Below are 72,089 nucleotides of genomic sequence, written 5' to 3'. Positions count from 1 at the left end.
TTAGAGGCCTTTCCATGGAGATAACCCCTGAATTTATAGGTAGGGTCACTACCCTTCCTCTTGGATTGCCTTGGAGTAAGGATGAGAAACCAATTGGCCAAGCTGCTAAGAAAAACTTCTTCCAAAGTAATGAAACCCTTGTAGAAGATAAAAATGGCATAAGAAGGGCTAGCATACCATATCCTTTGGATGAGGTTAGCTACCAAATAATCAAGTATATTTCCTGTGAGTGGAGGTACAACATTGTCTATGGTTATCACTTTATAATCCTTCATGAATTAAGGTATGGCATGGACACTCCAGCCCCTGAAAAGCTCAACATCCCCTACTTCCTCCTGCAATCCCTCATTGACTCCAGTACTAAAGTAAAAGCAGGAAATCCAGAGCAGCTAGCTCACCATGGGTTAATCAAAATTTTAGTGGAAGAAGCCCTCCCTACATTTACACTCCCTATAGCATGGGAAATATTCCGAAACATGACAACTGAAGATGACATAAAGACCCTGATCTATGATATCAGTCCTACTGGAAATGAAGAGGAAGAGCAGCAAGGGGGAGACGGTGAAGCAATTGGTGAGTTAGAAGAACAAGAAGGGAAGAAGGAAGAAACCAAGATAGAGGAGGCGAAAGCTGAAGAAACAGAGCAGGGCAAAACAAAGCAAATAGAGACAGAAAAAGAGGCAGAAAAGACAGAAGTGTCCCCTGAGACTCTAGAGAGAGAGGTGGAAGCTGCTCTCACTGCTCTCAACACACCAATTAAGCCAAAACATAAGAGGAAGAGGCAGACCTCAATGTATTTTAGGGCTAGGAAGAGCATAAGAATTAAACAGGGAAACCCCAGCCTTCTTCAAAAGTGCCAATTATTATTGAAGATTCACCCTCTGCCCAAGGAAAAGAATCTCCTTCCAAGGCACCTATCACATATGAAAGGGGGAATCCTAGATCCCCCACATGGAAAGAAAAGGTAGAACTACAGGACCCAAAAACAGTCCTACAGGAGGCATAGACAGTTCTACAGGAGACCCTGTCGAAACTACAAGAGACCCAAAAGCTTGAGAAAATGGTAGAAGGACAGCCATAGGGAAAGGAGGAAGAAACAAAGCTACAATAACTGATCCCCATCCCATTCTTGGCTCCTACTACAATCTTCTTGAGGGGAGGAGAATAATTCCACAAAAATTTGCAATTCCATTATTCTTTGAATTAGAGAAAGAAAGAATAAGAACCCATAGGTGGATGCAAATAGCCAAATCCAAAGGGGTTGAGGATATTGACCATATGGAGAACAAACTCAGAGAAATGGGCAGAGAGTTAAGTTCTTTCAGACACAGAGAAGCAATCACAAGAAGCCACCTTGAAACTGAAAATGAATTGCTAAGAAGACAGTTGCAGGAGAAAGAGACCCAACTGGCATGTATGGCCAGTTGGTCCATGGAGGCATTGCAATGTAGGACACCATCAAAATCCTATGGCCTGTATCTCAAGGACCAATGGTTGCAATTTCAGGTAAAGACTTTGGCACAAGGAGGCAAAATGCCTTTCTAAGATTACAGGAAGTTTATGGACCTGTGTGACCAAAGCACATTAGAAGATAAGGCAAAGATGGCAAAATTCTACCTACATAACATGGCCCTCACAGACATGAATGTGTGGGACCCCAATGCCAGGCAAGGGGACCTGCAACTAATGGCCATGGCCTCATGGATGAACCATGAAGAGTTAAGGGCAGCATAAATAAGAAGGTTGATGATAAAGGAGCAGAATGAGACATTAATGATCAGAGCTGAGCCATCAGACCCCATGGCACTCATCAACACACATAACCTACTTGCCCATAATCCTCAGATTGCCCCTAGATATATAAGTGATCAAGCACAAGCCATTGCACATTTTGAGGATATGGAAAGGTTACTTGGGGATGACTGTGTACATGCATGTATGAGGAGATGGAACACATTACCACACAGTCTGTAGATCAGGGAATATCATTCCCCAATGAGGATGAAGGAGGCATTAAGGAGAGTGCCAATGTATAAGCACTCCATGCAGAGGTTGAAGGTCAATTGGATTGGCCTCAAATTGAGTCCCCCATTGCTGCTAGGTATGCTGGAAGGCAAAAGAGAAGCAGAAGAGCAGGAGCAGTGGGAAGAAATAGACAGGAAGGAAAGATTTTATGAAAGAAAGAAGAGACCACATCAGAAGCATGGGATGACAGGGATGCTACCAGGGCCATAAAAGATGAGGAGATGGACTAAGTTGCTCAGAGGATGAGCAACACTTTCAGTAGGGAGTGATGATGAGCCTCATAAATGGGTAATTATATGGGCTCATTTTACCTTCTAACCTAGTCAAATCAACCATTCTCTTAGCTTATTGTATGATTTTCTAATTATATTTATGCTTATAGAGTGAGTTGAGTTAGTTATGATGCCATGTGGTCTAATATGTGCTTAATGCAGATTATTGATGAATTTTGTGGTCAAAGTCAAGGATCTAGTGGACAAATAGCAGCAATAACTTGAAGTGGACAAAGGAGAGGACTTATAGGAGGGAATCCCCCTCATTTATTTGTTATGAAACCAGCTAAAGAAAAGATAGAAAAGATAGATCAACGCCTTAGAATTCAGCCTCTTCGAGGGGGAAACCTCCTTTACATTACATAAATGAACAATTCTTCGATGATACAAATGAAAATACCTCCTTTCTATATATAGGAGTCTAAGGGGTCATAATATAATCAAAGCCGACATAACAATAATAATGTAAGGGCACAATAATAACAATAGTGGGCTTCTATGGGGCACAAGAGTAACAATATGGGCACTACATGGGTACATAATATAATAAGTGGGTTTACTAATAACAATAAGGGGTTACACTAGTAGTATAGGGGCCTAACATGCCCCTCTCCTTCAAAAAGCATTGTCCTCAATGCTTGAGTAGTTCTTGATGCTTCTGTATAAAATTCTTGTCCTCCCATGTGGAATCTTCAGCGGGTAAGTTCTTCCACTTGATGAGATACTCTGAAATTGATCGATTTAGTAGCTGTCGGGTTCTTGTTTCTGTGATTGCTCCAAGTTCCAATATGATTTTTCCTTCCTCTTCAATTTCTAGCAATATTGTTTGAATTGGGATCTTTTGCAACTTTTGAATAAGTGGCCATACTTCTTCATCCTTCTTCCGTTCATCCCTTGCTTCGTTTATCCAATCTGGTTGGATAATATAAATAGCACAAAACAATGCTTCCACATCCTCATCCTTGAAGAGTCTTCCCATTCGGTAAGGTCGCCATTTTTTAAGTGCATGTAGTATTGCCAACATTTCCTTCTCATAAATAGCTTGCTTGAGATGTAGCAGTAAAAATACCCAATCACCTACATCAAAACATTTTTCACTACAATGTTTATCTACCTGTTGTTTCGTTTGACTTTGCACCGAAGTGGCGTTATCCTTTAAAAGTTGCAGAACTTGTTATTGATGCTCGATGTGATCTTTCACTGCTTGAACCTTTTTCTTCTTGATATGTCCTTCTATCTCTAGAGTTTGAGGAGTGGTAATTTCTTCCAATCCTTTACAAGATATGGTCGGATTCATTTCTTGATGCTCGATGTGATCTTTCACTTCTTGAACATTTTTCTTCTTGATATGTCCTTCTATCTTGATAGTTTGAGTGGTAATTTCGAACACTGAATTGCAAGATATGGTTGGATTCATTTCTTCTTTCTCGATGTGATCTTTCACTTCTTGCACATTTTTCTTCTTGATATGTCCTTCTATCTTGAGAGTTTGAGGAGTGGTAATTCTTGCCAATGCTTTACAAGATATGGTTTGATTCATTACTTCTTTCGCTGGGGTGGGGTCCTGGCATATATCTTCTTCTTTTGATGTTTCTTGATCCTTTTCTTCCTCCTCTTCATATTCTATGTAAAATAATTTCTTCTCAGCACACTTATAACCTTTAGTGAATTTGCTATCACAATTGTAACAAAGCCCTTTTTCTCTTTTTTCTTCCAATTGTTGTGGTGTAACCCTTGTAGGTTGTGGAAGGCTAGGAGAAACAACACTTCCATCTTTATAGTTGTGAGGGGTACGCTTCCTGGTTTCCATAATTTTTCTTTCCACTATGTCACAAAACCCTTTTACTCTTTCCAATTGTTGTGGTGTTGCTCTAAAGAAGGTGTTGCTCTTTGTATCCTCATAATGTGCTATCATTTCCTCCGTGAAAATTGACCACGTAACAAGTTGTTTACGAGAACAAAGCCCTTCGTACCATAAAAATTGATCTGGTTCTAAATATGAAGATGCAATACATACCTTTTGTAACAGTTGTACACCATGTAGATCAAAATATTGCTCCATCTGAAGTATCCAATTTATTGGATCCTTGCCATCAAACTTCCTCATCTTGCTTTTTCTTGATTTTAGGAGCTCGACCTTGAAATGACTATAACTCTGTACTTTCAGATCTTTAAGTTCTGAAATTGCGACCTATAGTAGCCCTATGTGTCCTCTTTCCAATGCCACTAGTCTTATCCAAATTGGATTCTCCAAGAAAGAGTTATGCACAATCTCCCAAGATGACCTGATTATAGACCTTTCCAGAAGAGCAAAATTGTATGAAGTGCCACGTGTACAATTTTCGATATTTGGTTCTGAAAAAGATATACAAGAAACTACAGTCTGTCCTCTTTTTTAACTTCTTACGAAATTTCAATTTGATTCCTAGAGAGAAAGTTATGATGATTTTCCCCAGGTCACCTGTTTTGAATGTAATTCAGGAGTCTGCAAAAAGACCAACGTGCTCAGATCATATCTCCACCAATATTGTGCGAAAAGCTCTGAAATTCGGACCCAAAGTTCAACGCGATTTATTCTCAAATGGGTTTTTTTTGTGACTTCCGAAACGTCACAAAAACAAAGTTATAGCGAAAATGCCACGATGACCTGTTTGGAGCAGCGAAACCCTAGAATCCAAAGCTCTAATACCAAATGTTATGAAACCAGCTCAAGAAAATATAGAAAAGATAGATCAACGCCTTAGAATTCAGCCTCTTCGAGGAGGAAACCTCCTTTACATTACATAAATGAACAATTCTTCGATGATACAAATGAAAATACCTCCTTTCTATATATAGGAGTCTAAGGGGTCATAACATAATCAGAGCCGACATAACAATAATAATGTAAGGGCACAATAATAACAATAGTGGGCTTCTATGGGGCACAAGAGTAACAATATGGGCACTACATGGGTACATAATATAATAAGTGGGTTGTACTAATAACAATAAGGGGTTACACTAGTAGTATAGGGGCCTAACATTATTACTCCCCACTTCGAATTCCCCTTTATTAAACTCGGAGTACAAGCAGCCAAGTCATGCACTAGAAGGCAGCCAAGCAAGTGGAGGATGACTGATGATTATCTCGAGTTTTGGGAGCCAAGCCTCCCTGATTTTAAGGAAGTTATTGGTAGCTTCATTTTTATAAGTAGAGATGCCTAGGCCCTCACTAGGGCCGATTTTTGTTGGATTTTTGTTGTACTTTTCTTTATGTAAACTTTGCTCAACTTCGAGCTTACTTTTTTGACAGTTTCATGTAATCTTGTTATTATTTTGGAAATAAAGATAGAATCCTTTTTGAGTTAGCACTAAGTTACCTCAGAGGGCTAAAGCTCTTAGTTTAGGGCCCAATCCAAGCAGCCAAGCTCCTCTTTACTTGTATTTGTATGTTTTATTTTAGTTGTAGATCAGATTGCTGCTAGATGTATTTCTTTCATGGTTAAGAATAGGTTGATTTTGATGATTCAGTAGTTTGCTTCCATTTGTGCTTTCTATAACAGGATAAGCAGTGGTAAATAAAAGATTAAAAATGCTAGCAACAGTGCCTTGGCCTCTCTTCCTCCCTTTGGGAACATGATTTGAGGCAAAGACCCTTTTGTTGCCCCAAAAACACAGATTTTCCTCATTCATAGGATTTCTAGTGTTTGCAGCTTTTTAGTGGTTGATAGTCTAGTTTTTCTTTGCTCTAGAACTTCTTCATCATGCTCACTTCTTTATTTACAATAAACTTCTTTCACGCTTTCCTTTCCTGCAGCATTTCTGATCATTTACTTTCATGAATCATAGTTTAGACTAGTTTGATGCAAAACTCTGTTTTTCTAGATCCACTTATTTCATTACTTTCTTAATCTTAGTGGTTGACTGTCAGTTGTTTATGCAGCAGATATCTTCTAGCAGTAGATCAGCCTATCATCCATCCCATCCTCCATCTAATCCATTCCCTACGGGTCGCCCAAGTCTCCCCTCAATTTTGCCTTAGTTTCCTACATTTTCCATAGAATTCCTTCCTCTCTCCTTGAGCAAATCCAATCATCTTTCTCTCTCCTAATGATTCTTGGTAGACCCTAGGTGCCCTAAAACCTCATTCCAACCTTCATCCACCTTTTCCAACCACTCTCACACCCTCAAAACAGCCAAAACTGCTCTCGGCCTCCTCATGTAGGCCTCCTGTAGAACATTGTTTTTCCTCCTGTAGATTTTCCTGTAGGCTTTCTTTTGAAGATTGAGTGTGGAAAAAGCCTCTAGAAGGCCACCTGAGACCTCCGAGGACCCAACCACACCATCCTACATCCTCTAAAGCCCCAAAACCACCTTTCAACACCACCTATTCCCTGCCACATTCACAAAAAATAAATCACATACATGTCAAATTCACATAAAAATCCAAATAGATGTTTTTTTCTCATTTACTTCTAGAAATAACTTAGTTAGATGTTGTTTACTTCTTTGAATAGATAGATGGCATTATTCTCATGGTTTTGACAGTGTTTTCTGCAAAAGTAGGATTAGTTGGTTAAGTAGGATTTACTTGGTTTGATTTACATTTCAGTCTTCCTTTCTACAGTTAGATTGGTATCTATAGAGTAGTCTTTCTTTTCTTTCATCACATATAGAGCTTCTTCTAGAATCCATAGAAGTTGGCTTGAGCTCCTAGTGATCTTGCGCCGGCTGATCAAGTGACAACCTGCAGTAAGAACTAGTACTTGTGCATACAGCACCGTCACTTCCAAGTTTGTTACGAACTACCGAGTTGATAAGAGTAAAGAAGGCAGCCCAGGAGTTACAGCATTATTCCTGCAATACTGGTGCTCACCAATTTCCCTTGTGGGGTAGTCTCTGTCATAGTTATGTTTTGGGGTTAAAAAATAAACACTAGGATGTATATAGAAAGGAAGTCTACTCTATTTGGAATCTCATAAATGTCTTCAAACCTTTATATTTGAAAATTTTAGGAGTCACAATTATGGCCTTCCTAGTCCAGGGAGAAAAGAATTATAGTGTATTTGTGGGTTCAAGTAGCAAAAATATTGTGTTTGAAGAAGATTAACTGCAACCATATCACACTCAACTTGAATTAATAAGCTAGTACATATTTACAACTAAAGTGACTTGCATTCAGTTGAATCATTTCAATTTAAACCTGGTTGTTGCACTTGTTTTCTTTTCCAAACCTTGGTGGAATTTTCTCTATTCCTAGTAGGAAGATGTTTTCCTTTGATTTTCTTAGGATCCCATTCCATTCCACTTCTACAGTCTCACATCATATCCTCAAAATTGGGAAATTTATAACATTCTACATTGAACTTAATTAGCGAAGCAACTAAGCTGTAAAATCCATTAGGGATTCTGTGTTATCTACTTGAAACCTTCCTTCTAGGGTTTTGATGGTGTCCTTTTCAATCATCCTTGCAGTATGATCTACAATATCTAGATTTATGACCAAAATTAGTGCAACAATAACAATAACTAAAGAACATGGTTTGATACCTGGATGAGAATATTTTCCTTGATGATTTTTTAAATTTTCTTTCCTTGGAGAAGATTCAATATTTGGTTGATCCTCATTGAAACTGGCATAAAGGGAAGATTGCTTAAATCCATCATAATAACTGTTAGGAGAGGAAACATTTGCAACATTCTTTTGGATTTCATTTTGATTTGGATTTTGGATAATGATGATGTCACTTTAATTTTTTCTTCTAATTTAGTCTTTGGAGGTTCACCTATATAACCTGATCCAAAATGGATTTTGGATAGACTCCTGAGTCTAAGTGTTCCTCACAGAGGAAAATGAAAGTCCAACAAAGTTCCTGGAAATAGCCCTATTATAGAGATATTTTACTTCTGAATCTACTACAACTTGAATGGGAAAAAATGGACTCAGGATGCAGAAGTTATCGTAAAAATAAGATACCCTTTGTTCTTTAGAAAAAGAGGCAAAAACCCCTTATAAAGGGAAATCGCATCGGAGAGGGTCCAAGAGCGGACTTAAGCAGAAAGGGGAAGAGACCCCCGATTGCCGATCCTCGACATATCGGGTCGGAGGAGGCTTGTGTATATAACCTATGGCAGGACCCCGGGCCGAGTGATATTGCAATCGCCGATATTGGCAGATCGGCATCAGTGATGCCATGAGGCAAGGGAAGGACCCTCAGGGCTATGCGAGATGCGATTGCGATATATCGCATCGTATCGTAGCGTCGGAGCGGTATAAAGGGGTGATAACGCCGGACCCGACGAACTTTATAGGCGCGGGTTGAAAAGTTTTGAGTTCCGGAAAACAGACGTTCCTATGTAATAGCGCATTTCAGTGTAAAAACTGAAATACAAAGGAAAAAGCCCCCAAAGCGATATAGTCGGACCTCAAGGGAAAATAAAGGCGCGATTAATAAATTTGAGTTCTGTAAGTGAGATTTCAGGCAGACCTCAAGCAGTAAATGGTATTGGGCTGGCTCCGCGCGATCCCATACAGCGAAGGACGCCTGGCTGGTGGAGGAGAGAGGAAAACCACCTTTTCGGGCAGGTAACCTCCATACCCTTAAGCCGCTCGAGATCGCATATTGACCGTTGGATCGGGGATCACCCAGATCGATGGTGGGGCTCGTGAAAGAAAACCAAGGTAGACCTGATGTGATTATAGGGTGGATTCGATAGAATTTGAAGTCTGATAAAAACTATTTTGTCGGGTTTTTGAAGGTTTTCCCGTGTATTTGAGATTTTTCCCAATACACTAATGCGATGCGATATGACGCCTAATGGCAGACCCGATAGGGATTTAGGGGCGATTGAATGGGATTTCAAGTTCGCAAATCACACCCGATAGTGTTTTTGCAAACATTCTCTGTGTAATGGGATTCTCTCCATTTTTCGGATTTTTTCCTATGAAACGGCCCCAATTCCTTCTATAACCACTCCTGATCATCATGCCACGCTGCAACAGACGTTTTTACAAGCAATGATGCATTTTGAAGCGACAAAGCTGCAGAGGGACAATGAATCGCAGAGAAACGACCAGGGAAACCAAAAAGTCGAGAAGATGCCTCAAAAGAGCCAGAGAGCACAATTGAGAGCACAGGAGGAAGAAGCTAGCAGAAGCAGCCAGAGAAAGCTAAAAGCAGAGCTGCAAAAGGTCACTGGAAGGTATCTGATGATCGCTTGAAGATAAAGTGAATCACAAAGGCACACAGAGGCCGAGAGCAAGAGCCTAGAGCCAGAAAGCTGAAAGCTTCCGAGCCAGGGAGAGATGGTGTTCTGAGCCCATTGTTTCTGTGTAAAACAGTGGAGTTGAGCCAAGAGCTTGTAAAAAGGACTTGCCATAATCCCAAAGATCCTAGTTGAGTTTATTAGAGCTCAAGGAGATGTAGCCCAAGAGTTTTGGGTGAAATCCATATTAAATTGTTGCCTTATGTGTTTTCTTATTGCCGCATTTGTCTACTGTCATATGTATTTACATATCAGCACAAACAACAGAATTTTAAAAGCACATAAACAATTTAAAACAAACATAAGCATACGCCTATATTTTCAAGCATATTATTAATTCTGCATTGGTTAATCAATAAGACTTGGGAACATTTAAGCTTTGGAAGTGGGAGAGGTCCTTGTAACTTAGACAAGAAGCCTAAGTGCCCCATTTTCAGATCATAAACAAGTCCCCTTTTATCAAATGGTGATCTTTTAGGGCTAAGAATGTTATCCAATGATTGAGAACTTTTTAGACTCTTGCATAAATTTTCAACTTCATTTTTTAATGATAATTTCTTCTTCAAATTTCTCACAGTCTTCCTTTTTTTCATCAATCGTATCTTTACAGCTTCTTCCATTTTCTTTGCTTCTTCTAGCTAATATTTTAGTGAGATGACTTCTTCTTCATGTCTCCTTTCTTGTTGATGCAATTTTTCTTCAAGCTTACTAAAGTCCTTATATATTTCTTCTACTTGGAGCCTTAGGAGAACAAATTCTTCCTTTGTACGATAAAGGTATTTCTTCTTCTCTTCAAGGTATTTATTTTCTTTTGTCAAACTACTTTTTTATTTTAGAGTAGCCATTAGTTCCGCTTCAAGGCTTTCTTAAACCTTTACTTCAATATATTTTTCATCTTCAATGTCTTTGATGTTTTTGGTGCCTTCATCTATTTCCTTTGATTCATGATCATCCTTGTGCTCTTGTTCCACATATTCTAGTTCTGGTTCAATAGGCACAAAGCCAGATTCTTCATAGAGTTTTTGTAGTTTTTCGCAAATTCTTTTAGCTGAAGAACATTGACCCACATTTCCTTTTACAAAATCTGATAGACTACTCAATATTGCTTCCATTTATTTTGTATTCATTTGAATCTTCTGTAGTTTTTTTTCTAGTAACAACTGATTCTCGTACCTAATACCCTAGAGCCATCAAATAGTAATCCATTTTGTTGTTCCATGACACAATATGTTCCATCGAAAAATGGAGCTTTTACAAACCGATTTACTTATGATTACATGACTGAGGAGGAGATATCTTCAAAATGTTTGGAGGATTTCCTTCTTGACATTTCCAGTTGTGTTCCTAGGATCTACCTTCCACCTATTAGGTTGTTCTTCAAGGAGCTGGCTCTGAAACCAATTGGTTCGAAACGCGTCGACAAATGATTTTTCATGTGATTTTGCCGAAATTATTCTCACAAACATATTATGGATCACAGAAGTCTAAGTTCTACAATAAAATGTGATTTATGTTGAGGGTCTGCATAGAGAATTCTAAGTTCTACAAGCGAATTTTTTGAGAGGACGTTGTCTTTTAATTTGTATTGAACATAATTTGCAACCATATAGTTTCCGGCTTTAAATGTTCTAGTGTTAGATTGGTCTAAAAAATTGGTGAGAGAATGAGATCTATTTGTTAGAAGCGAGATCCACTTAACTCTGCACCTGTAAGAGCAAATCTCAAATTTGTTTTGAGGAGTAGACCCAGATCCTATTCAAGAGTAGATCTCAGCCCTTTTGGGGGACAAACTTAGGTTTTATCCTTTGAACAAAACTCAGAATATTGAAGCCTTGTTGGATTTGACTTTGATTTGAACCATACTTTGAAGAATTCTTTGGAGTATCTTGGAGGTCATTGGTAGAAACCCTAGAATCCTTTGTTGAAATAGACTTTAAGCATCCTTGGAGCAAATTTGGAAAATATCTTGAAGATCTTTTGAGTAGCATTTGAATTGTATTTGGAACAAACTTTGAAAAGTTTTGGAGAAATCTTAAAGAAGTGGATTTGAATTATTTGGACCTTGAAGTGGACTTGAGTTGAAGCAATCATTTTGGATGACATTTTGAAGCAGTGGTTTAGGTTGGAGCCTAAGAGGAATGATGTCCTCAATAGAGACCAGTTTAGTGCCTAGATTTGTGTTTGTGGGTTGAAGTTCTCATTCAAGGTTGGAGCCTTGAATAAGTTTGAGATTTTATTGTACAATTTGAAGCCTAAATATTTGTATATGAGGATTGGAGTCCTCATCATTTTCAACATTTTTTTTTAGTCTAGTTCTTATGTTCTAGTTTAACTTGTAGTAAAATATTGAAAGGCATAATCTAACAAATGAAATAAAAATTGAAGAGGATCGTGTCATTGCTAAAGTTGCGTAGTTTCACCATTGAAAATTTAGAGATGCCCTTGAAATCGAGAAAAGGCCCAATAATCTTAATAGGGATGACGGCTGGAAGATTAGTAGTTGCTGGATCGCAGCCCTGTCTTCTAACCTCTTCATCCCTGCTTTCCTTTGTTTCGTGCTTTCTTTTATCCTCCCTTGATCAGGTTTGATTACTCTTTAATATAATTAGTAATAAATGAATCTTTCACCCTCGGCCGATTTTCCTAGAAAATGAAATTAACCTTATAATAAAAGTTATAACATTAACAATTATAAATAATACAAAAATATAGCCCTAGTAATAATATTAGTCTTTTAATAAAATTATTCAGATTATAAGCTAGTAATATTAGCTAAAAGTTAATAATAATAATAATAATAATAATAATAATAATAATACTATTAATTACTATATCATATTAGTAATATGATATTAGTTTATATTATTATTACTTTATCATAATAGTAATATTAATATTAATATTATTAAAAAAATAAATAAATTATTATTAATTTTCTTAATTTCAATTATGTTCTAAATTTAAATCTTACTTTTAATGATGGAAATAATGTGTATTTAATAATAATATTATTAATATCTTTATTAGACAATGGTCACTTAAAATTTGAGATTTACCATAAGGAGAAGGCTCACCTCCTAGAAGTCTTTGAGAAGAATGGTTACAATAGGCACCTCGGTCAAAAAGCCTTCCTCAGGGCCAAGAAGGAGCCTTCAATCCGAAGGGTTCCTAAAGATCATTTCTTGGGTGTGAACCTTCCTTACATCCAAGGGACCACGGACAGGATTGCGAGGATTCTAAGGAAGTATGATGTGCCCGCAACTTTTAGACCCCTCAATACTATCCGTGGCTCCCTCAGGTCTGTGAAAGACCCGATTGACCCTAAGAACATGAAGGGCGTCTATGTCATTCCCTGTTCCTGTGGGACCCCTTATATTGGTGAGACTGGTCGTTCTATCAATCAGCGGATTAGCGAGCATTCGGCTGACTTAAGACATGGTAGGACCAAGTCCTCAGCCCTGGCTGAGCATGCGGGGAAGACTATGCATCATATATGTATAGAGGAGGCTCAAGTCATTGCCAAAATTGCGCAGTTTCACCATCGCAAATTTAGAGAGGCCCTGGAGATTGAGAAAAGGCCGAACAATCTTAATAGGGATGATGGCTGGAAGATCAGCCGTTGCTGGGTCCCAGCCTTGTCTTCCTAGCCTCCTCATTTCCCCTCTATGTTAGGTCTTAGGGTTTCTGTCTTCCCCCTCCTTGAATTTTTCTTTTGGCAGATTTGTCCTATTATTCTGGAGTGTTTTATGAATTAGTTTCGGGCTAACTGGTGTATTATACCTTATAAGTAATATTATATTTACCTATTGACTTAGTTAAACTTTAAAAATTTTGAATTAATATTGATTATTTGACCATTAGGTTTAAAGGATTTATTATGATATACCATAATCATGGACTTTAACAACCCTAAATTATGATATTTACCTAATGTAACTAGATTATAGGGGTTATAATGTTTGTTTATTTATTTATTTGATTTTATTATTATTATTATTACTATTATTTTTATTATTTATTTATTTAATAACTTAATTATTAATTATCTTATTGTGTTTATAAACTATTACTAAATACTATTGTTTAGTAATTTAATAAACAATTACGAAATATTATTATTTGGTAATGGTCTTTTACTTTACTTTTATTTTAATTATTTTTATTTTCTATAACTTAATTCTATTATTATTATTATTATTATTATTATTAACAACTTAATTCTTCTTATTATTCTTATTCTCTTCCATCTTATTTGTTTATAAGGAATGGTCCCTTATTACCTTTAAAAATATTTTATAATTCTATTTTTATAAATAAATAATTTATTATTAATTTTAAAATTCTTTATTTATATATTTATATATTTATTTATTTATCTTACACCTAATATAACTAACTTTATATAAAAAAAAAAAAAAAAAAAAAAAAAATTACCTACTAAGGATACCATTTATTTTTATTTTTTCATTAAATAAATAATTTATACTATTATATTTATTAATTTATAATTTTTCATTTTATTCAATTAATAGATAAATAAATAATTTATTATTAATTTATATTTCTTCATTTATATAATAAATAATTTATTATTATTTTATAATTCTTCATATATTTATTTCTTATCTTACACCTAATATAACTAATTTTATATATTTATATATAAATTTATATATAATTATTATTATATTATAATTTATTTATTTTTATTTTATACCTGATTTAACTAAATTTGACCTTGCTCCTTAAGTTAACTTTTTACCCAGGTAACCGTTGGTGTCTCTGCTCTAGCTATTTAAACAGGCTAAGCTGGATCTGTTTTTCAACTTGTCCTGACGATGAACCACACTAGTTGGTTCGAAACGCGTCGACAAAAGATTGATTATGTGATTTTGCCGAAGATTATCTAAACAATGTTATGGATCACAGAAGTCTAAATTCCTTAATAAGACTAAGATCGTTGTTAATATTATATTTATTCTATTAATTTATATGAATAATATTATTAACAATATATCCCCGATCGGGGTGACTAAGGCGGCAAAATGGGAGATTAATGAAAGGACAAGGGGGGGCTATGATAAGCCACCTTGCACAAGGAGAGCATCACAGGTGGACAAGATGGCAGGTAGACTGGGCATAATTACAAACAGCAGGGACAAGAGAAATATGAAGGCCAGAGGTGGTGGTAGTGACGGTACTTCAGTGATGGGACAAGGGTTAGCTCGCACGAAGGCAAGCCGAGGAGGAGTGGGAAATTATGGCAAATGCAGGCGACAGAGGAAGGCGGTGTAGTAGCATAAGGAATGGCGACAATCAAAAGGAAGAGGACACGGGTGGAAGCATAAGGGCAGGGATGCAGTTAACGCCCTCGGTGGGAGTGGAGACAAGGGCAAGAATTTGGAAACCAGAGAAAGAGGTAAGGCAGAGAGGGAACAGCAAAGGGGTCGACCTCCCGTCCCTAGGAAAACTAAGTGCAGGATAACAGAGAGAAGAATGAGGAAGGCTGTGATGGTTGAGAGTAGGGGAGGAAGACCTTCGGGAACTGAAGGTAATACGATAGACCTATGGGAAGAGAAGGAACAGAACCGGGTGGGCTTGGAGGAGGCGCACAACCCAGAACAGGAGAGTCAGGTGCAGAAGAAGAGGAACGGAAGGGGGAAAGGGAGACCTTTGGAGGACATGCAAACAGAAGAGGTAGACATCAGAGAAAAGAAAGCCAGAGGGAGAGAGGAGGAAGACTGTATGGGATCCCCCTCAAGCGCAATTGGTCAGGGAAGTATGGTAAAGGAAGGTAACAAAGGTGGCGCAGGACGTGGAAGGGGTCATAGAGGAAGAGGGAGAAGACGTCAAGCGGGAAACCAGGAGCGAAGCTTCCCTCCACCGGCAGGAAAAAGACGAGGCAGGAAGACGATGAAGCGACAGGTGCAGTATGTGGAGAGGGCGTACAGTAAAGAAACGCATGCAGATATTAGGAGGATAATTCAGCAGCTAGAGGAGGAGGCGACCCAGGAACAGTCAGAAACTGAGATGGAGGACTGGGAGTATCTGCTGCCAGACCCAGGAAATACTAGAGGACGTATGTCCCTATACAAGCAGGCTCTCCATGTGTATTTGGTAATGAAGAGGCTGCTCACAAAAGCTATGGAACATGTGGCTATGGAGATGGCAGAACTGGCCCAAGGCATCCCAAACCTGAAGAAAGAAATGAACAATCTCCAGATAACCCTTCTGATGCAGGATAGCAAGCTTGATGAGATACAGCAACAGTTAAAGAAGCTTAATCCTGAAGCAAGGGAGGAAGATGATCAGCCGGGCGCCATGGCAGACTGATTTTTCAAAGATATGTTAATCGTCTCCTTAGTTAGGAAGCTGAGAGCATGCTCTCCCTTTTGTTATATTTCATAATGCAGATAGGAAACAGTGATAGTCTTTTTGAATGTGTAGTTTATTTAGCATGGACAAGTAGACTCAGTAAATTTTGTTTCTGGATGGCAATTAAAAACTTAAGATGGCCAACAGACCCGGTTTCCCTTCGGGGCGGGTTGAGGCCAATGTATGTCTGTATAGGCTTTAACTTGATTTAATATGAATGGTACCATGTTAGCTTACAAAAAAAAATATTATTAACAATATAAATGATTTAATTAAAAGTTTTTTATTAACCTTGATCCCTCCCCCTGGGCCTTGGTCAATCCTAACCGTTAGAGGTCTTGTTTATCCGTTACTCATTAAAATATAGCTGTTGGAATGGCCTGCTGTCCCTATTTAACTTATCGCTCAGATTGGATATTCAACTTGTCCTGACGATGAACCACACTGGTTGGTTCGAAACGCGTCAACAAATGATTTTTCATGTGATTTTGATGAAATTATTCTCACAAAAATAAATCACATTTGTTATCATGTTTGAATGTGTTTTCCAATCCCATGAATCGTAGAGTTAAATGTTATGAGACATTTGGAACCAATCCCAACAACACATTATATCGATTACAGAGTTCAAACCACATTGTTCAATTTTTTGGAAGCCCATTCAATCTCCTTTATTACAGTTGTGTTTTTTCCAAGACCCAATAAACAATCGCCTCAAAGATACATCAATGATACAACAAATTTTCCTTAGGTGGTTCATATTTCCCCGTTTTCCCTCCTACAATCCCTCATTTTAGACCTCCGAATTGTTTTCCATCAAAAGCAGCAAGCAAATATCTATTTATATAAGTTGAGAGGCTCATTTTAGGGCTGAACTCTATATTAATTGGAGTTAACTATCAACACCATGACATATTTAATTGATTGCATCCATGCTTGTGACGATTTGGTATGCATTATCCTATCAACTACCATCTTCATTGTTCCATGAACAATGAGAGACTCAAGAAATTTAACATGGTCTTAAGTGTGTGGTAAAATTGTTGACAAACGTATGACTTGAGCTGTCAGAAGATTCACAACAAAAAAATTGAAGTCAGATCGGGCCACCCAAAATAAGCCATCACCAGTAGCTTTCACGTTGAGATTCCTTTATTCCCAACTCTTCCCAACCATAAGGGATGTTCAATAGATGTTACCGTTTTGAGGCAATGTTAAAAATTGAGATATTTAATTTACTATTATTAATCACAATGAACTTCTCACTTTTTACATTCTCAAACTAGAATGATTGGGAAGTATAAATTGTATCCCAATCATTTCTTATTGACCGAGAGGCTAAAATATTGTTAGCCTCTCTCATAAAACAATAATAAATCCAAAAATAAATTAATTAATTAAATATTCCAAGTTAGGAATTTGTGCCTAACTCTTGGGTTGTTCCTCTAAGATAGGAGTTAGTTTAGGTAACTCCTATATTGGTGTGTGTCTGGTGAGAAATTATCTCAACCAAAGGAGAAATTATCTCAACCAAAAGTGTCTAAGATAGCACGCACTATCTTGAGAACACTGTCTCTCATCTATTTATTTGTAACACTATATTCAATTTTTTTAATGAAAATGTGAGAGAGAATGCATGAGGCTTCAGCCTTTTTCCGCCAATATTTTGTGTCTGATTTTTATGTGTGCTTAATCTTTTGTCTGAGTTAATTTATTTTTTCAATATGTGGTATCGGAGCCTGGGAAAGGAAAAACAAATCTGAGAAATGCTCCAACAAGCTTATGTGATTGTTTGTCTGCAAATTTCTTCTATGCAAGCTTTATGTGATTCTTTTTCTGTAAATCTCTTTTATGCAAGCTTTAGAACAGCGTATATAGGTTGTCATTGAGGAAGAAATCATAATGAATAGGAAGCAGGAAGTAGTAGCCGTCGAAACCATCCTTCTGCGTGATACTCACCCGGCACTCAGAAAAACCCCGCGTCAAATCTACACGACCACCAAACTAAAAGGATTGATCTAAAGAGGCAGTGTTTCAGCTCTTACAATGTGTTTTTATTTGAATTTATTCTCCAGAAAATAAACCTATTGCGTGTGGAGCAAAGTGACATCAGTTGAAGTGGAGTACTGTGAACCAGTGCCAAGTTGTGGATGCATTTGAGGTATTGGTAGAGGAAAGCAATATTTGTTGGAGTATTTCGACATTGAGTCATGCATTATGTTTGTCAATTGGATTGGGGATGTGTGCGGTGTGTGAATCGAGGAGAAACTGTTGCAAGCACAACGACCTATTGTTTTGTTGAGAGATTTCTCTACAAGTGTGAGAGCCATCGCCGAGCCACTTTCCTTCTATTGTTTTGTTGAGAGAATTTGTTAGAACGACAGGCTTGAATCCTTCAGCCTTCACACCAGACATCAAGCTCGAACACACAACCTCCCAGAAGCGGTTCTTCGAACACCATTTTGATGTGGGCACGGCGGAGCAGTATGCTATGACATTTGCAGCTTGCTTGCCACCGACTGACAGTTAAAGGCATTGCTATTAAAGAATCTGATCCATAACGTAGATGTGGCTATGAGCGTGTGGAACCAGCGACAACATTCAATATTTGCTGGGGCAGCGATGCTGATAACGGTAGTGAAGCAACGCGATCATCAATTATCATCGTTGACAGGAGAGCTAGAGGATGCATCAAAGATACTCTTCAAAAGGCGTGGAGGAACCTGCATAAAAAAAACTGTGCAGGAAATGTGTTAATCTGAAATGACAATTCCTTTTTTCAAAGTGACTTTTCAACGCATCAAAGGTAAAGTGTATGGTTTAAAGCTTTTAACGTGGAGCCCCGATGAGAAATCGATCTTTTCCTGTTGTGAAATAGAGCCGAAGTCTAAGCTTGGCATTATTGTTGTTGTGGATTGTGCGTGATTTGAGAAAGGCGAAGCATCTATTCTGCAGCAAAATGATCTCGTCCTTCAAGATATAATATGCAGAATATGGAACTCAGAAAGTGCAAATGGAAGTTTACGATGAACAAGCTTTTGAAAAATACGTATGGGTATGGTACGTATGGTTTTTTTATGAAGGAAATGGTGCATGCGTTTTAAATTAAAGTCCAAAATTTATTGACCTTCTTTAAAGTTAACTTTATATCACTTTTCAAGTGATTTCATAAAGTGATTTAAAATGAAAAGGATTTAAAGGCTACGTAAGAAGATGTGTTCTTTATTTTAAATTCTGTAATTTTAAGATAAGGAGCATTTTTTTTATGTAATGGAGTAATAAGGTGATAAAGTGTGATTTTTAGGAGAGATAAGGAGTGGATAAAATCATTTATTTGTAATGGAGAGATAAGGTAAATTTTATTTTGTAATTTTGGAGCAATAAGTGTGCATTTTTTTAAGTGTGGAGTGACAAGTGAGATTCTTTTATAAAGTAAGGGATTATTTCCCTGTAATGGAGTGATAAGGATTGAGTTTTCTTTCTCTGTAAGTTTGAAGTGATCGGTTTTTCAAAAGAAAGCTCATTGTTGTAGGAGGTTGAGTCAGGTTTTTGAAAGCATTTGCTTCCAAAATTTGCGAGTCTCAGAATCCCATTGTTTGAGAAAGCATTAATTGCAATGTTGTAAAAGATGAAAGGTTGATGATCTCAATACTCAATAAAGACATATTATTTGTGGTGATTGTGTCCTAGATCCGCCCGAAATTGAATAAGGGGATCTTAGGTACACCATGTGTATTTGTGATGGCGAGTGTTTTTATGGCTTCATGTTGTTACTTATGATTTGTGTCTAGTTGTGACACATAAATGATCGCATTTACCACACGCATAAAGCAAGCACAACACCTGTAATGAAATAGCTGCAGGAAAGGATAATTAAGCTCCACACATACAACAACTCATCAAAGTTTTCAACATCAGCATTCTACCTCAACAAACAAATTCACTCAATACAATCAAGTTCATGAATCTGCAAACTCCAGTATTTCAAAGCAAAGTCTACATCACTACATTCAAGTTAATGAATATGTAAACTTCAACGTTTCAGCGCACAGTCTACATCAACATTGTTGAACTTGTAATCAAACTCAAATCACATTGAATTGTAAGGGTGCATTCTCGGTTGAAACCGACACCCAAGTCTTGAATTGAGTCAAACTGAATTCATTGTAGTGAGTCATTAAAATCATTGTAAGCTTTTTTTGGGTGCATTTTCGATAGTGTTCGACACCCTTCCTTTAAGCAGAATCAAGTGAATGCACGATTTTTAACTCTAAAGCAAACAAGCAACAAGTTCACATCTCCTGCAAGCGAGCGTGAGTATTCATTCAAGCAATTTGTGTCAAAACAGTACAAAGTTCAAACCTTCAAGCGAGCCAGAGTTAAGTTCATTGCAGCAACCATCAAAGCAACCAAACAAGTTCAACTCTAACACCAATCAAGAAAGTTGAGATCGTCATCAAGTGAGCGTGAATTCTAGAGTTTAAGCAAGAAAGTTCTACAACTCTAGCAAGTGTTCCCAACAAGTGCAATAAGCAACAAATAAAGTGAGCGTGCCATTCAAGTCCCATAGCAAGCAAGCTTGTCATTCAAGTAACAAAATCAAGTGAAACAGTTCAAAGCACGACATCTACGACAAGAGAGCCTGACTTCAAGTGAGCAAGTTCAGATGGCGCAACATATTCAGTGGTTAAACATTCTTCACAGTTTGATCATCTCCAGTGATGAAGACATGGTGCACATCAGCAAAGAAACTCTTGCTGATCTTTCACGGCATCTACAACAAACACATGAAACCATTGAGTTTCTTCAACTAGAGTCGCAACTACAAAGAGATGAGCTGCAAAAAAAGAGTGCTTCTTCCAGGTCATTCAACCATACAGATGAAGATAAAGATGTTGATTCCAAATCACTCATCCAAACAACTTCAAGTGTCGAAGTTGTTCATGATCAAATTCAAATTTCTTCCAAACCCATCATCAAGCCCTGGGAAGAGATTCAAAATAACAAGAATCAACGAGGCTTAGGATATGTCACTGATGACACCAACTTACATATCCCATATTATTCCAAGCCAATTAAGTTTGTGAGTGCAGGATTTCTTGAGAAACTCACCTCAGTAGGTTCTGAGAAAATTGCAAACAAACAGAATTGCACGCAACCTGAAGTTAATGTCCAACGGAAATGTTCTCATTGTCAAAGAACCGGTCATATGGAAGATCAGTGTTTTGATCTCCATCCTTGTTGCCATTGTGGCAAGCCCAATCATTCCTCAGAAAAATGTAACAACCAACAAAAATCAGCCAGATTGAAGATACATTATGAATGGATCGATCCTTGGGAATGGTCATCCACAGTCAAAAGATTGTCTCAGTTCTACAACCGACTACAATCACACATAGTGCAACCAGCAGTGAACCGATGATGGTACTCTCATGCAGTTGAACGATGGAGTACAACAATGAAACTCTCCTACACCTGAAGGGGGGGAGTTCAAATATATTTTGGAGAAGATTGTCTCTCCTTTCAGCTGACAAAGGGGGAAAATGTCAATGAAATTGACAAGTGGTTGTCAGACTGAAAGTCTCGACAATATCAGCGAAGCAGCCAGAGGGCATCTTCATCAGCCAGTGGGCATCTTCATCAGCAAGTGGGCATTTGTCATCAGCAGTGAGCATCAGCAAATTCGCCAGTGGGCGATCGACAACCAAAGCAGCAGTGAGCAGCTTTCATAATAGCAAAAACAACATTGAGTTGTTTTTCGACATCTTCAGCCAGTGGGAAATCATCATCAGCAAACACGCCAGTGGGCATTCATCAAATTGTGTCAATGGACACCGGATGCTGTTTTCAAAAGACAGTTGGATCCTTTTGCGGCTTGGCACATGATGGAGTTGTAAAGCAACATTCAGAGATGAATCAGGCATGCAGCTGATTCATGTTCTCTTCAGATTTGAGTTTTTTCCAGCATCCAGTTTTGGCGGTTTTTTCAGGCAATGTTTTTGAGGATCAACATGAGAACTTGGAAGATGGTTCCTCGTTCTTATTTTGGATTTATCATTGAAGGGGGGAATGTTAGCCTCTCTCATAAAACAATAATAAATCCAAAAATAAATTAATTAATTAAATATTCCAAGTTAGGAATGTGTGCCTAACTCTTGGGTTGTTCCTCTAAGATAGGAGTTAGTTTAGGTAACTCCTATATTGGTGTGTGTCTGGTGAGAAATTATCTCAACCAAAAGTGTCTAAGATAGCACGCACTATCTTGAGAACACTGTCTCTCATCTATTTATTTGTAACACTATATTCAATTTTTTTAATGAAAATGTGAGAGAGAATGCATGAGGCTTCAGCCTTTTTCCGCCAATATTTTGTGTCTGATTTTTATGTGTGCTTAATCTTTTGTCTGAGTTAATTTCTTTTTTCAATAAATATCAGTCATTGTGATTTTGAAAAGAATGTTCCCCATTAATTCATCTAGAAAATGAATGAGTTGATCAGCTTTTCATTTACCTTTTTCAATAAGGGCCTTACAATCTTTCTCAAATGTGGCTTTGGGAATTGGAACATTGTAATAGTGGTTAAACTCTTGAATTAGAAACACAACGGAATTTTTCTGCAAAGCACTGGGTTGCTTCTTCATTTATAGGGTTATTGTCTAGGTGATATTTCAAGGCTTAGTTTCCTATATGCCTTCTTCATCTGATATTTCAAGGCACCTTTAGGAACTTACAAGACATCATAGAAATCTTCCAGTGATCAATTTGTCTTCATATGAGATTGTGAAGAGAAACAATAGGGGAAGACCCATCATGATCTATAATTTAAACTTGAAGGTGATGGTAAAATTGCAAGAATTTTTTTTATGTATTGTAGGCAATGAATCACTTTGAAAAACACATAAAATGATGCTTTTTAAACTTAGTTAACAGCATAAAAGAGATACAATAGACCATATTAGAAACACATAACATCAAAAATGATAAAGGAGTTCACCCATCTCCTAGGCTACATCTCCTATTCCAGCTTCCAATGATGGGCCTCTTTCATTAAGTGCTCAATTTTGTGTTTACATGGATTTACAGTGCTCAAAATGTGAATATTATGTCTCCAATGGCTTCAAACTCTAAAAAAACCACATATGGCCTCTTTTTGCACCTCATTTAGCCAAAAACTAAGAAATTTATGTCTCTCCCAAGTTTTTTTTCAATTTCCCCAGCTAACTATCCTATAAATCACCCCAAACCTAGCTTGGGCGTCCCAAACCCGAAACCGGCACACAATTTTGGCCTACAATCACACCCAATAGTGTAAATTTTCAGATGTTTTAAATGTCCAATAACCCCTATTTTTCGAAAATCTGGGTCGTATGGGGGCATGTGCCCAGGGGCAAGGGCTAACTGCCCGCCCCCATTGGCCAGCCCCCATTGGCCAGCCCCCAACCGAACTGCACTTGGTCACATCGTGGTGCATTGGGCACATAGAACCTAGTGCTTGGGGCCAAAATCTACGTGCACCCAAAAACTTGAGGTTGTGGTCATATTGATGGCCCATGTGGCCTACGGTTAGCCCCCCTCTACGCGCGCCTAGGGATTAGCCCCCTCCATGGAGCTCTCGCTTGTGGTTACGTGTGGATGGGTCGTGACTTGGAGCTGGGGCTAAGACCTAGACCTTGGTCCCACCTCATGGTTCTTGTGGGCACGGTAACCAGGGTTGGGGCTTAGCCTTGGCACAACCCCCATATATAATATGTGCCAAATAGAATTCGAGACTTGTTGACGGTGCTTGAGCCTCCAAAATTCATGGGATCACCCCGGTATGAAGTCCCAACTAGACCTCACACCGTTTGGAGTGCAAGTCCCATCTGGTATGATGGTCTGGTTGCCATTGTTTTAAGGATTTGCCTCAACTCTTGCTTTTCAGCACAGGAAAGTGGTTCGCTTTGTCTTTAAATTGAGCTTCGCATGCCTAGTGAGTGTAAGTGTCACTTGTGTAAATGGTTCTTTCACTATCGAGGGAGGGGGTGAGAGTGAGTTCCAGGTTGATTAGGAGCAGTCCCAACACTGCTATGAACACACAACACAACAGGACATGAAAATATTTCGGTGGAGTAGTCCACACATATGTGGCATTCACAACATACATGGTAAGATAACATGTACAATTCTCACGGAGCAATCCGAATGAGTGCAACGATTGTTACCGCAAGCTTCATGTGAAACGTCTGTCTGATGTCTGGGAGAGAAGTCTGCACGGGCGAGACAGCGTTAACAGCATATACAACACATTTCCGTTAATAGATTATGCATTCCAACAATGAAGCAGTTCAAATGTAGAACACAGGTTAAAGCAACATGCATTACAACTGTTAAAGATCAATCTTACAATAGATACAATACATGTGTGAAAACGTGTTGGCTTGTTAGCAAGCTTCTGAATTAAGCAAAAGTTCCAAGACACATCGTTACACCATACATCACTAACCCCGAGTGCGGGGCGTCGGAGCCACTATTTAGTCCTCAAAGAAAAGATTACAAACTCTCTTGGCTATGTGGGAGGAGCTGAGGTGAAAATTCCTTTTCATGTACAAGTGAGGGGGTATTTATAGCCAAGGGTGAAATTGACCGTTGTGGCTTTTCGACTACCCTCATGACCATTTGACTTCCATGAATTTTCAACTTACATGACTCTTTGATCAACAAGTGGGTCTCTTGGACTTCCACGTTACATCACATTGATTGACAACAAGCCCATAGTGGAGATGTGGGAGACATGACCCATGACGTGACTCGATATGAATTGACATGACAATGCTAGCACATTCGTGTTGTTGTTGGAGTGCATGTCAAGTTATAGTGTTGTTGGGTGATGGATGTCTTCATGGTGTATCATAGCTTCACCTCCGCATGGAAAAGTGCATGGAGTCTCCAATGGTCCTTGGTTTGCTTGATGAAGCTTTAGCATGGTGTTCCTTGCTTGCATGTTGGAAGGCTTGATAGGCTCATCTATTCGCGAAGGTGCATGTTCGTCACGTTTGTCCACTTCGCATGCTTAGTTCATCCGTCCATTGGTGAACCTTTCCTTCTGCATGTGCTCCCTTCATTCATCCCATTCTTCGTCTTGTCATGTTTTTTGGTGTATCTGTACCTATAGTCACTCATGACGAGACGACATCAAATCCAAAACCTCATAGTCTACCATGACACATGATCATTTTGAATGCAGGTGACCAGAAGAGGCAACAAGGCTGCAATGCAGGATGATGGCTCCGAGAAACTGCTGATGAAAACTGCGCAAGAGTCACTGAGAGATGGAGATGGGCAGTCTGAGTCGACAGTGACTATCTGCAAGGTCTGGCTTGGCTAGGAGGAAAGATTGCCCAAATTTTGGGAGGAACAGTCCAGGCTACTCGAATGCAAGGCAGGCATGCTCTGCGCATTTTTTAGAACGAACGGGCAGTAGGGCTGGACAGCCATATTTACCCAATTTTCCAAAGGAATGGGTCGAGCTGCATGAAGGGTCAGTAGGCAGGGATTGCGCACTTTTTCTGGGGAACTGCCCGGGAGACTGGAAGCCAAAACTATGCAATTCTCAAAGGGAACTACCAGTTGGCTACTAGGGTCACTAGCAGACAAAACTACACAATTCCCGGAGGGAACTTCCAGTTGGTTGTTGGGGTCACTGGCAGCCAAAACTGTGCAATTCCCAAAGGGAACTGCCAGTTGGCTTCCCGGGAGACTGGCAGCAGAAACTGCGCAATTCCCAGAGGGAACTGGGAGTCTGCTGTTAGGGGTTGCTGGCAAGGAAAACTACACTGAGGTCGGGAGGCCAGCCTGCTGATCATCTATGTGAAATTTTTGAGCTGAGCTGACTAATGGGTAATGGAAGGCCTTCTCATGAACATTGTGCAATTTCTGAGATGAACAGTTGGTCGACTGTCGGGATGACTGATTAGGAAAACTGCGCAATTTTCTGAGGGAGACAGAGACGGGCACTTGGTGTTTTTCCAGCCTATCTGCGCAATTTCCTCAGTCAGTTGAGCGGGTGAGGTTAGTGGCCTCTGCACAAATTTTGAGGGGAGTCAGTCTCGGGGTGATTGATGTGTCTTACTGTCTGGGTGGCCAACATGAGACTTGATTGGATTGGTGCTTCTGCATTGTTCTGGTTGACAGTCAATCGAGTCGATGGCAAGGTGATGGTCTGGTTGTTAGAGGGGAGTCTGGTCGTCAGAAATTTCATCAAAATGGCTAAATGTGTGAACAATCGAAAGATGTGTATGTGATCATACAAACACACACTCGCATGACTTGACGACGAAACAACCAAATCATCCAAACATACATGTTCAACATGACTGACTCACGGTGTAAGTGAAAAGTGCAACACTCATGGTTGATCGTTCATTGATCGAGACGACACTTGCACGACAGTGAATGTGACTCCATTTGTGAGTGGGATAGATGCTTTCATAGCAAACACAACAAACACATACGAAGTGAAGACTTTGAGCATAACCAGAACATGGTCGCAAGCATGACTTAGATATCAGCATGCAAAGACTTGAATGCAATGAACAAGTAAGGCAGATGTAAAGACTCACATGAGCTCACGAAGTGAACCCGAGTGTGTGCAGTCATCAAGTGAAACTCTTCAAGGGAGGCTCTGAAATTGGTGCAGGCCAAAATTTTGGAGGGTGGTTGTAGCTACTACAACACTTGGCGACACACTGGTAGAACTCCAGTTTCTCTACTTTGGTTCATTTCTAGCATAGGGCCTTGGTCTTTCGGGAAGTATTGAATCGTTTTGCGGGTTACTTCAGTTTCTCCACTTACCCCATAGACATATGTGGTTCATCCTTTGCCAACTCAATCAAAAGTTCAGCTTGAATCTCAGTGTTTCGAATCTGGGAAGGGTAGTTTAGCTCGTGAGTTGAAGATTTCCATAGTATAAGTTTTCATCTCTAGTGTTTCTCCGCTGCTAGTATTCCTGGACAGTACCCCGACAGAGTCACGCAGGAATACACACATTGCTCCACTGCCAGTGATCCTCGTCATTACCTCGGTGGAGTTTCATGCTCACCTCTCTGCGCAAGAGGCCTTTCTCTTCTTTCGCCTTTATATTATTCAAGAGGACTGTGCATAAGCACTTACTTATTTTTGGGGCAGAAGAGGGATCCCAACTTATTGACAGCAGAAAAGGTTGTTCCTTCAGAGAAGCATGTATGACCTCTGACATAGGTTTGCTTGTTTACATTTTCCCCTTCCCCGTTTCTACTAGTTGGATGAGCTTGAACACACACAGAGCAAAAGAGGGATCCCAACTTATTGAGAGCAGAAAAGGTTGTTCCTTCAGAGAAGCATGTATGACCTCTGACATAGGTTTGCTTGTTTAGATTTTCCCTTTCCCCGTTTCTACTAGTTGGATAAGCTTGAACACACACAGAGAAGAAGGCTAAGTACAGGCATGGGGCTTCCTAGTGTGGACACAGGTTCATGGTTGGACCGAAAATTCCCTTGCAGACGGTTCGTATTTTCTGTCAGGAATTCATCATCCAAAAGTTACAACCAAGCACAGAGAAGGCAGACACGAGATTAGCCAAGTGTTGCAGTGTCACAAGTTTCTTCTAATTTTAGCCACATACAATATTTAAAAGCGAGTACGTAGTAGTTGGCAGCACTTGTTTCCGGAAACAAAAATAGTAATATGTCAAATAAACAAAATGAGCGTGAACAAAAATAGTAAGCAAAATCAAACAAAGAAAAAGCAAAGATAATAAGCAAAACAAACCAAATGAAACAACAAGCAGCAAGCAAACTATGTACATGGCACGAGCGTGGCTCGTCCTACTGAAAATAATGCTTGAGATATTGGCCATTGGCAAGAAGTTTGTCAACCCTCTTGCCCAGTGATTGCAAATGATACGTGTGTGGACCAAGTCTCTCGTAGACCAATGTAAGTCCACTAGGCTTCGCTACCAGAACCTAGTAGCATTCTAAAAGACCTTCAAGTGAAGACAACACCACTATTTCAGGTACTTTGTGCAACATGGGCTTGGATGATGGCACGGGGTAGTTGTCTTTATTCTAGGAAGGGTTCAAGTTTCTGAAGTCGATGTGTAAGCGGATTTTCCCATATTTCTTACTTGCAGGATTTAAATTAGTAAACCAAGTGTGATGACGAACTTTGCAAGTAATCAGTTAAAATTTTTGAAGAATTCTTCGGCGAAAATCACATGGAGAAATTTTTGTCGACGCGTTTCGAACCAACCAGTGTGGTTCATCGTCAGGACAAGTTGAATGAGCAGATCTGGCTATGCACTTTAAATAGATAGGGCAAAATATCCACTGACTCAGATTTCACGACGAGGTAACAGCTAAAAAGACAACAGCTAAATTTGACCTGATAACGGCTAGTTTGACCATGATAAGAGGTATTATATTAATTTATATTATTTATTTTTTATTTTTATATAAAGGAAATTTTAGTTATTAATATAGAATAACATAAAATAAATTAATTACAAATCAATTAATTTTAAATATATTAATAAACCTAAAAAAAAATTGTTCGAAATGTATATTAGAATAGGTAAAATCATTAAATGATAATAATAAATAAATAAATAATTTTAAATATATTAATTAATAAGAATAAAATTAATTTTGAATTGTTAAATAAAAATATTAGTGAGTTATAACGGCTAGTTTGACCATGATAAGGGGATATATATATATATATTTGGTTATAGAATAAATTAATATAATAAAATAGGTAAAACATAAAATAAATTAATTTCAAATATATTAATATATTAATAAAGTAAAATTAATAATAATAATAATAATAATAATAACATAAATAATAAAATTAATTTTAAAATATTAGTTAGTAATATGAATATTCAAAAAAAAAATTGAGAATTCAAGGGTTGGAAATAAAAATTAATTCAAGGTCTATTTAATAGAATAAAAATAAAATAAAATAAAATAAAAATCGTATATTAAAATTAATCTAATAGTATATTAAAATAGATTAATTTTAAAATTCACTTATGTAAATTAAGTTTAAATTGATTAAAAAATAAATAAATAAATAAATAATAATAAGAATAATAAGAATAAATATACCATATTAAAGTTTAAATTAATTAATTAAAATAGATTTAAATTAATTTTTAATAGTCAAAAAGTTTTTACATATAAAAAAAAATAAAAAATAAATAAATAAAATAAATAAATAAATAAATAATAATAATAATAATAAATATATTGCCATATAAAAAATTAATATATCGATGAAATAAGGGTGGAAAAGAAAGAAAACGACTAGGAGGAGAGGGCTGGGATCCAGCAACTACTGATCTTCCAGCCATCCTCTCTATTGAGATTGTTCGGTCTTTTTTCAATCTCCAGGGCTTCCCTAAATTTCCGGTGATGGAATTGCGACACTCTAGCAATCACACTAGCCTCCTCGATGTAGACATGATGATTGGTTTTCTCCACATGCTCTGCTAAAGCGGAAGACTTAGTTCTCATATGCTTGAGGTCAGCTGCGTGCTCACTAATCCATTGATTAATGGAGCGACCAGTCTCACCAATATAGGGGGTCCCACAAGAACAAGGAATAATGTAAACCCCTTTCATGTCCTTAGGGTCGATGGGATCCTTTACAGATCTGAGGGATTTACGAATGGTGTTGAGAGGTCAAAAATTTCTCCATGTGATTTTCGCCGAAGAATTCTTCAAAAATTTGATATGGATGACAGAAGTCTCAATTCAATAATCAGTTAAAATGTTAGTCAATCTTTTTGATGAAAGGAGTGCAAACAACATGTATGTGTTACATGTTCTTTGCTGCAATGGTTTGTCTCCTCCTTTACCTGGAATCTCATGTTGGATTTCTCACGTGTGGTGTGTGCTCAGGTCATCATCTACTCATGCAGATCCATCTTACTGTTCACTCAAATGGTCAACGATTTTTCCTTGTTGTAGTGTGTAGCTTGTACCAAGATTGGCCATCTTCGAATCATGGTAGGTTCCCAGGTTGCTTTGTTCATTCGTAGTGTTTGTCCTTTGTATGTTCACCATGAGTGCTTCATACTCAGCATCGTTTTTTGTGACTTCGAACTTCAAACAGCTCGAAATCATGTGTTGTTCATTGTTTTGGATGACTGAGATACACTCGGTCCTTGAGCCATCATGTGTTCCTGATTTTTCAAGACTCATTGCCCACAACTTGTTTGTATATAGACCATTTGGCATGTTGGCATTGCTGCTACTACTGCTACTATCAGAAAAACAAACTGTACAAGTTTCATTATCATCAGTTGGGCAAGGAAGGAGTCCCAACTACTTGTCTGATGAGGTTAGAGTTGGCCATGCAGGATAACACTCCAATGTCTTTTACAGGAGGTATTTTCCAAACATGAGTTCTGCGAAGGCCAACGGTTTGTTCTCGTCATTAAGGGGAGTGACATTGTGTTTCATATATCTCTCGAATAACACTCAGATTTGGTTGCATCTGCCCTTCGACGGAAGCCACATGTGAGACCATTCTATAGCAAAATATCCATCTAGCTTTTTGGACTAGTCTCTATTGATTAGTAGGACATATCCTTCTGGTATGTCCATAACAGCTATGTTGATGCATTGGTGGACTTGACCGTCATGGGATAGTTGGTTGATCACATCTCGAAGTTCACCAATGGCTGGTACTAAGGTTCTGTCAAGTTGGATGATTCTCGCAGATGTTTCGCTCCATCGTGCATTGATCTTCTTAGCAATGGAGAGCGGCATGACATTGGCTACTGAACTAGAATCAACCAAGTAGTTGTGAACATTGTAGTTGAAAACTTCGAACGAAAGCAGGAATGGGGGGCAACCTAAGTTTGCTTCTTCCATTCGGAGTGTATTGAGCATAGTAGATAGTGATTTGGGAGGTGTGCTTGCTCCCTTGCTGGTAGAGGTTGCGCTGTCCGCTGTTGTTTGTCCCAATGCACGCAGCAGGATATCTCACTGACTCTAGACTTTAGCTAACTTGAACAAACTGTTTTTTTCCCGAGTTTTCTTCATGTCATCAACTATGTTGTAGTCCAGAGGTGGTAGACTCACCGAGGTGTCCGGGGTGGAATGGATGTTCGTGCTGTCCAATGGAATGTCCTGCAACTTGCTGCTCATGGATGTAATCTTATCCACCAATGTCTTCCTGGACTTGCTTTGTGTCTGTTGCTTCAAGGCAGCTGGTGGATCAACATTCTTTATCATCTGCCTCACTTTCTCTTTCATTTCCCCAAGTGTAGGGGGAGCCCCTTTACTCCTAAGATTGTAACAATCATTTTGCTTTTGGGGTTGCTTCTCAGTGTTCGTCTTCGAGATTACTTGTGAGCATTGATAAGCGTTCACCACATGCCCAGAACTTGGTGTTTCATCATGTGAAACCTCTTCGCTATCATCAATGTCTTCTGGCTGCTCCTGTGTATCACCTTCCACATCAAGTGTATGACTGTAGACTGAGGTAATGACTTGCTTCCAATCTGAGCAAGAGTTCTCAGGGTGGAACTCTTCGTGGAACAAATAGAAATTAGGATCAACGTAATGTTCGAGTTGGAACACAAGCTTTTGTGCAAATTTGGAAGTGAACCGGTTGTTGCTTGATGAGCCTATTGATGAACTGCGTGCCTGTCTCTGTCTGGGTAGATGGCTTCTTACGAATGTGTTCATTTTCTGTTGCTTGAGTTCGGACATTTTGGTGGCCAGGTTCTTGACAAGGCGAGTGAGGGTCTCAATATCAGTTGCTTCCTTGTCTTTACCCTTTCTTGTTGTTGCTTGGGGCTTTCTACTCGCATCCTTGGAGTTTTTTGTTGATTCGTCATCCTTGATGACACCAATTGCATGCAAGTCTTTTTCAACAGCAATAGCTTCTTCAGAGCTTTCTAAAAGTGTTGGCTTCATAGCTCGCTTAATGAACTGCGCAACAGTGGTCAACAGTGTAGATGGGTAATAGTCAACAGTGATGGAGTCATGAGGTTTAGTGTCTACTGCAAATTTGTTCAGAATATGCATAAACCTCTGATTGAAGTCTTTTACTTTCTCTTTTCCCTCCATCCTCAAGCTTCCCAATTCCTTAAGCAGCATGGATTGGGTCTTGTCATCAGCAAACTTTTTGAGAAACATATGTTTGAAAGAACTTAAGTTTTGTATGGAGTTGGGTGGAAGGTTGTGATACCAAGCAGCTACACGGTCATCCAAGGTACATGGGAACAGTCTACATGCTACGTCGTCATAACTTCCCTCGAGGGTATGTAGCTATAGGTAGAAGTTGTCTAAGTGGTCTTCAGCCTTCACCGTGTTGTCAAGGTTGAACTTGATGTTCATTCTCTCCGCTCACATCGGCATCTTGTGCAGAACAGCCGGGAGAGTCAATGGTCCCTGAGTCATCCATTCAAGATTTGGGTCGGCCATCTCTTCATCTTCTTCGTATTCTTCGGAGTCTAATGGTTCAGGATCTGAGTCTATTGGTTCGTCTCCGCCTCCACCTCCTCTGCTACCTTCCCTTCTGCCTCCTATACCAGAATTCGATCCCAATATCACAAGAGTGCCTTGTTCATCTTCAAGGAAGATTGGAGGTTCCTCTCCATCTTCAATAGCTTCCTCTAGACCTTCAAGTGTGGCAAGGACTTCTTCATCCACTGATGATACAACAACTCCCGTGAGAGTGGCTTTTGGCTTCCTAAATGTGTGTGGAAGATGTTTTACGCTTGGGATCAGGCCGACTGATTTTGTGAACTGGTGAGTGATGGGACGGATGGAGTGAAGGTGTTGATATGAAATCTCATGTTCAATTCTGGGAGGTGAGGAGTAACCAATTGCAGAGTCGCGTGAGAGGGAGTGCGAATTACTGCCTTGACCAGATGATTGATGAGTGAGTGTGAGGGTAATTTTAGCCATGTACAACTGGATGCCCTCCTTCTAGCGCCAGAAATGTTGATGGTGTTGGACCCGCCAACATTCAGGGGATCACCCTGGTATAAATTCCCAACTAGACTTCACACCATTTGGTGTGGGAGTCCCAGCCGGTATGATGGCCTGGTTGCCATTGTCTTAATGATTTACCTCAACTCTTGCTTGTCAGCACAAGAGAGTGGTTTGATTTGTCTTCGAGAAGTGAGGTTCACATGCCTGGTGAGTGTAAGTGTCACTTGTGTCAATGGTTCTTTCACTGTCCAAGGAGGGGGTGAGAGTGGGTTCTAGGTCAATTGGGAGCAGTCCCAACACTGCTAAGAACACACAACACAACAGGACATGCACAGCTTTCGGTAGAGTAGTCCTCATGGATGTGACAGTCACAACATACAAGGTGAGATAACATGTACAACAATCATGGAGCAGTCTGAATGAGTGCAACGGTTGTTACAGCGAGCTTCATGTGAAAGGTATGTCTGATGTCCAGGAGAGCAGTCTACACAGGAGAGATAGCATAACAACATATACAACACATTTCCATTAATAAATTATGCATTACAACAAATGAAGTAGTTCAGATGTAGAACACAGGTTAAAGCAAAATGCATTACAAATGTTAAAGATAAGTCTTACAACAGATACAATACATGTGTGAAAATGTGTTGGCCTGTTAGCAGGCTTCTGAATTGCGAAAGTTCCAAGACACATCATTACACCGTACATCACTAACCCCGAGTGCGGGGCATTGGAGCCACTACTTAGTCCTCAAAGAAACGATTATAGACTCTATTGGCTATGTGGGAGGAGCTGAGGTGAAAATTCCTTTACATGTATAAATGAGGGGGTATTTATAGCCAAGGGTGAAACTAACTCTTGTGGTTGTTCGACTACCCTCATGACCGTTTGACTTCCATGACTTTTCGACTTACATGACTCTTTTATCAACAAGTGGGTCTCTTGGGCTTCCATGTTACATCACATTGATTGACAACAAGCCCATAGTTGAGATGTGGGTGACGTGAATCATGACGTGACTCGACATGACTTGACATGACAATGTTGATGCATCTGTGTTGCTGCTAGAGTGCATGTCGATCTATAGTGCTGCTGGGTGATGGATGTCTTCATGGTGTATCATAGCTTCACCTCCACATGGCGAAGTGCGTGGAGTATTCGATGGTCCTTGGTTCGCTTGATGAATCTTTAGCATGTTGTTCCTTGCTTCCATGATGGAAGGCTTGACAGGCTCATCTGTTCGCGAAGGTGCATGTTCGTCGCATTCGTCCGCTTCGTATGCTTCATTTGTTGGTCCATTGGTGAACCTATCCTTCTGCATGTGCTCCCTTCGTTCATCCAATTCGTCGTCTTGTCATATTTGTTGGTGTATTTGTACCTGCAGTCATTCATGACAAGACGACATCAAATCCAAAACCTCCTAGTCTACCATGAGACATGATCATTTTAGATGCAGTTGACCAGAAGAGGCAGCAAGGTTGTGATGCGAGATGATGGCTCTAGGTAACTGCTAATGAAAACTGTGCAAGAGTCACTGAGAGATGGAGACGGGAAATCTGAGTCGACAATGACTGTTTGCAAGGTCTCGCTCGGCTAGGAAGAAAAATTGCGCAAATTTTGGGAGGAAAAATCCGCGCTGCTAGAAGGCAAGGCAAGCATGCTCTGTGCATTTTTCAGAATGAACGAGTAGCGGGGTTGGACAATGAGATTTGCGCAATTTTCCAGAGGAATGGGTCGGGCTGCATGAAGGGTCAGCAGGCCAGGATTGCGCTATTTTTCTAGGGAACTGCCTGGGAGACTGGCAGCCAAAATTGCGCAATTCCCAGAGGGAACTTCTAGTTGGTTTCTGGGGTCACTGGCAGCCAAAACTACACAATTCCCAAAGGGAACTGCCAGTTGGCTACTCATGACACTGGCAACAGAAATTGTGCAATTCCCGGAGGGAACAAGCAATCTGTTGTTAGGGGCTGCTAGCAAGGAAAAATGCACTGAGGTCAAGAGGTTGGCATGCTGATCATATCTGCGCAATTTCTAAGCTGAGTTGACTGATGGGAAGCAGAAGGCCTACTCATGAACACTGCACAATTTTTGAGATGAAAAGTTGGTCGATTGTCGGGATGACTGACTAGGAAAACTGCGCAATTTTCTGAGGTAGACAGGGACGGGCACTTGGTGTCTATTTGGCCTGTCTGCGCAATTTCCTCAGTCATTTGAGTGGGTGAGGTCAGTGTCCTATGCGTAAATTTTTAGGGGAGTCAGTCCTGGGGTGACTGTTGGGTCTGACTGTCCGGGTGGCCAGCATGAGAGTTGATTGGATTCCTTGTGGGCAGCGCAGCTTGAAAAGACTAGCTTGGTGCTTCTACGCTATTCTGGTTGACAGTCGATCGAGTCGATGGAAGGGTGATGGTTTGGCTGTCAGAGGGGATTCTAGTCGTCAGAACTTTCATCAAAATAGCAAAGTGTGCGAACAATCGAAATATGCATAGATGATCATACGAACACACACTCGCAAGACTTGACAACGAAATGACCAAATCATCCAAACATACATTTTCAACATGATTGACCGACGGTGTAAGTGACAAGTGCGACACTCATGATTGATCATTCATTGATCAAGACGACGCTTGGGTGACAATGAATGTGTTTTTGTGTGTGAGTGTGACAAATGCTTTCATAGCGAACACAACAAGCACATATGAAGCGAAGACTTTGAGCATAACCAAAACATGGTCGCAAGCATGACTTAGATATCAGCGTGCAGAGACCTGAATGCAATGAACAAGCAAGGTGGATGTAAAGACTCACACGATCTCACAAAGTAAACCCAAGTGTGTGCCGTCATCAAGTGAAACTCTTCAAGGGAGGCTCCGAAATTGGTGGAGGCCAAAATTTTGGAGGGTGGTTGTAGCCGATACAACAAGACTTAATATAGTTAAGTCACAATGTTTGGTGTAGTGGTATAGCACTATGTTTCTTGGTGGTAGGTTGTGTGTTCGACCTCGGTGCAGTCCCTTAAGCCCTTAACAAAATTTCACGTGCTACCAAGAGGCCACGTTGCAGCGATGCATTGGCCCAGGTGGCTTCCAACCATTGGAGCCCATACAAACATAGTTAGCCATTAAAATAATAATAATAAACTAGAATCAATAATATTCAAATATTTTTTTACCAATCTAGAGTGGCCAAGTGGCAACATGCCATTAGCCGAAAAATTCACACTCAGCCTGTCACCTGCAATTTTTTACCTGTTTGGGAAAACGGTCAAAACGCGATATCGGGAGCATACGATATCGATTTTGAATGATTCAAGTTGCATTAAATTCAAGTCGCCAAGATCTATGCAATGGTATAGGTTTCGAGAACTTTTGGACACTTTGAATTTTGAGCACTTTATTGATCCCCTGGATCACTCCTCCCAACTTGAAGCTTTTGGACCTCCAAAAGACTACTTTCAGTTAACAAACAGATGAGGGTATATTTCCCTCACCCTTCCCTTTTCAATCCATTTGGGTTTTCCTAGTTTTTTACCTTTGAACTACATATGAAGGGGTTTCCCGTTCCTTCTTCTTGAAAATTCCCGCTTCTCTGTCAAGGATAAGATCTTGTTGCAAATCTTCAATATATTTAGAAGAGAAAACTTATGTTAAAGAAATCTGAACATTCTCTCCTACGTCTTCAATCAAAGGAGGTTTACCCAATTTCAAGTTCTTTTCACCTCAAAGTTTTTCTTTGCTGATGCAAAGCCTTACTTCATCTCCAACTTGAAAACTATGGCTAACACGATGTTGATCATGTTCAACCTTGTTTTTGGCTCGAATCTTCATGAAATTTGAACTCCATTTCCATGCACTATCATTCTTTAAAACTAAAACATTAGGAGACCCACAAGAAGATGTATTAGAACTAATGTTCCCTTTGTCAAGTAGCTCTTGCATGCTTCTTGATTCCTACGTTCCCTAACACTAGCATCATGTCCAAACCAATATTCAAAAGTGAATCATCCTTTTGCAAATGAACTTCATGTTGTTTTCCTCCTTTAGGAGGCAACACGTTAGATTCCTAAAACATCTTATCACACGTGTTAACAAATTCAACTGAATCAGATTTTAATGTTGCAACACATTCTTGGAAGGCTTCAGATTCATCAATATATTTATGTTTAATCATCAACAATGCAAAATTTTGACTAACATTTATAAACCTCTTCATTTATCTAGCATTCACAAGAGACAAATTAAAAAATTTCTATGTGATCTAACAATGTACTCAATCCCATCTTTAAACAAGTGATACGTGTTCTCATGGTGATGAAATATGGATTTCTTGTCATATATGGGCTTCCCAAAACAATCCCACAAATGTCAAGTGGCACCACATCAAGTTCTACCTCATCAATAAAATTTGCAGTGATCGAAAATCTAAGTATGCATATTATTGCCACTTGCAACTTGGCATTGTCACATACCCAACCCAAAGGATAAGGTTTAGGATGAGGAATGGCTTCCAAATTTAGTTTCTTGACAATGTCTTCTAAAATGATGTTTTCTTGTGAACCATTATCAAACAAAGTATCTACCTTGTTATGTTTTGTGATGACCCTAATATGGAACAACTCTATTCTTTCTCTTTCATTTTGAGTTTCATTGGTTTTTCTAGAAGAACTAGTACTTGCAATTGAATCTTTACCTTTCAATCATATGGCTATGATTTTTGGTTCATCTCTAGAATCAGATCCTAAATCTTGTTGTGTAGTTGCAGCAGTCTTTCCTTTCTCCTTGTTATTAAGCTTTTAGGTCTTATCTCAGGATGAAGTTTCCAACAATGGTCTTCATCGTGGCCTTCTTTAGAACAATGTTTACATGTGAGTTTTTCTTCCTCTTTCTTGACTGAAGCATTATTTTTATCCTTGCCTTTGAACTTCCCTTTTCCTTTTTCTCTAGACTTGAATGACTTCTCACTAGTTTCTTCAAAAATAGTTTTCCCTCTTGCTTCTAAATGAGTTTCTTGTCCACAAACTTCATCTAGTTTTGTAGGGTTAAACATGATAATAGTGTGTCTCAAATAAATATGTAATCCTCCAATGTATTTGAGTAGAGTATCTTGGGAGGAAAAATCTATACCCAAAATCAAAGCCCTTTTCCTAAATTCTTATGTATAACTTTGCACATTTTGACCCTTAGCTTACCTAAAGTTTTTCCAATCCATAAGATCTTTTTTCATGTATGCTCATGGATAAAATTTCCTTCTTATTGTAACAACAAAATCATTCCAAGAGGATAAAACCTTACCATGTTTCTTCATGTCCTCTTGAGTTTTGGCCTCTCACCAAATAAGTGTTGCACCTTCCAATCTAAGAGAAGCAAGCTGGATTTTGGTCACATCATCCTTGATTCTTTGTATCCTGCAATACACTTCAATCTGACTAACCCAATTATATTATTTCTCAAAATTTATCTCTCCATTGTGCATAGGCAATTGAAAATTTATATCAAGTTTTAGCAAAGAGTTTTACAATGTCCCTTTAGATAATTTGGAGGTGTTTTTGAAAGGGTTGAAGAAGTAGAAAAAGATGAGGATGAAGATGAGGATGGAAGTGAGGGTCATGGTTTGTCACCATTCCTTCCATTTCCTTTTGGAGGCTTGTCTCCTTTTCCTCCATATTGTTTTGTAGGCTTTGAGATCCCTCCATATAGCCTTGAATTCCTCTCTTCATAAAGAATGTTTACCATTTCATACATCTCAAAAAAATATTTTTTGAAACTTCTTTCGTCTTCAGACATCCTTAAAGGACCTTCTTCATGTGCTATGACTATTGAAGCATGATGTGTGTTTGTTCTCTTTGAAACAATTTGATATCTTGGCTCGACAAGTTCTCCTTCTCCTCTTTTAAGCTTCAACATTGTAAGCATCAAAAAAATACTTGCAAACAAAATCAAACCTTCACAATAACCTTGAGCTTTGATACCAAAATGATCTATAATGTAAACTTGAAGGTGATGGTAAAATTGCAAGTAAATTTTTTATGTATTGTAGGCAATGAATCACTTTGAAAAACACATAAAATGATGGGTTTTAAACTTAGTTAAAAACATAAAACAAAGACAATAAACCATATCAGAAACACATAACAGTGAAAATGATAAAGGAGTTCACCCCTTTCTTGGGCTACATCTACTGGTCCAACTTTCAATGATGGGCCTCTTTCATTAAGTGCTAAAATTTCTATTTACATGGATTTACGATTCCCAGAGTATAATATTATGTCTCCAATGGCTTAAAAATTGTCAAAAACCCCCATCTGGGCTCTTTATGCACCTCATTTGGCCAAAAATTGAGAAAGTTATGCCTTTTCCAAGTTTTTTCAATTTCCCTAGCTAACTATTCTACAATTCACCCCAAACTTGGCTTGAGTGCCACAAATTCGGAACCGACGCAAAATTTCGGCCTGCAATCATGCCCGACAGTTCAAATTGTCAGATGTTTTAAATGTCCAATAACCCCCATTTTTTGAAAATCTGAGTCGTATGGGAGCACGTGCCCAAGGGTTGGGGCAAACCGCTCACCCCCATCGGTCGGCCCCCAACCGAACTGTGCTTGGTCACGTCATGGGGCATTGGGCACATATAACCTGATGCTTGGGGCTGAAATCCATGCACACCCAAAAACTTGAGGTTGTGGTCATGTTGACGACCCATGTGGACTGGGGCTACCCCCCTTTGCACGCACCTAGAGGTTTTTCCCCTCCATGGAGCTCCCGCTTGTGGTTAGATGTGGACGGGTCATTACTTTGGGTTGGGGCTAATCCCTATCCCTTGGTCTCACCCCATGATTCTTGTGGGCATGGTGACCAGGGTTGGGGCTTAGCCCCAACCCAATCCCATATACGATATGCTCCTTGTTTAAATACAAGTAGGGACTTAATATAGTTAAGTCACAATGTTTTGTGTAGCGATATAGCACTTTGTTGCTTGGTGCTAGGTTGTGTGTTCAACCCCAGTGTGGTCCCTCCCGCCCTTAACAATTTTTTCCATGCCACCAGGAAGCCACGTGGAAACCATTCATTGGCCCACATGGCTTCCAACCATTGGAGCCCATACAGACATAGTCATCCATTAAAATAATAATAAAAAATTTGAACCAATAAGATTCAAATCTTTTTTGACCAATCTGGAGAGGGAAAGTGGCAGCGTTCCATTGGCCCAAAAATGCACAATCAGCTTGTTACTTGCATTTTTAACCTGTTTAGGAAAACGATAATAACGCAATATCAAGAGCATACAATATTGGTTTTTAACAATTCAAGTTGTGCTGGATTTAGATCGTCGATACCTACGCACTGGTATAAGTTTCGAGCACTTGTGGACACTTTGAATTTTGAGCACTTCACTGATCCCCTGGATCACATCACAAGTAGCGAAGGAATTTGTGACCATTCCAAAGCATCCATGTATCATCACATTTGGATCCCTTATCCTTAGACAATGATCTTGTTTCAATTTGACCATGGTTGGCCCTTTCTTTGTGATCAATGACAACTCAACATTATCTCCTCACCTTCTTGTAAAAATGTAGCTTTGGCGAATGGAACTACAATTTTCCTAATAAAGCAGCACAATCTTGTCTGAGGTAGGGTTTTTAATCTAGAAATAACATCCTTTATAACAACAATTAGTACTTGCATTGTCCCTAAACCTTATGCATTCAATTTTTGTGTAAATTGTAAAACAATTTTCTCATTGAACCCTTGCAACATGTTAAAATATGCCAGCCATCCTACAACCTGGAATATCCCATGATCTCTTGGATAATTCATTAAGGCATCGATAGATTCTAGTTCATGCTAGGCCACTACTACACCCATGGCTTTTGACTGTCAAAGAGATTGTTACAAGTGCAACACTTGTTCATGCAAATTCATGTTGAAAGGGGAATGTTGAGTTCATTAGAATTAGTAAGTTTTAGTTATGTTTTTAATTATGGTAGGGTATACATCTTTTTTCTACCATAATTAGGAAGTGGTATGAATGATTAAGAGGGATTTTAAAATAATCATATCAAATTTGATTGGGGTAAAGAGAGTAGAATGATAAATAACATTATGAATATGAGATTTGATTGTCACATGCCAAATCGGGATAGTGATGGTGCATCGTGCAATAGTATGATACAATCCACCTCCCCTCAACTCATAAATGATGGTCATCCTCCACAAATGCAATAGAAGAATCATGTCATCCTTAATCAAAACAATGCAAGTTTATGATAGAAGTTTACATGTTGTAGACTTGTCAATCATGTTGATGTGGTGACTTTGAGGGCAGTGCCAACTCAGCTGAAAATGTCATAGTGAATTCGTAGCAGTTATCTTTGTTGAAGTCTATCAATGTGGTCATGACAGTATAAATAATTTGTGTGTCAGAAAAATCCCATGTAACAATGCAGAACCATAGGAAACAATCACGATCTTACTAAGAATAATAGGTACATGTGGTGTATCCACAACAACAACTTGTGATGATTAGCAGGTATAAATACATATGGTATGTATCAACAATAATTTGTAGTAATCAACATGTAAAACTATAATTTGGTCCCCAACAACAAATTATAGTAATCAATAGGTATAGGTACAATCTTGTCTTATATCAACAACTTATAATAACCAATAGGTATAGTCTAGTCTGCATCAACAACAACTTACAGTAGTTGGCAGGTGGATCTGGTGTGTATCAACAATGACACTCCATGTGATATATCAACAATAATGTTGACAACAAAATGAAACCTTCAAAAACAATGAACTGGTTACACGTGAAAGAAAAAAAAGGTCATAAGACTGTAATTGCAAAAGAAAATATGTGTTGACTGCTAACAAGTTGGTTTTCAATCACCACTTTGTCTAACCACACCCCAAAAGGGTTTTCACCATTAGACTTTATTATTATTATTATTATTATTATTATTATTATTTTAATAGTTTTTTATTTTCTTAAAGAGAATGAATTAAATGGTTGGCAGTGCATGAATATTTTCCTTTGCCCCACCAACTTCAAGATTTGAATCTAAGACAATTTTAATAAATGAATCCTTCAAAGTTGGCTTATGGTACAACTGAATATGGTGTCCATTGGAAAGCATGGATGTTTTCAACCAATCAATAGTTGTTAGTCTTACGATCCTATTATCCAAGACTGCACCCACTTCATAAGGACCTAGCCACCTACTACACAGATTTCCCTTAAAATATTTAAAACTAGAATCATATAGTAGTGCAAAATCACCTTTTGAAACACCTTTTTGATAAATTTTTCATGCCACTTGGCACACTACTGGTGGATAATATCAATACGTTGCACAACAACCAAACACATTTCTAAAAACTCATTCATCAAATCTAATCAGTGTTTTAGTGTTGTAGTCAAATCTAGATTCACCTCCAAGGTGGTTTTGAGTACCCTTATTTCAAATTCAATCGAAAAGACATGATTCTTAACATGCACAAGTTTATAAGGAGAAAAATGTATGGTATTTTTTCAAGTAGTTATGTAAGCCCATAACACCTCTGGAAGCCTTTCAGCCCAATCTCAATGGTGTCCTGCCACATTTTTTGTAAGAATCACTTCCAACACTTTATTAGTACTTTCCACTTTCCCATTATCTTTTGGATGGTAAGGTGAAGTAACTTAGTGATGAATCCTATATTTCTTGACAAGGTTTTGTATGAGCTAGGAAGTAAACTATGTTCCCCCATCTGTAACTATCTCCTTTGGCACTCCATATTGAACAAAGATATCTTCAAATAGAAAAACTGAAATAGATCATTTGGTAGCCTCTATAAGTGATTTATCTTTAACCCTCTTGTTGGCATGGTCTATGCATACCAAAAAGTAAGTCTTTTGCTAAGATGGGAGATTGATTGTTCCTACAAAATCTAAAGCCCATCTCTCAAAAGGTTCCATCACCAATTGAGGTTGTAGCAACATTTCATCTGATTGGATAGGTTGACCCATCCTCTGGCATTTGTCACACGCTTGTACATAATTACTTGCATCCTAGAATATGGTAGGTTGAACATAGCCTATCTGAAGAACTTTATCACTTATTCTCTTATCTAAAAAGTGACCTCCACAAAGCTCATCATGACAAGCCTTCATAATTTCATGGATCTCATCTTCTCTCACACACCTTCTGATTTGATGATGTTATGCTCTTAACCTGCAAAGTAATACCGAACATAGAATATGCGAAGAAAAGATACCCAGAACACAGAATATGCAAAGAAAATATACCCAGAACACAGAATAGCAATGATTTTATTACTCAGAGAGAAATGTTCACAGGCCTCTTCGAGGGGGCAACCTCCAATAGAGCAGAGCTCGATTACAAAACAAGACACGATACTCCTCGCAGGGAGTCTCTATCCTTTATATATGACTCATACATGCAATACCACGGGCCAATACCGTGGGTTTTATTAATACCATCTATCTAATACTACCGCCCATTTACCATCTATCTAATATTACCGCCCATTTGCAACTAACTGTGGTCCCGTCATTAATTGCGGGTTAACCACTTACAAATATTAATATGGGCTTTATTGACTCTTGACTATGACGTGATCCCATGACATAAATAAGGGGGTTAGGGTGGGACCCTAACATGCCCTCCCCCTTAAGACTAGCCTTGTCCTCAAGGCTGAAGCTGCGGAAACTGCTGAAGAATAGTGGCTGGTTCCCAAGTTACATCTTCCGGAGAGGTGTCTTTCCATTTGACGAGGACCTCCTTAATCATGCGGCCGCACAGGTGCTTGTCTCGTGTGTCTAGAACCTATTCAGGTTGAAGCCAGATTGACCCTTCTTCGTCCAATTCAGGTAGACTGGTTTGAACTCGGCAATTGTCCCCAATCACTTTCTTGAGGCACGATACATGGAAAACTGGGTGGATTTTTGCTGTAGGTGGCAAAGCCAACTTGTAAGCCACTTCTCCAATGCGCTGAAGTACTTGGTATGGTCCGTAGAATTTTGGAGAGAGCTTTTGACAACCCTTGTCTTTGAGTGATGTTTGCTTATATGGTTGCAGCCTCAAAAAGACCTGATCCCCTTCTTGAAATTCGCGCTCTGAGCGATGTTGGTCAGCCTGTTGCTTCATACGGTTCTGAGCTTGATGAAGATTCTCGCGCAGATGGGCGAGCATGGTTGCGCGGTGTTGTAGGAGTTGATCCACGGCTTGTACTTTGGAGCACCCCGTGAGATAAGAAGTAGGGGAAGGTGGAAGTTGACCATAGACTGCTTCATAGGGAGTCATTTTGGTGGTGGCATGATAGTTGGTGTTATACCACCATTCCGCCAGAGGTAACCACTGTACCCAAAGGTGTTGCTTTTCTGAAGTAAAACACCTAAGGTAGGTTTCTAGACATTTGTTGACGGCTTCGGTTTGACCATCTGTTTGCGGATGATATGAAGTACTGAGTTTGAGTTGAGTGCCTTGTATTCTGAAGAGCTCCTGCCAAAAATTACTGGTGAAGATTGGGTCGCGATCGGACACAATAGAAGTGGGCATGCCATGCAATTTGAAGATCTGATCCATGAAAGTTTGAGCAACCAAAGTTGGTGTAAATGGTTGGGGTAGGGCGCAGAAATGAGCATACTTCGACAGTCGGTCCACAACCACCATGATGACTGACTTGTTCCCAGACTTTGGAAGACCTGTAATGAAATCCATGGAGACCTCCGTCCAAATTGACGCCGGAATGGGCAATGGTTGTAATGTGCCTGGTGTGTTGACGGTTTCCCCTTTGTGGCGTTGACAGACGTCACATTCTGCTACGAAAGTAAGGATGTCCTGTTTCATGCCGGTCCAAAAAAATGATCTTCTGGTGCGAGCATACGTCTTCTGAAAGCCCGAATGTCCTGCAATGGGAGATGAGTGCAATTCTGCCAAAATGTGACTTTTGAGGGTGGATGTTGGTGATATTACGACTCTGTCCTTGTAGCGAAGAATATCATTCTGCCACGAGTAGCCCTTGCTGGAATTAGGATCTACCTGCAATTGAGAAATGAGTTGGGAGAGCCCAGGATGTGAAAACCATTCCCTACGAGCCTCTTCAATCCAGTCTGGAATGGGGAGGGAAATTGCGAGCAGAGTACTTTCCTCCTCAAATTGGCGCGACAATGCATCTGCTACACTGTTGTCTTTCCCTTTCTTGTAAATGATCTCATAATCATATCCCAGCATTTTGGCTAACCATTTATTTTGTTGTGGAGAAGATAGGCGTTGCTCCAAAAAATATTTAAGACTGTGATGATCTGTGTGGATTTGGAAACGTCGCCCCAACAAGTAAGGTCGCCAGGTCTCGACTGCATGTAAGATGGCCATCATTTCCTTCTCGTAGGTAGATTGGCCCAGATTCCTCCCACTTAGTTGTTGGCTGGTGAAGGCCAATGGTCGCCCTTCCTGCATTAAGACCGCTCCAATACCTGTTCCCGAAGCATCACATTCAATGACAAATGATTTGGTGAAGTCCGGTAGTGCTAAGATGGGAGTGGAACACATGGCGGTTTTGAGAGCGGTAAATGCCTGTTGTGCTTCCTTGTTCCAGAAGAAGGAATTTTTCTTTAGGAGTTGCGTTAGGGGCTTCGCTATGCGGCCATATTTGCGGACAAATTTACGATAATAGCCTATGAGACCCAAAAATCCTCTCAAGCTTTTCAAGGTCTTAGGTTGAGGCCATTCTTGCATTGCCTGGATCTTTTTGGGGTCCACCTTGACACCTTCACGCCCCACAATGTGGCCCAAATACTCAACTTCTTCCATGCCAAACGAACACTTAGACATCTTGACAAATAATTTATGCGTGCGGAGCAGTTGCAAGAGTAGATCTACATGCTAAAGATGTGCCGCCCAAGTGCCACTATAGATGAGGATGTCATCGAAGAAGACAAGGACAAATTTTCTGAGATATGGTTTGAGGAGGTGATTCATAAGGCTCTGAAAAGTAGAGCGGGCATTACAGAGACCAAATGGCATGACCAGGAACTCATAATGGCCTTCATGAGTTCTGAAAGCCGTCTTGGGAATGTCGACTTCCTTCATGCGAATTTGGTGGTAGCCTGAGCGAAGATCCAACTTAGTGAAGAATTGAGCCCCATTGAGTTCGTCCAGCAAATCGTCAACCACCGGGATGGGAAATTTATCTTTGATTGTTAACTTATTGAGGGCCCTGAAGTCGGACACATCCGCCACTCCCCATCTTTCTTGAGGACCATGACCACTGGGGATGAATAAGGACTAATGCTGGGACGAATGACACCTGCTTCCAACAATTCCTTGATGATTTTTTCTATTTCATTCTTTTGGGTGAACGGATATCTGTATGGCCGCACATTTGGGGGTTGGGCCCCTGGAACCAATGTGATGTTGTGATCATGTTCCCCTCGCGAGGGTGGAAGCTCATGAGGCTTGTCAAAGACCGTCCGATGTTTATTTAAAATCTGTTGCATCTTAGGATGAATTGGCAGAGACATGGTGTCAACTACCTGGATGGCATTAAATTGAGCTACCACTCCATGATGGCCCTTTTTTAACAATTTTTCCATCCTATGCGAGCTGATGATAGAGGGGGCTCCCACCTGTAGTCCACGGAGGGTATGTGTGGAGTTGTTCTGCTTAAAACTCATATATAACTCCTGGAAATCCATTGTGATTGGCCTAAGAGTGCGGAGCCATTCCGCGCCTAGGACAATGTCGTAACCCCCCATGTGTATTGCAAACATGTGGGTTTTCAATTGATAATCCCCCATTTGAAGTTTGACATTTTCACAGCGACCTTCACATTTCATTGTGCCCCCATCTGCAATCTGGACTTGGAAGTTAGAAACTGCCCGGACGAAACAATGTGCTGCTTCAGCGATCTTTTGATGGATGAAATTATGGGTACTTCCACTATCAATCAAGACTACTATTGGGCGATGTTTAAGAAAACCCCTGATTTTGAGAGTTTGAGGGGAAGAAATTCCTGCCAATGCATTTAGCGAAATAATTGGTTCATCAGATACAATCTCCTTTTGGTTATCTTCTTCGATCGCCTCCGGTTCCTCAAGTGGTGGATCTTCCTCGGTGGAGCTGTAGTCAGTGGCATCTATTTGAAAAAACTTGGGCTCTTTGCATTTATGACCCGGGGAATATTTTTCATCACAGTAGTAACATAGTCCTTGCTTCCTTCTTTCGGCCATTTCCGCAGGTGACACCTTTTGAATCTTAAGTGTCTGAGTCGTATTGGGAGCCTGTGAGGGACGACCTTTAGCGGGGAAGTTGGGGCGGCTGGATTGGGCTGTTAATGCACGTTCCACCTTACGAGCTACCTGGCAAGCCTCTGTCCATGTGGGAGGGTGGTGGAGTAGAACCTGAGCTTTGATGGCTTCTTTAAGACCGCTGATAAAGCATTCCATGTAGAACTCATCTGTGAGACCCCTAGTGCGGAAGGCTAAGGCTTCAAAAGCAGTAATATATTCCTCAACTGTACCTGTCTGTCGGAGCTTAGTGAGACGCCCCAAAAAAGAGTCTTCCTGTTCAAAGCGACTTCGAAGAGCTTTGGCAAATTGGGCCCAATTCTGAAAATGTCCATTGCAACGCTGATGCCATTCCTTCCATTGCCATCGTTCATTGTCCAAGTACATGGTGCCCACCATAAGCTTAGTCCCCTCATCTATGATATGATTCAATTGGAAATACTGCTCCATTTGTGCTAGCCATGCGGACGTGTGAGAACCGTCAAATTTATGCATATCCAACTTGGGAGGTCGCTGACTGGGTGGTGGATGGGTGTGCCAGACGTGATGAGAGTGGCTAGACTCACCCTCATGGTATTCATGGCCATTATACGCCTCCTCGTGGGCTGGCTCCTTGCCCTTTGGGAGTGCATCATGTATCTGGAGACTTATTCCTTTAAGCTCAAGTTCGATATTCTTCACCGCAGTTTGGAGGGAGTTCACATGGTCTTCAATTTTGTCTATCCTTTCATTGGCCATCGCTTGAGCGCGAGTTTCTCCATACACCAACCTGATGAAAAATTGGGACCGCCTAAAAAAATTTTACTAAGAAATTGAATGGTACCACCTTGCTCAGCTCGTCGTCCTGATTCTGATGGGCTAGGTCACCAATAAGCGCCCCGGAAGATCTCAGACTTTTTTTTTTTTTTTTTTGGAAAACTCCTAACGGAGTTTTACTCCTTCCTGATCAATATTGCAGTCGCCAAATCCTCAGAATGTCAATGCCGCCAAAAGTCCTGCGAAAATTATATCCAGGGACAGGAACCCTTCACAACTACTCCGATCTGGTGGATCTGAGAGATATGAATGGTGGAACAACTGCTGCTGCTGATCTGATGGAGCTGCGGGACTGATGTCGGCTGCTGCTACACTCGCTGATCTGGAATAGGTGATGTGTGATCCCCCGATAGAAAGGGAACTATGGTCTTGAGGAGTGTCAGGTGCTACAGATCGCAATATAAATAAGGGTTTGACAGTAGTACTCGGCCCAATGTTTCAGGGCTCTAACTAAGGAGGATCAACCGTACCCTTAGCCGTACAACCCGACTATCCTATCGTACGAGCGAGTAATCTCTCCGAGTGCTGTTCTCGGTGTACTGTAGCCACAAGACGGCCGAAGGTTTATCTATGGCGAGGTTTCAAGGGAGCTAGGGGGCTTCCTATATACCCAGAGGGTACGTGGAAGACAGTCCGTGCGCGGTTCTGTCTAATGCGCTACTACTCGAAGGGGTACCCACAGGGGTTACAAGGGAGTCCAACAGACGTGACCACCTCTTGTATTTCCTGCGTGCATGCCTCCCCAAATCCGCAGGTTTATGCGCTTAACGACAGATCCCGTGGTTTAAAGACGCCGGAACACGTCTCTAGCCAAAAAAAATTTTGCTAAAATTTGGAGATCCCACCGAGCCCTGGAAAGTGCTCTGATACCACTTGTTATGCTCTTAACCTGCAAAGTAATACCGAACATAGAATATGCAAAGAAAAGATACCCAGAACACAGAATATGCGAAGAAAATATACCCAGAACACAGAATAGCAATGATTTTATTACTCAGAGAGAAATGTTCACAGGCCTCTTCGAGGGGGCAACCTCCAATAGAGCAGAGCTCGATTACAAAACAAGACACGATACTCCTCGCAGGGAGTCTCTATCCTTTATATATGACTCATACATGCAATACCACGGGCCAATACCGTGGGTTTTATTAATACCATCTATCTAATACTACCGCCCATTTACCATCTATCTAATATTACCGCCCATTTGCAACTAACTATGGTCCCGTCATTAATTGCGGGTTAACCACTTACAAATATTAATATGGGCTTTATTGACTCTTGACTATGACGTGATCCCATGACATAAATAAGGGGGTTAGGGTGGGACCCTAACAGATGATCCAGACCTGTGTGCAAGAGATATCCATCTAACTAGAAATACTAGGCACTTTTTTGAATGATCTTTTGTTTATCCCTAGGAGAAAGGTGTTACAGAAGATTTCCTGCAGCAAAATAATTAGCAATATTTGCATACCAAGGTGAGCAAGTGGAAATTGAAATAATATATTCATCTAGAAAAGTATCCTCAACATAAAGATTATCATTAATGGTGATAACAAATTCTTGTAGTAACAACAACCACCTAGTAACCCTAACATTAATGACTACTTTGTTCATTAAAAACCGAATAACAAAATTATCAATATGCATAAAAATTTGATAAATAGCGATATAATGCCTAAATTTGTGAATTTGTGTCTTTGTGTGTTTTTGTTTGAATCGTTTTCCGGTTTTCTTTTCAGTTGAAAATGAAAATACAAATGCCACAGAATAGGCATGTCGATGTGTATGATTTTAGGTTTGTTTTTTATGAGAATGGAGGGTTGTATTCAGGCGGAAGGTGGAGACCAGGGGATTAGATCCTGGTGCCTCTTTGCTTCCCCACCAGAGGTTACTAGCAGGCTGAAGCAGCAACTCGGCTCAAACAAACAACAGAGGAGAGGAAAGATGGATGTGATAAAGACACAGCAGATATCGGCGAGGGCAATAGAGAAAGTGATAGTGCATCCTTTGGTGTTTCTCAGCATCATGGACAACTACAACAGAGTAGCGAGAGACACAAGGAAACGAGTTATTGGCATGTTGCTGGGAACCAGCGTCCGCGGGGTCGTAGATGTAACTAACAACTATGCAGTGCCTTTTGAAGAAGATGACAAGGATCCAAGCATTTGGTTTTTGGATCACAACTATCATGAATCTATGTTTGAAATGTTCAAGCGGATTAATGCAAAGGAGGATGTGGTAGGATGGTATAGTACTAGTCCAAAACTTCGAGAAAATGACTTGGATGTGCATGAGTTGTTCCATGACTATGTGCCCAATCGTGTGCTTGTCATTATTGATGTCCAACCGAAGGAGCTAGGGATTCGTACCAAAGCATACTATGTTGTGGAGGAAGTTAAAGAGAATGAAACTCAGAAAATCCAAAAGGTATTTGTGCATGTGCCTTCCGAAATTTGTGCTCATGAAGTTGAGGAAACAGGCGTGGCAGTTTTGGAAGAAAACCCTGGTTGTGCTAATGGCGAGGGTGGTGCCAGTGAAAATAAGAAGAAGAGATTGAGAGACATCTCCTAGAGGCTCCGTGGGCCCATAACCCACAGGCCCCAAGGACAATTTTATTGGGGAATTGGGATTTTGGTTTACCCCAAAATCCCGTCCTCATCAAATTATTCTTTAAACCAGAATCAGAGATTGTTAAACATAGGAACTTGCAAGAGCCTTCCAGTAATGTGCTTCAACAAAGTGGTGATTCAGAGTACCTGGAAGGTCGAGTTCAAGCAGACGGAGATGACGTTGATCAGGCCATGGATGGCAGCCTTTGTTTAGATGATCGCAGGTTTGTTCTGGCGAGGGCCTTCAGTATTCTAAATAAGGCAAGTGAGATCAGAGTGTAATTGCGAATAGGCTTTTTGGGCCCATAACCCACATGCCCGAAGAACAATTTTATTGAGGAATTGGGATTTTGGTTTACCCCGAAATCTCGTTACCATTAAGTGGTATCAGAGCGGGAAAAGATTTCCTGCGGAAATGAGAGTTTTTGCATGCGAAGAAAGAAGAGGTACAGTTGTTGAAGATTTGTAAGCTTGTAACTTTTTTTTTAATTTATTTTGTGAAGGTGAAAAGATTGCAGCAAACCTGGAGAAAGAGTGCTCAATTGGTTCGAGAGGAGAGAACCACGGAAGTGCCAAGAGGACTAAGCTCAGGAGAGAAGCTTGGTAGGGCATCTAGTAGTAGGGAGGACTTGCTATTGCAGAGGTTTGGTTGCAGCTCACATGAAGGTAGTTCCACTGAAGAAGTGAAACAGTGGGTAGAATTGCTAATGACAAGGAAACGCACATGACTAGGAGGTCATAATTTTTGTACCTCGGGAGCATATGACCAGGAGGTCATAATTTTTGTACCTCGGGAGTCTGATGCAGGAGCATCCGAACCCTTAATGAAAAAAATTAGAGAAAGAAGACACGTGGACAACCACATTGATAACCAGGCCAACCTTGAACAAGATTCGGTTAATGAACTAATTTCAGTTAAAAAAAATTAGTTAAAACTGAATGTATGTATAATAAGATATTGAGAAATCATTAAGTAATCAAGAAAGAGAGGAGAAAAACCTGTGCGTGTGAGAGAGGGCAAAATGTAGTTGCTGGAGAGTTCTTGATTAAGGCTGAGATGCCTTAAATTGTAACCGAGTTGTAAATAATGAAAATGTGTTTTTGTGAATTTATACAGAAATGCGTCTTTGAGAATTTATGTCTCTGTGTTTTTTTTATTTTTGTTTGAATCGTTTGCCAGCAATTTGGATTTTTTGAAGCCATGGCGTTTTTGTCAAGTCAGCCGATGATGTGGAAAAGAGGAGCAGCCAGACTTGAAGCCCTAGCGGCCTCCGCGCTTAAACAGAGTGCATCAGTTCTTCACAGATGCGGTGGCTGCAGAGAAGGACCCATGCATAGAGGAGGAGGGCTGCCAGTTCAATCTACGCCAAATACAATTGACAAGTCTTTCGGCCGAGCCAAGGGTTCTGTTTGGCAGAATGATATGTTTGAGGATAGCATGGAAGCCTTTGGCGTGCAGCTTGGATTTGAGATTGGTACAAAATTGTATGTCTCCAATTTGGATTATGGAGTCTCCAATGACGATATGAAGCAACTATTTTCAGAGGTTGGCGAGCTTAAACGGTGTTCAATCCATTATGATAGAAGTGGTCGTTCCAAGGGCATAGCAAAAGTGGTTTTTTGAAGGATGCGTTGGAGAATTCTCCAAGAAAAGACGATGGCGTGGCAGAGAAGTCAGATTATTCTTTAAACCAGAATCAGAGATTGTTAAACATAGGAACTTGCAAGAGTCTTCCGGTAATGTGCTTCAACAGAGTGGTGATTCAGAGTATCTGGAAGGTCGAGTTCAAGCAAGCGGAAATGACGTTGATCAGGCCATGGATGGCAGCCTTTGTTTAGATGATCACAGGTTTGTTCTTGCGAGGGCCTTCAGTATTCTAAATAAGACAAGTGAAATCAAAATGTAGTTGCGGATAGGCTTTTTGGGCCCATAACCCACATGCCTAAAGAACAATTTTACTGAGGAATTGGGATTTTGGTTTACCCCGAAATCTCGTCCCCATCATATTTGATTGTGTGGGAGTTAGATTCTTGTTGATATAGTATATGGTGTTGATATCATATTCATTTAAAACCGAATTTTGTATTAGTCAAAAAAATCGTTCCTCCATCATTGCTCGGTCATGCTTGAAGTGACCCTAAATTTTGTTTGTTTTTACTTTATTTCATGACAAAGGGTGAAGACACCATAATAATTTTAATATTTTATTAGTGAATATCAGTGCATATGTCCTATGACAAAAATATTTGGTGTTGACTAAATTGTGGCTAATGATAACAGACTCATTACATTTTTAAATTTTATACTTGTGAATCCATGTAAGATAAATGCATGAATGCAAGTGAATCAAAAATATGTTTACTTTTTCTAGAAAATAAAATGATAATTGTAAGTTATTTCCATACACCCATATCATAAATAAATAAACATTGGTTTTATTTTTTTTGGAGAGAAGAAACATGTACTTCAATTCATATATAGAAAGTATATACATACAAGTGTACATTCATTGGAACTGGCTAAATCATATGGCGAGCATATATAAAGCATTCCAAATAAAAAAACAAAAACAAAAAAAAAAAAATTAGTACAAAGTGGAAAAACAAGAGTTATAACACTCATTTGACTTCCCTTTCTTTCCTTTTTTCTTATTAACCTGTTTCCATCTCCCAAGGCAAGCACTAATTGGGACAAGAACCGAGGAAAATACTGATGTCTCAAAAGGTTGGTATTTTTCTAAATATAAGCTTTCATAAACATGTACTGTAGAAATTAGGTTGTAGTTTTGCAACTATGCATGAAGTTTTAATCAAAATCATAAGACACATACTTCTGTGATACATAACAAGTTTATGAGAGGGGTTTCAGCGAAAATCACATCATCATTCATTTGTCGACGCGTTTCAAACCAACAAGTGTGTTTCATTGTTAAGACAAGTTGAAGAACCAGATTATGGTTGCATTATAAATAGAGAGAGTAGATCATCCAACGGCTATATTAGACTAGGAAATGGCTATATTTGACTGGACTGGACCAAGGGATAAAGACAGAGAGAAATAAGTTCATTAATTTATAAGTTAGTTATTGAATAAAAATAATATATTGTATTTAATTACTAATTATATAGATAAAAACTTATAATATTAATAGAATATAAAAATTAATAAAAGTTTATTAAAAAAATAACTAATTTAGTAGTTAATTAATGTAACCAACTCTCCTAATTAAAATCACTAGAAAAATAGATTCAACCCATTGAATTATTGAATCTTTAATTCTTTAATAACAATATATTTTTTTCTATTTAATTTATTTTTATTTTAAATTTTATATTATTTATTTTTAAAATATTAATTTAAAATTTTCATATTATCATGGGAAAACAAATGTAATATTCAAATTTTTAATGATATCGGATATACAAATTAATTAGAATACAAAATATTTCATAAAAAATAATACATGATATATTATTAATTTATATTTAGTTTTATTAATTGCTATTTATTTATTTTTTATTATTAATATTTTAATTTTTTTAAATGATGAGGAAAATTTCTTTTGATTAATAGATCTCTAAGTAGTTTATTATAGAGAGGGGTTAAAGGTGGGTGACACTATTTAATTTTTCTTTTAACATGTGGATCTAACCTAATTAAGGACGCAAATATTCTGAAACATCTTTAAAACTTAGGTTTATTATTATATACTATTCAAAATTTCTAAATTTCTTCATTTTATTCTGGTAAATATAAATTTATATAAAAAATAATAATTTATTAATGATATTTAATTCAAAAATTTCTAAATTATTAAGTTTTCAGTTACATTAAAATTTGCTGAGTAAACTTTTAAACTATTATTATTATTTTTTTGATTGGTCTTAGGGTGATCTATTTTCAACTAGGTGAGTGTGAAAATCCACCAGCTTTCAAAAGCAAATCTGGGCCTAAGCCAAGGCTTGAATACCATTTTAGGTTTTCAGTTACACTAAAACAGCCAGGCTTAGTAAACTTCCAAACTTTCAAACCATTATCATTACTTTTGAGTAGTCCCAACCTGAATCCCAAGGTGGCAGTTAATCTACCTAATAGACTAAAATGAGTGTGAAAATCCAACACAAATTCAAACATTTTTTTTTTTTAAATATAAACTTACACACTAATTAAATCTCCCAACAAACTGATTCATATAGATTCCTTTCCCATACTATTGTCCACAATTCTTAAAGAAATGATGATCTACTTGTTTATTGCAATATGCCTATCGTTTTAGCAAATTCAATGCTTTCATCAAAAATTTCCGGTAAGCCATACTTGTAGGAGAAGCCCAAATCCAACAATCTTTTGGATGAAACAGGCACGTGGTTAAGAGAATCATCTTCCTTTGGATATCTGCAATTCACATGATCCATTAATGTCATTAGGAAGTGGCTTTACACAGCAAAAAGGCAAAAATTAAAAATGAAAATATAAACGCATAAATTGCTTACTGGAGTGGTGGACAGAATTGTGAATAGCGTTTATTGCAAAAATCCCACAGCTCCATGAGAGAGAGATCTTGAGCAGAGCATATATATCGACCTTTTGCAGATTGATGCTCCATCAAGAATATGTAGGCATCACATAAATCGTCTGTGTGGACTAATGCAATGGAGCCCATGAGCCACTGGAACTCCTTCAACCATTCGTAACATTCTTGACTCCCTGTTGCATTTGAAAGTCACTGTAACACCATGAATGTTTGGTTGGCATGCAAAAGGAAAAGGAAATCACTCTATGTAGCCTTTTGAGTTTATGGTTTTTAATTATTTATACATGTATATTTCTATAGCCTGTAATTATATTGATAAGTTTCTGGATATATGCTGAGTACAGGTTACAGATCATTATACCTGTACACTGTATATATATATATCGAAAATCTTACCAACATAATTTTTAATTATTTAAATTTAATTACTCTAATTCACAAAACTTAAGACCCAGAATTACAATACTTTTAGTAGAGTTTAAATAAAATTAATAAAAAATATAACGAAAATTAGGTGACCTTAAAACGATTAGACGCTGATAACCTAAAAAGCGAAAGCGTTGTTTAACAGAGTCGACACCTTTTTCCCGCCAACTTTTCTTAAAATCTAATGAAACAACAATCCATGATTTTCTTCGAATTCAGTAGGTTTTAGATTTCTATAACTCCCACCTATTAAGTAATTCCCACCTCTCAACCTCTTCATAAAATTTGAACCAAACAAGTTCTCTGTATGATTCAACTGTTGATGAAAATTCTGACATGCTTAAAGTTGGAACCTTAATTATTGTGTCTTTCTTGTGTATATGGATAGTTTTGATACAGCAGAATTTCTGCTTGAAACATTGTAAAGCATCACGGTTCCAGTTCTATTTCATGACAAATTTGTCATACCTTCAAAACCACATGGAAAATGAATCTAATCTAAGATCTGCATACTCAGAAATAAAAGGATGTCTCATGTTATTTAATTTGTTAATGTTAACGGGACTTGGCATATTAGTTTTTTTTATTCAGACATATCTTTGAGAAAATGCAAAAGATTTTCATATCAGTAAAGGGTATTCCAAAAAACGTGTTTGATAGATTACTGTATTTAACTTGCTGGTTTCTCTGGAAGTGGAGAAATGCTCGTATTTTCCAGGACTCAAATGCTCCTATTGATTCGGTGATGGATTCCATAACTGCACTGGTGGCTTTGGGCTGATATGTTTTCTCTTTATTTTGCTTTCCGCACATAGCTATGGGGATCTCTACTTTTTGGTTCAATACCGGAAGGATATTATGCATTTGCTCATGATCTGTTGATCGAACTTGGTATCAGCTTCTTTTTTTATTAGGCTCATAGGTAGCGCCTATTGTTCTATGGGCTGCTCTGTTATTTCCTCTCATGTATGCAGCTGTATGCAGCTTATTATATTTTCTTAATATAATTTACATCGTGATTTTTCCTCTGAAAAAAGTATTTAACTGGGTAAATAATCAATAACATTAGTCTACCATAAATCTCAAAAATCCAAAATACCTGTGATCAATCCTAAAGTTTCTTCAATGCTGGCAGGAAGCGTGGGTGTAAGAGAAGGTCCGGCAACTAGGGCTGGCGCTAGTGTCACCACTTCAATGCTATGATCCGATCCATATTGAAGAGCTGCTTGCTCTGATAATGTCTTCGCCACATAATACATCTGAACATCAAAAATCTCATTACTTCTATCTCCATTAATGATACAAATAAAACTGCTAATTCAATGTTCATAACAAATCCGAATTTACCCAGAAAAGTGCCTTTTCACGCCTGATGAGATCGACAGGGGTCCAGCAGGATTCGTCAACGCAGTCCCTGAATTTTCCATTGTTATTCAGCGGAGAAGCTGCGTTTATGGAGGAAGTGTATATTACACGGCGAACAGATTTTGCCTTTGCACAAGCCTTCAAAATATCTAGAGTCCCTTTAACCTCTGCCTCCACAACAGCTGTCTGTGCCTGAAAAAGTCAAAATTTCATGGTATCTTGGATTACTTGCAGATTCCAGAATATTTCTCAAATAATATAGAAAAGAATAAGTTAAACAGTTAACTTCACTTTGGTTAGTCATCTTATATCTAATGAATCAGATACCCAAAAATATTTTGCAATATGGGATTCGTTAAACGTAACACATTGAATGATTGTTGAATGTATGTAGATTGCAGATTTTATATCTAATGAATCAGATACCCAAAAATATTTTGCAATATGGGATTGGATTTGGTCATCTTATATCTAATGAATCGGATACCCAAAAATATTTTGTAATATGGGATTGGGTTAAATATAACACATTGAATGATTGTGGAAGGTATGGAGATTGTAGATTTGGAAAATATTTTAGAATTTGATGGTTCTGGGAGGGGTTAAATAATTGATCTTTATATCAGTGATATTAAAAAGTAATAGTTTTCACCATTAAAAAAAAAATATTCACAGATTCTACAATCCACATCCACATCTCACATAAATATTTTCCTAATCTAGGATCAACATAAATATTTTCCTCATCTAGGATCAACATAGAGATACTTTGAATGATTGATCATCACATAGATATTTTCCGAATCTAGATCAACATAAAGATACTTTGAATGATTGGGAAACTGTGGATATGAGTGATCAGTGATTAGTATTATTTACCTCGGCGTCTATAGTGAACAACGAAGTGACAGTCACTAAGGGCAGAATCGAAGGTACCCTCTTTAGTGATATCAGCTTTCAATAGCGTGAGCCTCTCTCTGGCTCCCGGGAGGGACATAACATGGCGAGTTTTGCTTTCGTTCTCTACAGAATCAGTCAGATAGACTTATGGTTAAGCAAGCAAAGCCACTCTTCAGGTTAAGGTTAAGGTTATGTTGAGCAAGCAATCCATATAAAATAATCCTTACAATAAAACCAGTAGGTGTTGGTAAATGTTACAAATTAGTAACTAGGATCTTCAAGGTGGAAATCACGAATTTTATAGAGGTGCGGTGATTCTTCCAACACCTCCCCTCAAACACAACTCGGGGAATCGAGGCTCTGATACCTTCTTCCAAGACCTCCCCTCAAACACAACTCGGGGGAATCGAACCTGGTCCAGGCTCTGATACCTTCTTCCAAGACCTCCCCTCAAACGCAACTCGGGGGAATCGAACCTGGGTCCAGGCTCTGATACCATGTGGAGGTTTGCGGTTACACCAAAACCCACAGATGTTGGTAAAATTTCAAACCAGTAACTAGGATCCCCAGTGGAAATTACAGATTCTATAGAGGTGCGGTGATTCTTCCAACATCTTTTAAAAACCCAAATATTCTGGAAATTCAGAAATCTATATAAAATATCCATATAAAATATTTAGACAAACATGGGCTAGGTCAATTATTTACATCACCATGTTTTTCAAAAACTTAAATATTCTGAGAATCCACAATCTACATATAATACTTATTTATATTTTTAACCCAAATAGTATAAGAATACACCATCCACGTAAAACACCCACCATAAAATTTTAAAAATCCACAATCCACATAAAATACCCACCTTAAAATTCTGAAATATTCCCAAAATCAACGATCAACCTAAATTCAATTGGGATATTTGATAATTATTTACCTCTGCGTCTATGGCGAAATCCATGGGTGTCGCCAAGAGAATGGCGAACTCACAGCCCTGAAGGGCAGTATCGAAGCTGCCCTTTTCGAGGAGATTGGCTTTGAAGAGCCGAAGCCTCTCTTTGGCTCCCGGGAGCGACAGAATATGGGTAGCCTTGCGTTCGTCCCCTGCATAATAATTGAGAGAGCCGGCCTTTTGGTTTATAAAACAAAGAAAGATATTAAACAAAGAAGCTGCTGTTAATGTCAAGATCGTAATGTAACATAACATCACCTGGATCCCTGACAGTGCCATTGACATTGTATCCCCGGAGCAGAAGATCTTTGATTAGCCATGAGGCAATGAAACCTCCTGCTCCCGTCACACATACAGTGCAGTCTCTTCTTTCCTCGCACATCGTCTTTGTCCCTCGCTTCAACAGGATTGTCGGATTGCAAATGAATGAATTTGGAAAGTTGGAACGAAATATAAGAAGATAGGTTTAGAACAAGGAATATCTAAAAGATAGAACAATAATGAGTAATGAGTGAATAAGTTTGGAACTTGGTCGGAATCTAGCAGGGTTAGGAATATTTAAAATCATTTTTTATTGTAAGTGGAGTGTCAGAATTGTATCAGCATATTACCTTTTGTTAATAAAAGTTTGGGAAGACTTTGAGTGATGTTGAAATTTCAGGTTTTAAATTATATTTTCTTTGTTATTGGAAGGATCCAGAGCAATAATGAGTAATGAGTGAATAAGTTTGGAACTTGGTCGGAATCTAGCAGGGTTAGGAATATTTAAAATCATTTTCTATTGTAAGTGGAGTGTCAGAATTGTATCAGCATATTACCTTTTGTTAATAAAAGTTTTGAAAGACTTTGAGTGATAGTTGAAATTTCAGGTTTTAAATTATATTTTCTTTGTTATTGGAAGGATCCAGAACAATAATGAGTAATGAGTGAATAAGTTTGGAACTTGGTCGGAATCTAGCAGGGTTAGGAATATTTAAAATCATTTTCTATTGTAAGTGGAGTGTCAGAATCGTATCAGCATATTACCTTTTGTTAATAAAAGTTCGGAAAGACTTTGAGTGATAGTTGAAATTTCAGGTTTTAAATTATATTTTCTTTGTTATGGGAAGGATCCAGACAAACTGTAGATATTTTGAAAATTTATTATTTTGTTTAATTAAATTTTAAAATTATCACTCCAAAATAAAATTTTAAAATAATACAAAATATTATAATGATTTATAGATAGAGGGATTCACTTTTTAGTGTAATGATTGATTCATTGATTGGTTGATTATGAAATAGTGCAATGATTGATTTATTGATTTACTGACTATGTAGTACCATGATTGATTCATTGATTGGTTGAATAATTCTAATCGAGTGTAATAATACAATGATCGGTTAATTATAAAGTTGTGCAATGATTGAGTTATCAATTGATTTAAGTAGTGTAATTATTAATTTTTGTATTTAAAGTAATGTAATTGATTTTTAACATGATAAATTTGTATTATTGAGTTTATTGATTCACAATACGTTAATAACTTTGTGTTATTAGATTTAAATCTTTTTAAATTTGTTGACACCTAATCATAGAGATTGGGCGAACAATTGTAATTAGTGTAAATAAATAATAGAGAAAATGGAGAGTCATCGAGAGATGAACTGAACAATCACTCTTTGTATATAATAATGAATAACCTGAATGAATAATACGATTACATTTGAGGAGTTACCTCCTGGTCTGACATGGTATCAGAGCCAACACCATTTTTGGCTTCCCTCTCTGCTTTGTAACTCCTCTCTCGCAACTGTTGCCCCTCTCTAGCAATTGTTGCCCCTCTCTGGCAATTGTTGCAGACGTTCGGCTGGTTATGTGAGGCAACTGCTCTACAAGCGCAGTTGAGGTATCACTCTCTTGGTTTCATAGTGTTAAACACGAGTGCGATGAATGAAATTCTCTTATCACTGTGTATCGATGTTCTGGACCCTAATCAGGTATTTTTCTTTGTTCATACATTTTATTTATAAATCATAGTCAATTAGTGTTAAGTGTTAATACTGAGTTTAAGCGCTAAACCTTTTCTTAAGCGTCTTTATTAAAATATGAATTAAGCACATGGGTAGTATTCGGCAAGTGGTAAGCGGTATCTCACGCGCCCTAAAGGCTAGAAATGGTATTCCTAAATTTCACGCGATTAACCTTAGCGAGCGACACGTAGCACGAGAAAACCACTTTTCTCGCGTGCTCTCGATTTGTTATGCATTGTGCAAGATTTCACGCGAGATTACGCGATAGCCGTTGGATCAAGCGGGATTGATTGACGGTGGAGATTGGCCAAGCTAGTTGGTGAGCTGGTGACGCGATAGCCATTCGATTAGACGAATCAGATTTGACAGTGATCACGTCGGAAGGTGCATGTGAGTTAATTTAAATTTCGGACACGATAAGGTTATGAACTGGGGTTTTAATTCCTTTTGGTTCCATTATGAGATTGTGCGATATTCATTCGATTGCATGGGTCCCATCGACGGTGGAGATTGTCCGGCTAGTTGGTGAGCAGACGACGCGATATCCGTTGGATCTGGAAAAGTGAGATCAACGGCGATGATTGAAGCGCTTGATAAAAGGAGAAGTCAACAAGGGACCGACAGTGATTGGTCAGATAAGAGGGACCCTCAGGGGGAAAATCCATGTACAGAACTGGATTTAAGCACAGCTGATTGGTTACAAAGTTAACCAGTAATCGAATTACAAACTACCACCTCATTTTCATCAACCTCCTGCGTCATTTTTTTACCAGTAGAAGAGTGATTTTTTACGCAGTACATTTTTAAAATGCACTCATTGATATCTATTGTGGGAGTGGTTCTCACCGGGAAGGAGAACTATCTAAAATGGTCGCGAAAATCAAACACACTCTCATTTATAATGAGCTATGGAAAGGAGTGTGTGTTGGAGACTGAGACAAAGAGCCAGAACAGCTTACCTCAAACAAGGAATTCGTCATTTGGGAAAATAAGAACAGAATGGCTTATGCATTGATTACAACATCAGTGAATGAAGAGTTGAGTTGCCATATTTCGCCATTTTCAAATGCTTTCGAAGACTTACAAAAACTGAATGAACTCTATGTCTCACACTCTTCACTTGAATTTGTTCAACTCATGATTAAATTTTTCACCCTTGAATTACAAAATGATGATCCTCTTGCTCTTGCATCAGAAGTAAAATCTATTATGCATGATATCAAAGTCACTAATGTTGAACTGGACATTCCTCTGATAGCTTTTCTCAAGGAACTTTATCCCACTTACTCAAATTATCTTGAGTCATTGCAAGCAAATGGAAACCTCAAAGATATTACCTTTGATTCCCTTGTGAAAAAAAAATTGATGAAAGAGAGAAAGCTTTTGGGAAGAAGACAGGTCCCTAGTCTTCTAAAGAGGCTGTGTGCCTTGCACATAGAGAGAAGAATCTTGCTCAAGATTCTTCAAGAGGAAGAGGTGGTCGAAGAGGAAGAGGAAGAAATTTCAGAGGCAAGGGGGGCAAACACTCTCAAGGAGAAAAGTCAGATTTGCATTGCATACGCTGCAAAAGAGATGGATCACATGACGCATCCACATGCAAGTTGCCTTGGGACAGAATTGAGCATGAAAGAAACCAACCCAAGGTAAAACTAATGACAAATAGAAAGGTAAAGCACCTGAATCCACTCACTATGTTGTGGCACACTGTAATATTGGAGTAAACGAAGGCTTATTTAATGCTTCACTTGCTTCTTGGAAAAATGATTTGTTGCGTGATTCAGAAGCAACTTGCCACATGACTTTTAGAAGATATTTTTTTGAATAATTTTCTGACAATGTTAATGGAGCAGTATACTTTGCAGACAAATCAAAACTCAAGCCATCAGGGCTTGGTATAATCAGGCTTAAATTGCCTGGTCATCCAGACTTTCTTCTACATCATGTTTTATATCTCTTAGAGCTGAGGAGAAACTTGTTGTCCTTGGTCCACATCCGCCAGCAAGGACACTCCATTCATATGTTTGATGGCAAGCTTGAGGTGAGAAAAGCATCAAACCACTCACTTGTCATGATGGGGATAGAAGAAGAAAGGCTTCTCAAGCTGCAGGGTACCTCTACTCATGCATAAAATTCATCATACAACTCTCATTATGAAAAGGGTACATTTCCATCAAGTTTATTATGGCATGCTAGATTTGGACACTTGAACTATGACAGCGTCCGCTTGTTCCTAGGAAACTTAAGTAATGTGATGCTTGCATTCTAGGAAAGCATAGCAAACATTGTTTTCGTGATTAAGTAGAAAACTTGAACTCATTCATTCATATTTATGTGGTCCAATGCCTGTTTCTTCTGCAAATGGAAATAAATATATGATGACATTTATTGATGACTACACCAGAATGTGTTAGGTTAATTTATTGAAGAACAAATCTGATGCTTTTCAAAGATTCAAGAACTTTCATACATGGATTTAAAATGATGCACAATCTCATATTGGCTCTATTCGCACTGATAATGGAAAAGAATACACTTCAAATGAATTTGAAAACTGTCTTCGCCAACATGGGATCAAACATCAAATAATTGTGCCTTATAATCCCCAGCAGATTGATGTAGCTAAAAGAATGAATAGGACAATCTTAAATATGGTGTGCTCCATGATGTTTTTCAAAAATGTAAAAATGATGTTTTGGGCTGATGCAGTTCTATCTATAGAGTTCAGGCTTCTGTGATCCATATCAAGTTTGTCAACGCATTTCGAACCAACTAGTGTGGTTCATCGCCAGGACAAGTTACGACTTCTTGTAAAGAATAGATGGACATCTATTCTTTACATATACAGCAGTTCTATCTGCTGTATATGTAAAGAATAGATGTCCATCTAATGCTATTAGAAACAAGACTCCTTATGAAATGTGGTATGGGCACATTCCTTCCGTAAAGCATCTCAGGGTCTTTGGTTCCACATGTTATGCCTTGATACCAAAGGTACATAGAAACAAACTTGGTGCAAGAAGTCGTAAGTGTATCTTCATTGGATATTCAAACACCTCCAAAGCATATCGTCTTTATGATGAAGTCAATAAAAAGTTTGTTGTATCTAGAGATGTAATCTTTCTTGAATCATCCAAAACTGACAATGTTGTTGAGCGGCAACTTGATCGCTTGGACAGATTCACAAATGCAAAATCATTTCAAGAATTTGATAATCAGATTCCACATCTTGAAGGGGGGATTCCTATACTAGATCAACCTGTGGAATATTCTTCTAAATCACTCTCTCCCCCACATAAAACTCCAAAAACATATGATACTTTGAGTGATGTGATTGAAAAAATTGGGAGACTCAATCTTAATTCAGTCCCAACTCAATCAACGAAGTAGCCTGGACCATCTCAAAAAGGTCCCCCAAAGTGGCTAACAAAGACACTTGAAAGTGTTCATCCTGATGAGGTTGAAAAGACAAGAACTAGAAATTAACCCCGGAAAAATGGAGGTGATGTAGATGACTCTAATTCACCTGTTGATATGGATGTTTCTTATGATTGTGAATTGAATTTGTCTACAGATTTTGAACCAACTACCTTCAAAGAAGCTGCTTCTCATGATGAATGGAAATAAGCAATACAAAAGGAGTATGATGCCTTGATAAAGAATGGCACTTGGAAGCTGGTTGATCCTCCATTGGAAACCAAACCAATTGGCTGCAAGTGGGTCTACAAGAACAAGTATAAAGCTAATGGCTCACTTGACAAGCACAAAGCCAGGCTTGTGGCAAATGGTTTTACACAGAACGAAGGGGTTGATTATGAGGAGACTTTTGCCCCCACAGCAAAATGGGATACCATCCAGACACTCTTTGCCCTAGCAGCTCAGAACGGTTGGAAAGTCCATCAAATAGATGTAAAAACTGTGTTCTTGAATGGAGATCTAAAACAGAATGTTTTTATGTCCCAGCCTGAAGGATTTTCTATAAAAGGACATGAACATAAAGTATGCAAACCTGTAAAATCCTTGTATGGCCTAAAACAAGCACTGTGATCCTGGTATGAAAAACTAACTGAGCATCTTCTAAAACTCAATTTCAAACATTATAATCTTGATGATGCAACTTTGTTTGTCAAGAAGGTTGGCAAAATAGTTGTATATCTTGTGGTATATGTAGATGATATTTTTATGACATGGAACAATGAGAGCTACATTGCATCCATAAAGAAGGAATTGAGGAAAGGTTTTGAAATGACTGATTTGGGCTATGTTCATTACTATCTTGGTATTGAAGTAACTCAACATCCGAAGTCCATATTCCTTTCTCAAAAGAAGTACATTGGAGATCTGTTGAACAGGTTTGGCATGACTGAACGCAATCCTCTAACTAATCAAATGGAACAAAACTTAAAACTCACATCCATTGAAGGAAAAGAATTTGAGGATGCAACAAAGTATAGACAGCGTGTAGGAAGTCTCAACTACCTAACTACTACGAGACCAGACATTTTGTTTGTTGTTGGAATCGTCTCAAGGTTTATGCAAAAGCCTTGTGAGGGACATTGGTCTGCTGCAAAAATAGTTCTAAAGTACTTGAAGGGAACTCAAGACTTTGGAATCAAGTATACACAGGTGGGCGACTTCAGCTTGATTGGATACTCTGATTCAGACTTCAATGGAGACAAAGAAACTGGGGTATCTACTTCGAGTTATGATATGAGTCTTAGATCAGGAGTTGTCTCCTGGAGATCACGCAAACAATCAGTTCCAGCAGATTCCACAACAGAGGTAGAATATGTGGCAGCAGCTGAGGCAACAAAAGAAATTGTGTGGCTCAGAAAAATTCTGGAAGATTTGCAGGTAAAACAAGTACAATCGACTCCACTCATGATTGACAATACCTCAACAATAAAGTTGGCCAAGAACCCAAAGTTCCATGATCGAACGAAGCACATCAATACAAAATATCATCTGATTTGACATCATGTTGAGGCCAAAACAATCCATCTTCACCATTGTTCCACTAATGAGCAGATTGCAGACATCTTCACCAAAGTGCTTGGAAGAGAAAAACTTGAAAGATTCAGAACGATGTTTGGACTCACCAACATCCCTTCTAATTAAGGGGGGGAATGTTGACACCTAATCATAAGGATTGGGTGAACAACTGTAATTAGTGTAAATAAATAATAGAGAAAATGAAGAGTCATCGGGAGATGAACTAGACAATCACTCCCTCTTGTATATAATAATGAACAACCTGAATGAATAATACGATTACATTTGAGGAGTTACCTCCTGGTCTGACAAAATGTAATAACTTATAATATTTATTACTCTATTATTAAATGCATAATGTTTACATATTTACATTACATTTATACACTATATTATAATAAAATATTAAAATTTTCAACATAAATTATATTAATATAAACATTTGCATATATATAATGTTTTAGGTGATATGATAAAGTGTAATCATTTGATGGATAAGTACACAGAAATACGAGCAATACAAAAATTGAAGAGAAAACATGGAGGAGAGAATTGCTCTTCTCAATATTACGAATTAGTTAAAGAAGATTACATTGGAAACATCAGTAATAAATAACTGGAGTGAAACTCGACTAAATTGAACTAACTAAAACTAAACTAGGACACTTGGATAGACAGTTTTGACATCTAGCAAGTGGTTGGAATTGGATTCTCCAACACTCCCCTTAATTACAACCACATAAAAATTCAATTACAAAACTTGTTGGTCTATGTCTCAGCTAGGTTTACAATTTAAAAAAATTGACTTCAACTACATTTACTTTTCTTCTTCTCTTCTTCCAGATCTTGTAGGCTCTAAATTGTTTCAGCTTTTTCTTCTCGTTGTATCCTTCAAACCTTGGTTACTTCATTTGTTGGTGCAGGTCTTCCATTGTTCCAAGTTGTCTAAGCATGTCCTGGACTTCTTCAAAAATTGGCTTGTATGTGGGATGTTGCCACATATTATCTTTGTTGTATTATTTTCATCATCAACCTGCTGCAACATATGACCATAATACAATTTCATCTCTTCAAGACTCCAATACCTAAAAATTTCATTGATGTTTTCATCATGCATGTTGTCTTCAATATTCATTTTTGCAGCTTCTATGTAGACATCATCTAAACATGGTGTTGCAAGCCATACCTCAAGGAAATTTAATTCTTCTTCATAATTGTCCTATTTACCTGCACATTGGAAATCAATGGTAAGTGTAAAAAAAATTGCTGAACCACATTGGTTCTGTTCATTCTTCTCTGCAATGAGAGCTTTCTCCTGTTGTGCTTTCTTTTCTGCCTTTGCCTCTGCCTTTGTTTTCTCTTTGTGGGCTTCCTTCTTTACCTTTGCATCTACCTTTGTCCATGTCTTTGTCTTTGTTTGTGTCTTTATTTTTGTGTCTTCCACTTCTATACTAACATGTGTTGTTGCATACAGGTTGTCTTCCACTTGGTTTTTAGATTCAAGTGGGATTAGCTCACCAAACAACATCATGTCAATATGTTGTTTTTGTTCCATCACCTGCAACCATTCATCATTAGCCAATAATTCTTCATCAAAAATATTAATTGTTGGATTCACCATAACATTGACTACTCCAATCGCAGCTTCATTATCCTCAGCAAGCTATGTTGCTGGATTCACCAAATTTTCATCAGCAAGCTCTGTTGTTGGATTCACCAAATTTTCATCAACAAGCTTTGTTGATGGATTCACCATATTGTCATCACCAAGCTTTGTTACTGGATTCATCAAATTTTCATCAACAAGCTTTGCTGCTGGAATCACCAAATAATCATCCACTTGCAGTTGTTCATAGTGGGATTCAACAGACTTTTCATCTCAATGTAGATCTGCAGCTATATATTCGCCTTCATCTTCAACTTTAATGCTCCCCCTTACACCAAAATCCTCTCAAGGGTATCCCAAGCCTCCTTGGTTGTCTTGGCATCTAAAATCAGGGGAAGAATGTTGTCTTTTATGGATTATTTTATGTATTTCAATGCAAAGACTTCATTTTTCCTTTTCTCTTCCAAATCTAAAAAAATCTCAAACATCTCATGTTGTCGCTTGACCCTCTCAGCCTCTTGGCATTTTCCATTTATTGAACATTAGCTAACTATAACTTAACAAACAAATGTAATTATGTCAAACATATAAGTTGTTTAGAACAAAAACATATTTTCAATGATATCTTTGTTGCTCAACTTCAAAAAAAATATGTCTACAAATGCTTACACATTTCTCTATCGACCTTTTCTCAATATTATGGTGGCATTGCAAGCCCCTCATAATTGCCCACAACTATATCCAAAAAATACTTTATTTTTACCATACTCAAAATCCTCTCAAATAAAAAAATTATTTAAATAAACCCTTTTTTTAATCTTTAAAAAACAACCAAGTTTGTTTAAATAAAAAAATCTTTATAAAAAATCTTCACAAGACTTTTTCACCATGCACCATATGTAGTTTAACAAAGATCATCACTTTAAACAAGTTCTTTTAAAGAAATCCTTAAGAATACCAATATTTTTGTGCTTTGAATGCCCAATCCACTTCGTGTTCCCAAATTTGTTTTTGGAACAAGACTTTCACGGTGATGGCGAGACTTTGACCGAATGCCCAATCCACTTCGTGTTCCCAATTTTTTTTTTTGGAACAAGACTTTCATGGTGATGGCGAGACTTTGACCGACCCTTCATACCTTTGAGAATTCTGTGAGCCATTAAAACAACTTATGCTCCTTTTTTATTAAAAAAACACTGACTTTGTATTTTTTCAATGCAAGGCCTATTTCCACCTCTATAGATCTATTAATACACTTCAAGTACAGTACAGGGTGACAGTATGCCATGGCTATCAACCCGTGTGCATCCTTTCCCCGACGAACAGATTCCGATTAATAAGAGAATGTGTCGATGTCTCTGTATGTATTCGCATTCATCCACCATGACTTATGCATCCATGATGGATCCCAGAAATTGCGTTGACAGTACGCCATGCTTTTGGAGGTTATGGCATGGAGCATACATGATTGTATATGCTCAAGTTTTTAAATTATGCACGGGCTAATGAAATTCAAATTTGAAATCGTTCTGGAAAATCAACCCCGCCCTCATTTTCTTCAAAAACCCAAACCTCTATGCGAACCATGCCCATTATCGTCGATAGAAGAACTCTGGAATTGGTAAGACTTCGTCTAGACGTCAGTTGATCGGGGAGAGCTCCGACATGATGCCCTGTACAGATAACAGGGTCTCCTCAGCCCGCTTGTTGCCGAAGCACATACACAGAACAATGCATAAGAACGTGGTTCGAAACTGGTACACGATACTAACCGCTCCAACTGCTGCGGGTAGCTTCGTTACTCAGTTTTTCCACCAGGCGACCTATGCTACATTCCCTCACCTTCCAAAAGGCAGATTGGAAATATTGGTTGTCGTGAACTAACATCTCTTTTGTGGATGCTCCGCGCCTGCAGAATTCATTCCCATCATTGCGTGAAGGTCTTTAAGTTTCCGGGAGCCCCAGGATCGAATCTCGTCGGCCTAAGTCGGTTCATTTTAAGTTTCGGGAGCCCCAGGATCGAGTCTCGTCGGCTTAAGTCGGTCCATTTTAAGTTTCAGGGACTCCCAGGATCAAATCTGGTCGGCCTAAATCGGTTCATATCGCTTTGTTCGCAGCTCGGGGCCGGGTGCCATGATGGCAGATCAACAGAGAATCTACCCGATGACTGCAGATGTCGAGAAGGATGCAGGCGAATATGTAAACGAGAAGCCGAGCGCTCCATTGGCGCCCAATTCCAGCAATCTTTCGTCTAAGAAGGGCGGAGTCGATCCCGCTGAGAGTTAAAGATTCCAAAGGACCAAGTTATCTCCAGAAGAGAGCATCCCAGATACTTGTCACCGCCTCCCAAGCGTCGGTGCTCCTGTTGCCGCTGCTTGTGCTGCACCATTTGCTTTTTAATCGCGCTCGCCTGTGGCGTTCTGTACTTGGTCTTCCGGCCCAAGATCCCCAAATACTCTGTCGACAGCATCCATATTACTAATTTCACCATCAACCCCGTCGATTTCAGTACAAATTGCCAATTCGATGTGAAAATAAAGGCCCGGAATCTCAACAAGAGGATCGGTATATATTATCTCGACAACAGCCCTCTCGCAGTTTTGTATTCAGGCTCGGAGCCTTGCACAGGCTTCCTGCTAGTATTCTACCAGGGCCACAAGAACACCACTTTGTTGGACGTGGAACTCAGTGGGACCGGTGCTAAGCTCACCAACGCCATGAAGTCTACGCTCAATGCGTAGATAAATCAGGCGAGCATTCCCCTGAAATTGAAGGCGATGTTCCCGTGAAGATAAAGGTTGGGAAGTTGAAGTTATGGAAGATAACAGTTCGCGCGCGATGGGACCTTATCGTCGACCAGCTCGATGCCAAGGCCACAGTGACTGTTAAGAATTCCAAGGTGCGAGTGAAGTTGTGAGGATTGCGTGCGACTTAGGATGCATTGAATTCATGGTTATGGCACGGTTTGGGTTTGTGATAGGACCATATAGATGCTACGACTGCAGATATATTTTTTTGATATACAATTTGTTTTGTTCAGACTCCATATAAAATATTAACTGCAAACTTTCAGTTGGCAGACATATTATTTTTAATAGCGTGGCCCTGTTTTTATGTAGACATGTTTTAGTATTTCCAAAATATAATTGGATTCTTTACTCTCTATTGTTCTTTCCTTGCTCTCACGGATGAGTAAGTATTTTGTGGGTATGTTGGTGAAATTTACAATTAAAGATGGTATATTTTAGGAATATTTTAGAATGAGATTGGATGTAGAGTAATTGTTTGAGCCATTACTGTCAGTCTAAATATTTAAATTTGCCCATGGAAAGTTTGAGGGTTTGACTTTAGGATTTTGGGCTTCGTCGCACACAGTTTTTTCAAACCATGGTAGCTAGCATGAATGTATAGTATAAGGGAATTCCTCCGAATGAAGGCGTCCTCCAACTAACAGTGAAGCACCCACCAAACCCTGCTTAATGCAGCTATAAGCTACAATAACCAGACTGTACATAAACGAAAACTATGGAAGGAATTCTATTAATATGTACACAAATCACATAGCCTCAAACTCATAGGCTACATACAAGAAGAAAAGAGGGTGCCATCAAACTCATAGGCTGCGCACATTTAAAAACCAAAAAAAAAAAATCAATAATATATGCTAAAGTCTATTTTGAAGAGGATCAAAAACCTTGAAATGCAAACAATTTTCGTCTTAATATTGTAAACTTTAAAGAAGGATCAAATACTTTGAAATGTAAACTATTTTTATTTTAATATTGTAAAATTCGAAGGAAATAATTGTATTGGGAGGAATTGGATTCCTTAATAATTTTGAATTTTGTTTTGTTATTAAAATGTTGTTAATTTCTAAGAGAAAAGTTATTGTTTTAATAGGGGATTGGATCTATGGATCACAGAATACATGCGCATTTTTGACATTAAAAAGTTGGAAAAGAAAAATTTAAAGCAGTGAAAACTGAGCAAAAAAAAAATTAAATTTACACACTATGGATCACAGAATACATGTGCATCCTCAATAAGGCAACATTTCAAGATTTTTGTTCCCTTTTTGCAAGTAAACTAAACTGCCTGAGTAAAGCAACAATTACAGATTTCTATTCCCATTTTGCAAGAAAAGACGCTGAAAAATACTACACCTTCAATAGGATCCGGATTCCCTTGAACTAAGCCTCAAAATCTCCAGTTCCGCAATGGTTCTACAGGTTGTTGGCGTGTTCTGGTCCTCACCTGATTTTGACATAACCGCAAAGTTTTTATTGTTTTAATAGTGGATTGGATCTACGGATAACCTCAAGTTTTTATAGTTATTTTAAAATGGGTTAAATTTTTCAAAAGTAATATATATAGAGATATATTTTCTTAAATCAAATGAATAGATTAAAATATAAAGTTTTTGTTTATTAAATAAAATTATAATTTTAAACAAAATTTTTATTTATTTAGAAAATAAGGCTAATTCACTCACTTGAGTGACTTAATAAATGGCCAAGTACAAAGTTTTATTCTATTAAATGAAATTATAATTTTAAACAAAATTTTTACTTATTTAGAAAAGAATTTCCACTTCTCATTAAAGTCATTCATGGAGTAAGATAATAAATTGTCAAATTACTAAAATACAAAGTTTTTATCTATTAAAAGAAATTATAACTTTAAAC

General features: G+C 38.5%; 2 protein-coding genes and 2 pseudogenes across 6 annotated transcripts; 3 read left to right on the top strand and 1 right to left on the bottom strand.

Annotated features, from left to right (window-relative positions):
- Window positions 1–49,101: 49,101 nt before the first annotated feature.
- On the top strand, window positions 49,102–50,694 carry LOC149266529 (26S proteasome non-ATPase regulatory subunit 7 homolog A pseudogene; annotated as a pseudogene).
- A 1,001-nt stretch (window positions 50,695–51,695) lies between these two features.
- LOC149266528 (THO complex subunit 4D-like) lies at window positions 51,696–52,909 on the top strand. The gene has a single exon (XM_089396790.1). The coding sequence runs from the start codon at window positions 51,820–51,822 to the stop codon at window positions 52,240–52,242; it is 423 nt and encodes a 140-aa protein (XP_089252916.1). The 5' UTR covers window positions 51,696–51,819; the 3' UTR covers window positions 52,243–52,909.
- A 1,720-nt stretch (window positions 52,910–54,629) lies between these two features.
- On the bottom strand, window positions 54,630–59,281 carry LOC149266527 (putative anthocyanidin reductase). 5 transcript variants are annotated; one of them, XM_089430631.1, is made up of 6 exons: window positions 59,055–59,281; window positions 58,782–58,948; window positions 56,927–57,136; window positions 56,679–56,838; window positions 55,204–55,317; window positions 54,630–55,014 (listed from the first exon to the last, which is right to left on the bottom strand). In XM_089430631.1, exons 1-6 carry the CDS (start codon window positions 59,176–59,178, stop codon window positions 54,884–54,886), a joined length of 906 nt encoding a protein of 301 aa, XP_089286757.1. In that variant the 5' UTR covers window positions 59,179–59,281; the 3' UTR covers window positions 54,630–54,883. The 5 variants fall into 5 exon arrangements, with proteins under 5 accessions (XP_089286757.1, XP_089286750.1, XP_089286752.1 ...); XM_089430624.1 differs by having other exon boundaries at window positions 55,113–55,317; window positions 59,055–59,280; XM_089430626.1 differs by having other exon boundaries at window positions 55,204–55,326; window positions 59,055–59,279.
- A 9,756-nt stretch (window positions 59,282–69,037) lies between these two features.
- Window positions 69,038–70,321, top strand: LOC149266526 (NDR1/HIN1-like protein 6; annotated as a pseudogene).
- Window positions 70,322–72,089: the final 1,768 nt, after the last annotated feature.

This window comes from Pinus tabuliformis, chromosome 6, assembly GCF_031772625.1.
Source record: "Pinus tabuliformis cultivar Carrire ecotype Pingquan chromosome 6, CPIR1, whole genome shotgun sequence".
NCBI lineage: Eukaryota > Viridiplantae > Streptophyta > Pinopsida > Pinales > Pinaceae > Pinus > Pinus tabuliformis.
This window is presented reverse-complemented; position numbering and strand designations above follow the sequence as displayed.

Coding starts and splice junctions, on each gene's coding strand:
- LOC149266528 (XM_089396790.1), top strand. CDS start 51,820: ATGGCGTTTTTGTCAAGTCAGCCGATGATGTGGAAAAGAGGAGCAGCC.
- LOC149266527 (XM_089430619.1), bottom strand. CDS start 59,178: ATGTGCGAGGAAAGAAGAGACTGCACTGTATGTGTGACGGGAGCAGGA. Junction 57,137..58,781: donor ATTTCGCCATAGACGCAGAG/GTAAATAATTAT, acceptor TGACTTTTTCAG/GCACAGACAGCTGTTGTGGA. Junction 55,015..55,112: donor CAATTCTGTCCACCACTCCA/GTAAGCAATTTA, acceptor TGTGAATTGCAG/ATATCCAAAGGAAGATGATT.